At 43.1% G+C, this 72089-nt stretch overlaps 1 protein-coding gene and 1 long non-coding RNA gene across 6 annotated transcripts; both read right to left on the reverse strand.

Moving 5' to 3' along the window:
- Positions 1 to 26442: 26442 nt before the first annotated feature.
- LOC134064287 (uncharacterized) lies at positions 26443 to 38607 on the reverse strand. Of its 4 annotated transcripts, XM_062520155.1 has the most exons (21): positions 38573 to 38585; positions 38451 to 38495; positions 38032 to 38067; positions 32979 to 33046; positions 32791 to 32899; positions 32478 to 32525; positions 32014 to 32379; positions 31818 to 31916; positions 31100 to 31332; positions 30821 to 30999; positions 30636 to 30726; positions 30268 to 30549; positions 29646 to 29711; positions 29509 to 29571; positions 29352 to 29406; positions 29126 to 29217; positions 28899 to 29013; positions 28699 to 28794; positions 28384 to 28551; positions 27896 to 28054; positions 26443 to 26976 (listed from the first exon to the last, which is right to left on the reverse strand). In XM_062520155.1, exons 3-21 carry the CDS (start codon positions 38036 to 38038, stop codon positions 26777 to 26779), a joined length of 2496 nt encoding a protein of 831 aa, XP_062376139.1. In that variant the 5' UTR covers positions 38039 to 38067; positions 38451 to 38495; positions 38573 to 38585; the 3' UTR covers positions 26443 to 26776. The 4 variants fall into 4 exon arrangements, with proteins under 4 accessions (XP_062376139.1, XP_062376138.1, XP_062376140.1 ...); XM_062520154.1 differs by having other exon boundaries at positions 38451 to 38607; XM_062520157.1 differs by having other exon boundaries at positions 26857 to 27806; positions 38451 to 38607.
- A 53-nt stretch (positions 38608 to 38660) lies between these two features.
- On the reverse strand, positions 38661 to 41295 carry LOC134064114 (uncharacterized). Of its 2 annotated transcripts, none has more exons than XR_009936249.1 (3): positions 41213 to 41295; positions 39595 to 39791; positions 38661 to 39252 (listed from the first exon to the last, which is right to left on the reverse strand). It is a non-coding gene; the product is annotated as an uncharacterized LOC134064114 (long non-coding RNA). The 2 variants fall into 2 exon arrangements; XR_009936248.1 differs by having other exon boundaries at positions 38661 to 39260.
- Positions 41296 to 72089: the final 30794 nt, after the last annotated feature.

The raw sequence follows: 72089 nt of genomic DNA on the forward strand, positions 1-72089 counted from the left end.
TAAGAGATATATACCTGAAGTCAACACAAGTTGAATTGTGGTTTGGGCCGTATTTTAACAGCTGGTCCTCATTTGGGGCTATTTACATACACACGCGAGCACTCGCAAGCGCACACATCTGCACAGGCCTTTCAGCACGGAGAATGTTTTTCTTTTTTAAGTCTGATATTTTGTCAAAAAACCTTAGCAACCGTTTGTGCGGATAAGCCGCAAATATCAAACAAAATCCGGAACAAAATGCCGGAAAGCAATTGAGGAGAAACGACAAGTCGCTCCACATTACTCATCTGAGACAGTTGGAAGCGGTGCGCGGGCTAGATAAAAATGATGTCAACATCACGCTGTTGGAGAACTTGAGGGTTGGCCGTGGACCCTGGACCCACACTCCTCTCTCCCAAACAGTGGGAGGACGAGACAGACAGACAGACAGACAGACAGGCTGCCGGCGGGCTTGGGGAGAGCGTTCTGCTCATGGGATGAGCCTGGACATCTTATCCAAACACCAGCTTGAAAGCATCTCGCCGCCTGGTGTGATGTTCACCCAGCGGCCAGGGGAGTGCGAAATGCCTCCTCCTCATCGCGAAGCTGGGAGTCCCGCCTCTTCCTCCCTCTGCACCGGTCCTCCGCTCATCCTCTCCTCTGCTCTCGGCCGTCTCCCTGCCCTGCTGCGCTGGCCTATCTCTGTCTGTCGGTTCTCCCGGTCTGGTTCCCCCCTTCCTTCCTACTGCCTCTCTCCTCTCTTTGTTGGACTCGTCCACTTCGTCCCTTCCAAAGGTTCTGAATGTGATTTGTCTTTAAGAGCCTGTTGTTGAATCTGCGGAGCCGGAGACTGCACTCCTGATGAATTTATATTACTGAAACCTCACTCTCTTCGCTGATGTTTTCCAAGTAGGCCTACTGTGTCAACCAAAAGACTAAACTACAGTTAAATGGGCACACAAAGGCGCCACCTCTATGGGTTGGGGGGGTTCGAGCACTCAAAGATTTCAGGTTTCAGGCTAAAATAAAGAAAAGCAGAACCGAAATATTTTTTTTTAAAGAAAATTGAGGAAAAATATGTCAGTTGTATACTGTAGATCCTACAACACTTATTGGATTGACTTGTTTCTACATGTCATTAAGGCTTCAAGAATGGGCTGGGCAGCTGGGGGTTCTGTCATTCATTCAACCAATCAGATTTGAGATAACATCTGCACATGCATTTTTCACCCAGAAAACATCTGGCATGGTTGTGGAGCATCATGTCATGCCAAGTACTTAAAGTTTGCATACAGTTAAACTGGCTATAAGGTACCTTTTATATCTTTTAACAGACTACCCCCTTTTGGTATTTGGCAAAGTCGTCTGGATCTGAGATGACGGTTGAATTTGACTGGAAAGTATGATGCAAATGAATAAGATATTTGGTGTATGGAGTTCACACATGATAATGATGAAAAACATAATGGAAAACAGCAGGCTACTGTGTGTGTGTGTGTGTGTGTGTGTGTGTTTGTGTGTGCGCGCGAGTGTGTATGTGTGCGTGCGTGCGTGTGTGTGTGTGTATGTATTTTGTTTGTTCATATCAGGCAGTCAACCCCAAATCCCAAAGTTGATTTCAAATGCAGGATGTTATGTAGGCATGGTGACCTTCTCCAGTCCTCAGATTTGGCCTTTCTCTTTTCCTCTTGGAAAGCCTCTTCACAGGACATCCTTCTGCACTCCTGGGAAGGTACATCGAAACGGAATTAGATACACTTCAATGCAAAGGGTGTTTCTTGGCCTCATGCAAAGGCCACTGCACTATAGTCGTTGTTTTCACAAATGGAACAAATATACAAAAATTATGGTAGCCTATCCTTTGTTCTTCCCTCTGTATGGATTGCCAATATGACACAGAAGCCAGCTGAAACTCTCTCCTCTTTCTCTCTCTCTCATACACACACACACATACACAAACACACTCTCTCTCTCTCTCACTCACACACACACACACTAAACACAGACACTAAACACTAATCCAGTGTGCCTTTCCCCTCTGCCAAGGGTTCTGGTTCTGATACTAGAATTCATGTCCCTTGACGTCGTCCTTGACACAGAATGTTTCCAGCTTGTTCCTCTCACACAGAAAGCCCCACGGTGCCAGATCCACTGGCCGGACTCCACCTGTCCCCCGGCCTCAGTCAGTCAGAGTTCCGCATCATGGCCGCTCATATTCTTAGCAAGCTTTAATCACTGGAAGTGGAACCTCATTGATGGTGCGAGCGCAGGCCATTGGGCCGTTTCAGCTCAGAGCCGGAGCGGCGGCAGCACGTGTGGGCTCCTGCCAGCGCTGGACTCATTCTAAGTCACAGCACTGATCGGCAGCACTTCCACTTACTTAGCATCTAGGACTAGCGCGCTAAAGAGTCGTTAGAAATTACTTTGTAAACACTAAAACGTACTTGGACAAACCAATCGAGAGAAACATGGGACACACTGATCTTTGTAATGGCAAGATTCCATCCCATCCCACCACACCGTGTGATTGCAGGAACACAAACAGATTCAGAGATAACGGGACTTCTGCATAAGCCTGACTCTGTCACTGAATGGTGGACAGATCCGGTAACATCAGTGGAGCTAAAATACCATCCACTCACGCTAACACTAGACACAAATAGAGCCAAAATGACCTCATCGCAACACCGGTAACTCATAAAGCATAACTGTGTGATCTGTATTCACATCAACACACAGAAGCACAGACGTTTTATTCATGTCTTCACATCTTTTAAACTCTTCCTCTCTTTTTTAACCCAAGCACTTTGGAAAGAAATGTGCTGCACAAAAAATAAAATAAAATGACTTACTTACTTACTTACAATGCCTTGCATGTATGATATATATTTGACACTGATAAAAGTTATGTAGCCTAACCTTGTGAATCCTAGCTAACTGATTTATTTTCTATGAACTGCACTTATGTCTTCAGCTCTGGAAAACTGCAGAGTGAAAAACTGGATCGCTAGAGAGAATAGCGTGTGCTTACCTCCCCTCCACGATCCACTCATGGATACAGAATTACTGGAAATATGAACTGTCAGCTACATTTTCCCATAACAGAAGAGAGTCTGTTATAAGGTAGTGTGCTGAACTTGCTCTGCTCTTTGTTACACATGGAAGCCAGGGTACCTCTCTCTAAATCCTCTGGGGAATTGAATTGAGTAGGCTAGTATTGACCAATAGCTACTAATAAGTCCAATGTGAGCCAGTGAGCAAGAGAAAATGTAAACCAGAGTTGCCAAGGGAACCTCAATAACACTGGACACAATAAACACAGCTAAATGTCTGATCCCAGTTCAAAACACTTAACCAGCTCTACAAATCATTTAAAAAATGTTCTGTATCAATCGGAAGGATTACACATAATCAAAGAGACATCCAAATATTGAAAGTCCTTCCTATTTACTAGAATTTAATACTATAACCATTTCTCTTGAGGTTACACTCTGACAGTTTAAGAAGAACAACGAAGAGAAAAGATACATTTGTGTTGAGCAACTGTTTCCAAGTCTCTTTCTGATGAGTTGGTCTTTTTCTAAATCCCTCACATCCTTCATCCTTCACCTGTGTGTCCTAACATTTGGGGATGTGTTCTCTTCACATAAACAAAGCATTGATCTGAACTGTCGAGGTTTGCGTGCTCATTGACGTTGATTCAGAAAGACTGACAATGAACCATGCCAGTGACGTGAATGAATCGCATATGCGTGTCCGTGACAGAATTCAAATGATCAACAAGAGAGTAACATTAGGCCCATTAAGGCCTGCCTTCAGACTGGGTCCCCACCAAAGGGATGACTCAGATGAAGTTAGTGGGCCTGCTGGCTTGCCCTGCTCTCTCTCTCTCTCTCTGTTTGTCTGTCTGTCTCTCTCTCTCTCTCTCTCCTCCGAAAGCACCACTGTATCCAAAAAGAGTCTGCGTGGATACAGGGCTTTTGTTAAGGCTGCGTCTGAGGTCTGTCCAAAGACAGAAGCCATGCCCAGATAAATGAGTCCGTGATTGGTTTTGGAAAAAAAGAAGGGGATTAAATGAAATAAAACAAATTTAAAAAAAAACAAACAGCATGAAAAGACTGCTGCTTCTGGCATTTTCACAGCACAAACAAAACTTTGCTCTCGATTTTCATATGTGGCATGTGAGTCTTCCGTGACATTTGGTTTTGACTCATCTGGTGAGAAACTGGAAGCAGTCACTCTCTGGCACTTCGCTCTCACGCTCATCAGAAAACTAGAAGGCCTGACCCATCATCAACCTCTCTCAAAAAAAAGAATGACACAGAACTGATCGGAGATCAGCTGCCAGCGCACCACATCATTTCTCCTCCCAGAAAGCAAAGAATGTAGGTCAGTTCCAAATATAGCCATGAGGTCCAAATGTTTTTTGAGGATGATAAATTGCCGTGTGAGGCTTTTTTCCCTGCCCCCCCACCCCATCTCTATATTGTTGGTTTCTGTCCTCCATAAATCTGTGTGATATTAACAGAACTATGCAAAAGCCTCACATGAAGGTTCACATGAGGCCTGGATGACATTACTCGCATGCCTCGCAGGCCGTTTGTAGTTAGTCTTATCATCAAAACACATTCCAGATTATTTCACTGTTTCTCTGTGATAGTATCATCACTGACTTTTTTTTTTTTTTTACCGTACTGTGGTTCGTTGACGTGGCATGCAGTACTGTTACCTGTTGAATACCTAACTGACCCATGAGGCACTTTCATTAGTGAGCCTGTGAAAAAAATGTGTGGAAAAAGCCAGTGGAAATGTCAAGTTGTCACTGATGACTTCATTTTGTCTCAGGGGCTCAGGCTGTAGTTCTGGATGCCTGTAGGTCTTCCTGGAACAACGCTGCGCACTGCTATACAGTGGGTTCGAGTCTTGTGTACACATTATATTTGATTCTAGTTGTACAGACTGAAAATACTGACATTGTATCATATTCAAATTAATCAGACCATTTTAATCATTTTTAATTCTGCCACCAAAAGATGTGCCAGCACAAATATAACGGAATTCCACAGTTCTTCAAGCCTTTATAGCATAATGTCTATAAGATGTCTGTGAATAGTGCAGCGGTGTGTGCCATGTATACTGAAGTGTTAGTGAAGCCGCCGGGTCAAATCAACTAAGTGGGAAAACCTGAAGGTCCGTGTTGTTCTGCTCACACCTGAAACAACAGTAGGACATTAGTAGGCTGATGCACACACGCACTGCACCGGTGACATAATGCACTCGTCGCGACACAGGGCTGTGCGCGCAAAGCAGGTGCGGAGAGCAGCGTCAACGCTAACAAAAAAAGGCCATGGCTGCCTGGTGTGAGGTCAAGCACTTAACCCCACGCTATACGCTGCGTCTGATGTGGTCTGCTGCCATTAAGATGTTAACGCTGGTGCTGTCATAACGGCCTGATGGGGATAATTGGCTGTTTGGAGCACTTTGGCTAAACGCCAGAGTGTAATGACCGAATGGCCTGTACACACACAGTGCCTGTCTTACATTTGTTGGAGATGTTCTAAGATAATGAGGTCCTCTGTGGGGGAGTCAAATTAAATTTTATCTTCTGAGGGGGAAAAAACATGTGAGTCACTCCTGTAACTTTTTCCAGCTACAAACGAACTCTCTTTTAAGGTATGACTTGATTTTTACTGGCTATGGCTGGTTGATATTGCAGATAAGTTTACTTTGGTTGAGAGCTTCCATCTGTTAGCAGAGCAGTCACAACATCTTTTCATTTATAGATGGACCACAATGAGCATCCTTCATGAGAAGAAGTGACAGATACATAAAATGATGACTGGTTCATTGTAATTATGCAAATACAATCATCCACATCTGTTAACCCTCTATGGTACGGTGTTGCCTGTAGGCAACATAGCCTATTTTGCCTTGTTGTAATAAAATGAGGCATCCCTTAAATAAGTTAATACCACTTTAAGAACTGGACAACTCAATACTAACCAATGGAAATGCAAAATAATGGTCACATGACTCACAGGCTGCTAGTTTGACACTTCTTTCAGCACATGCACACGTTTGGCTGGGTGTCATATTTTCACGCTAGAAAAGTCTGAATTTCACTAATTTCCCTCAAGTTTGCATCCTTCACAAAAAATTACAGCCTTCATTGACAAGCATAGATGTATTTTCAATCATTTTTTTGTATATATAATAATGTATATTTTAGAAAATAGCAAAAATCTGTATGTTGCCCACAGGCAACATTGTACCATAATGGAATCACAGTAGGCCATACTTTATATCATTTAGGGGTTGGAGGGTGTTTTTTACTCATTGTAATGCTTTTTTCTACTTGCAATTTCAATAAATAGTCATTTAAAATAATATACATGATGATTTTAACATATTTTAGTTTGATTATGATAGTGTTCCACAGTGGTACAATGTTGCCTGTGGGCAACGGGTGAAAATTATATGATACTTTTTTGCAAGAAATAGATGATATTATGGTGTAAAAACTACATAATTCTGCTTTCTATGTCTCTGGCTATATAAAAATATGTTCTAAACACATATGCCATATTCTTTTGTATAAGAAAACATACATAGTTTAATGTTTTCCAATATGGTACAATGTTGCCTACAGGCAACATTTTTATAAAAACAAAATAAAAAATATATTTTTTAAAATCTTCATTAATTTTGTTAAAGTGACTATTTCTAAGCAGGAAAAACATTACAAAAAAAATCTTGCCCCCTCAGATCATAATGCGTACCATAGAGGGTTAAGAGCTTTCTCATTGAACAGTCCAGAAACACTGGACTCTGGACTGACACTGAACTGACTCCACAGAGCCATGGAGATTAAAGTGGGGATGCAAAATGTCAAATTGCAATATCTGTGGGATCGGCCATTGGCTGATTTGATATGATTAAGCTTTCAGGATGAATGTGCTTAAAAGATGGGGACATTCCAAGTGTCACATTATAAAATCTAATCACCAGATGTGCTGCCCTTAAACAAACATGTTGCTTTCGTTTACTGTCTTTAATGGTGACATTTTTATGATCATTCCAACAAACTGGATTTCATAATCTTAACAAATGGGATGGCTTCATGCACAAGGAAATTAAATTTAATGAAGGAACATGGAGTCACTGTTGACACAGAGCGTTCTATTCTCTCAAACAAATGACACAACTCAACAAGCTTGCAGTCTCAGTCTCATTTGCCCTTCACCTCGGCCAAGCTTGGGAGAGAGACGCACCTGAGTTTAAAGGTTAAGTTAATCTCTCACTCTGCATCAGTAACATCACAAGGTTAAAACTGTCCAGAAAATGTCCTTCTTTTTTCCTGATTTTTCAAATAATTATTAGAGACAGACATCAAACATTTACCACAAATTGCCCTCATTGTCAGAGGGTTGAGTCACAATCGGGATCTAAGATGGTCTTGTGTGGCCACAACCCAGCAACCTCAGTGAGGGTTCTCAACCACAACAGACCCGCGACGAACTCAAACACGACTTGACAACTCAACAATAATCAAATGTTCTAATGAAGTTTTCAGAGACATTTTGGTCTCTAAGCCCTCGCCTCTGATGCCCGTTTATGGTTGCCCACCCTCCAGGCCTTGGAATCCGGTGACTGGTAGCACCACCCTTTATAGACTTTATAGGACTCTCTGATGGTTAAGAGCCCAGTTTAAAATGTTGTATAACCAGTGGAGAATGTGAGGGAAACTCATCCGTTGTGGGTGTGTTGTGTATAAATGATGGGAACAAGGTTGTTGGATCTTGAATACTATGTCTGCAGGCCTATCAAATGTAATCAATTTTAAAACGATTTTAATTGGACCGTTGAGAAGTAGTGATGTGTTGCAAAAGGGTTGCTGGGGTTGACCTGCTGACATCAAGTGATGTGCGATAAATATATATTTTCCAACAGCTCAATTTTTTACTGTGAGAAAAGAGAAACTATGTGTGTTTTTCATTATTTTATTTGGTAGCATCATCAATGTAACAAAGCATCGTAACTTGAAAAACTTCAAAAAAATTCACGGGCAGCCGTGGTGTACTGGTTAGCGCATCGGGCTTGTAACCGGAGGGTTGCCGGTTCGATCCCCGACCAGTCCACCACGGCTGAAGTGCCCTTGACCTAACCCCTCATTGCTCCCCGAGCGCCGCTGGTTGGGCAGGCAGCTCACTGCTCTGGGTTGTGTGATTCACCTCACTATGTGTTCACTGTGTGCTGTGTGTTCACTAATTCGGTTAAATTGGGTTAAATGCAGAGAACTGAATTTCCCTCACGGGATCAAAAAGTATATATTCAAAACATGTGATACTGGATACATCCTGCTCTGCTGAGTATAGCTGAGATTCCTGGATGTTAAAGTTACAGTACTAGTGTCTCCCATGTACACGTCCTCACCACAACACAGAGTGAAAAAAGTGTGCTGTAAACAAGTTGAAATAAATTGCCTTGTAGCTTTAATATAGCTTATAGCTTACAGCTTTACAGCCATTAAAGCTTGTCAGTAGTAGTTTCCTGTGCATGGATTTTTATAAAATCTTAATATTGCAGATGTCTGCTTGAGTCTTTGGCCTGTCACAATGTTTTAATGACACTTTGAGCTGTATGATTGATCTTTGATTTAACTGAACTGGATTTTAAAAAGAACAAAAAAGTTGAACGCACATTTGTAGTCCGGGAATCTGAAACGCCAACCTTCAAAGGGGTGTTGAAGCCTGCAAAATTTACCTCCTTTTCCTCAACTTGCTACATTTTTCCGTTCTTAAGCTTAATTAAGTTTGCCAAGTTAATTCTGACCTAAAAATGTCAAGTAGGTGCTAGGTTTTTATGTGTAACAAATTAATGCTCCAAGATATTTATCAAAGGAACGGAGCAATCATCAACTATTATTCATAGATCGTTTTTCTCTCACAAAATTGTTTAAAATGGACTTGGGCTGGGGTTGTCTCGCAGTGTTATGAGATTACTTGCTCTGATCTGGTGGTAAGTTGCCTGATAAAGCACCAGCAGTTTTCTTTGGCACTGGCCAATCTTCTCTCTCTCTCTGACATGATCAATTCAACTTTTAGACATTTACTAAAGGATGACGTGCCTGTGGTAAACACCATCCAATGTTATCTCAATCATCTTGAGAATGAAACCCAGCAGCCTTTCTGACCAGCAATCAGATGGAGGAATCCACATCATGTCACATAACATGAAGGCAAGGCAACTCAGATTCGGTTGTTAAGAACCCCATATTCAGATGTGAGTGAATAAAAAGTGACATGCTAATCATGTATATTTCTTTGGACAGTTCAATCTACGCAGCGTCACAGGGAGAAGTAATGGCAGATCAGCGATTTTATTTCATCAGTGTGTGTTCCCCTCCAGTTCATCACAGCACGATTCCACGTTTGGCCTTGATCTGATACATAACTTACAGCGCTGATCATCACGTCACTGAAGAAATAAATCTCAAAAGCTTCTCTTTTGTCCTACACACTCCTTATTATTACATTGACTCATCGTCATTTCTCTTCTCTTTTTTTCAGTCCTCTGCCTCTATAAGTGTGTGCGCTCTTATATGCTTTTAGATGGTGTAAACACAACATGGTTTGTAACAAGCCCATGTGGGTGAGTGCTTGCTAATGGTAGTCCATCTGATGTCATTGGGGGCCTGTGTTGCTGTTCCGTGTTGCTCTATTCCTTCCTGCATGTATGGGAATCATTTAGACCAGATGTGGGGAAAATACTGTATGTATAATTGCATCATTAAGTCATGTGTCCTTAATAGAATACATTGCTTCTGGCATTTCTCATCAGTGTCACTATTTTGGCTGTTGTCAGCAGAAACGTGAATGTCTTTTTTTCCCCTCCCTCTCTCTGTTTTATTTTTTTTTGTGCCACAAACGGCGATGGGTGTCCACGATTTAAATGAAAATAGTGCTCATCGAAAGGCAGCCACAGATGTAAACATCTCTACAGTTACCATGGGCCTCAGTGGAGTGAATCTCACATGACACCACGAGGAAGCACTGACAGAGTTATGTAACCTCTGGGTGCATGTGTGTGTGCGCGCACGTGTGTGTGCGCGCATCAAAAGAGAATATGTTGACCTTGACAGAGTCGCCGTATGAAGTTTCACTCTAGCTGTGGTTTTAGAGTTGTACTCTTTGGCACATATGATAAAATTGTTGCTTTATTAAATTGCCTTATTTTAGATTGTTCCAGGCTGTGGTAGCTGAGGAGGCAGAGGAGCTGTCCAGTGACCGGGAGTTGCTGGTTTGAGGCCGTCTCCACCTGACCCTTTTGAAGTGTCCTTGAGCAAGACCCTGAACCGCACACTGCTCCATTGGCGGTTGCAGGTTGGCGCCTTGCATGGCAGTTCATGTGTGGGGGGGGGAATGTGAGGCATAACTCTGTAAAGCACTTTGAGTGCTCGGAGGAGTAGGAGAGCGCTATATAAACGCAGTCCATTTACCATTTATGGAGACACAAATCCCTCCTAGTGTAACATGCACTCATTGAGTCTCCTTCTCGGTGGTCCGTGTGTTAGACTTTGCTTGTCTAACTTCAGTTTGCTGTGAGAAATAGCTTTGAGTCTGGGTATGGGCGGCTGTAAGTCACACAGTCACACAGACAGGAGAGATATAGGACTTCCCTCTGTTTGGCTGCCGATCACACTGGCATGTGAGGTCGTAAAGAACGCATCCAGTCGGGCGGACGTTTGAAACATCCAAGATAAACTCGGCCGCACATGACCTCATGGCTCAACATCATGGTCAATATCCTGCTCCGTTAAGCGGAACTTTGAACGGAATATGAAAAATATGAACAATGTTTCCGGTATACCAACTTGAGCTATCTCAACTATCCCAAGTTCAGCTCTGCTCATAAACATTTATGCTTTGAGAAACTGAGTAACTCAGTGACAACTTTTGTTAGGACAACAGATGTTTGGCTAACCTATGCTACAAATCTAAAATGGTCATGAGTAATGGTTTCATCTGCAAAATGAACATCTGTGTTTGTGAGTTTATGTGCCCTCATGTTTGTTTTAAAATCATGGATAACTAGCCTCACACTGATGGATAAAAGTCCATATTCGTTTGTTGCTTTGAGTTGGGAAGTGGCTGGGATTTTTTTCAGTAAACGGCAGACTATCCAGACAGCCTAGTGCTCCCGAATCTGTTTACTGTCAGCAGGGATATCTCAGTGCTCTCACCATTACCTTATCAGGTTCACTATCAGTGCAGCCCAATTCCATAAAAACAGAGAGGGGAGTGTGAATCAGAGAATGGCTATGCATGCACATTTCCTTCCCTCTTCTTTTTTTTTTTGTTTTTTTTGTTTTGCCCTACAGAGTGGAAAGTGAAATTGCAGAGTGACAGGGATATGCATAAATTAATCCTGAGAAGTTCAAGGCCAAATCCCCAGTACAGTTTTTTTTTCCAGGCACACAGCCCCCTGACTTGTGGACTCATACACAGCGTATGGGGTTGTGTGTCCTGTCTAATAGCTGCACCCCTCATGGATACAGAATCCCCCACGCCGCTCAGTATACGGATGGCCAGGACTGGTTCCTGTGAGTTATAGCCTGAGGCTTCCTCAAGGACATGGCAAGACAGGAGACAATAAAAAAAATAAATAAAGAGACAAAAACATAGATGTTGGATTACAACGAACCAAAAGTTCCTGTCTAATGAGGCGTGAGTGATTGAGTTTAAGACGTGCCGCTGTGTGGATGGGACGAAGCTAAGCCAAAGCACGACTGTTCAGTTTCTGATACATCATATGTAAACACTGACATAAATTATGTGCCAGAAAAGACCAAAATTACCCTCGTGTTTTTGATATTTTCCTCAATCAAAAGGGATTCCTCCTCCCATCTGGACTTCTTCATCACTAAGAACAGAGAAATGCTTATTTTTGCATGGAAACCTGCAAAACAAAATTAACTTTTGCCAGTACTGTCAATAGCTTGACAACAATAACTTTGACGGTGACACATTATTTAACCACTATACGACCACAGTCAGACTTGAAATGCATCAGCTGCACAGGCCTATGTGTTTTGCTGTTTTGTTGTGGTTGTCCACTGGTGTAGGTCACAAACACTTTGAGCACAACATTGATGCTTTAAATTGGGTTTCAAAAGTTGACTGACACAAAGCAGTACAATTGTGTTTTCTTGGACAAATAAATAATTCGTATACAAACTGATTCACTGTGAAGGGAGCAAATGGTGGATGTGCAAAGAGGAAAAACAACCACATTTGGGGCTAAGAGTTCATTCCAACGGCTTTGAGGATTCCACTCTTTCTGCACTTAATTTACAGTAATAAACTGTCTTAATTTATAGTAATAAATAGTCATACCTTTTTGTCATTGTTTTCCCCTCTTTTTCTTTTACCTGCACTTTCCACCATGAGGGAAAAAAACAATCTGTCTGTTGTGAATGGATTGTGCTGTGGAGGTTGGTGGGGGAGGACCCAGAATGGGGTTTCTGGAAGAGAGGAGAGGCCTCAAATTTAATAATAATTATATTTTAAACATTGACTGGCATTGCATTGTTTGATTAGCATTACATAGAGCAGTGTTTTTGACCAACTTAAACTAGTATCAATAGGGACAAAGAGATAGTGGAATGTTTTTTTTGCATTTTGACAGTTGAGTGCAAAACTATTCATTGATGTTGTATATTTCCCTATTCCCAATGAAGAGTCGCCCTCTAGTGGCTAAACATGAGAGCCAACTTTTCACAGGGGAATCATGCCACTCCTCAACGTGGTAATAAAGTTAGCCTACTTTGGCAAATGTCATTATTCAGTTTGTAAATTTGTCATTAGTCTGTCATTAACTGAGCTTTTGGTGTTTCCAGCCAAACAGCTCACAACAGATTAACATCCAGCTCGACTCATCTTCACTGGGCATGCGATGCAGAACTGCAGGAGAGGTCTTTGCCGTGAGTCTTGCACAGGGTGGCCCTCCATCCTACTTCTTGCGACGCTGGTGCGTAGATTTCATTGCTTCAGGAGACTTTGATGGTGCAGAGGCGATTGCTCATTGAGTGCAGGGGAGGCTCAGCCTCCTCTAAAATATCACGGAAAATTGCATCAAATTGCTGTGTCTCATATGGCGCACTTCCGTAAGTGCACTGAAATGTAGTGCGTAGTGCGCACTGAGCACTTACCTCTGTAGTGCACACTGTCGTGGGTAAGTATTGTCTCATATGGAACACTGAAGTTTCGCACTTGGCGGAAGTGACGGGCTCACATTTGATCGCGATTCCCCAACCCGCCAAAATATTTGAACGGCTTTGTTTACCACAATGGATTTCTTCGTGCTTGCTTTGCTTGCCTTTATTTACCCCCTGTTACCCACGTGGAGGCTACGCCGAATCCGGCGTGATCGGAGGATCCTCCTCCGATTGGCGGAAGCTGAGATGGTACGTAACCTATGTTATTTTCATTAGGCGCGTTCAAGTTGGCTGCGCAGCACAAAAACTGCGCAGCACAAGATGCACGTGGTTAAAAATCTGTCCACGATGGTCTAGATGGGCGTGTTTTCGACTCGGCAGTGGGTATCACATGGCCTCAACTTATCGCGGGAGCAAGGCGTGGTCAGACGGCTGCTCCGCAAAAGAGCAGCCGGTCTGGAGGTACTGCGGAGAGCAGCGGAGCCTAGACCCTCCCTTCATGACGTCAGGTCTTTGCCCTAATTGGCTTTTACATCCCTGACGTGTGTGCAGGTGTTTAGATGCCTCCCCATAGAGCTCCCCAGTCCCGCCCCTCCTCCGAGAGAGGTGCTTGTCCGGAAGTAAAATTCTCATTCATTTCTCCCATTGACTTCTGGAAAAATTCGGATATAAAGAGTTTTAGACCATGCCTTAGGCTAACCAGCTACGATGTGACTCATAAGCATATAACTTATAATTTCGAGTGAAAAAATGAACAGAAAATGTAAAAAAAGCGAAAGGTACAAGACTGTGTACATATCTTAAATTCCGAGATAGAGAACTCAAATCCCAGGATGCTTTGCAAACGTACACACATTTCCAACATTTGCAGCCTAAAGATAGTTTAACATGGTTCCATATTAATCTGAGAAAAGAAGATGATTACTTCCTACCGTTTCCATTGAGTAAATTCAACCTTCAAGATGAGAAAACCGTTATTTTTCGGAAGACCACACATCGGTCCTGATCAGCCCTGCAGCCATTTTAAGTTTTGAAGTTCCAGCGAGACGAAGTTGGACGATAGGCGCGGGAAAAGCTGAGTACAGTTTGTTTGGCATTGCCATGGCAACGGCGATCTCTACCAATCAAAGGCTCTGCTTTCACCAGTTTTACACGTTAGGGTGTCGGGTAGTGTAGTAACTCTCTCGTTAAATCGTGAATAAAGCATTGTTTTCTCAAAACAAGGTTGATGCCCCCATTAACTTTTGACATCTATATGAGCAGGTATAATCGCTTAGTCACATCGTAGCTGGTTTTAAGTCTACCATGGACGGTTACGATGTTATGGCTTATTCTCCAATTGTCAATGGAGAAATTGTATTGGATTTTTACTTCCGGACAAGGCTGTGGGCGGGACTGGGGAGCTCTATATCCACAAGAGTCCGTGCGGGTCCGTGCCTCGTGATTCGTCACATGGCAACCCGGTCTCCTGGTGGAATTGTAACCCCTCTACAAAATATCGCGGCCGAGAATGTAAGCCTCTTGCATTATTTCAGCCAATCAGGGCCAGCGATGTGAAATATCGTATGTCGTCATGATTTGCCACCACAATTTGACTATAATACCAGGAGAGAGGTAGGTGTTTTGCTAGTAATTGTTTTACATATTTAAGTTACATATGTATTTTTGTTGAAATATCATACGATCCACATAATGTTTTTGCAACTGATCAGGGCATGTAGAAAATTTGACAACCACGTTGCAAAATATTTTCTGAGCTAGTTTATGTCAAGTTAGCAAGCTAATACAGCAATAGATTTGGTTAGAATGGGCAGCTAGGCAAACGTATTAAAGTCCTTTGCTCTGTTTACAATAGACATTTGGTTTGCTTAAAATCAGAAAAGTGCTTCATAAGTCAACAGCAGAAGACTGTTTTAGGAAAGAAGTTATATAAACTAGTAGCCTAATGTTTACTTTATTTTGAAACCTTGCATTGGTGAACCATGAGCTACTTGATTGCTAGCACTCGACAAAGTTATACTGCTAGCATGATTGAAGTAGCCTAATAAGTAAATTAATTATTATCTTTATTACCACAAGTTTGTATGTGGCTTGTAGAAATTGCTGCCTTCAGTTAGCCTAATTAAGGCTTTTTCCAAGTATGAACAGTAATAGTCTGGGCTCTGTTTTCTTCTCCCATACACAAATACATTTTAAAAATCGAATTATTCAAAAATACAATAGGCTGACATAATACAGTGTCATATACTTTATTCACAATAATCTCCCCCAGACTAATGTTCAATCTTAAAAGATTGAGCTTAGTAGTATGGTGATCAGAGGTGGGCGAAGTACTCAATTTCAGTACTTAATTCAAAGTACAGATACTACTGGTCAAATGTTACTCCGATACAAGTAAAAGTTGCATGTTCAGAATAGTACTTACGTGAAAGTACTGAAGTACTTGCTTTTAAAAATACTTAAGTATTAAAGTACAATTTGAAATGGCATTTATAGGGTTTCCAACTCTTGCATGCCTCTCACAGACAGACAGGGGACAGACTTTCAATATAGGCCTAGAGTGACGTGCAAATACTCAAAAACTGTAAATACAGTACTTAAGTAAATGTACTTTATTACTGCCCACCTCTGATGGTGATAGCCAGACAATATGAAGTTGTGTTTAGCACATAGCTTTTTTAAAATTATCCTGTTGAAGATGTTAGTGAATCTGTGCCAAAGTCGTTTCTCCCTGTTTTTGCTGTTCTTTATTTTTCTCTTCCCATTCAAATGTTTCACTCTCATCTCTGAACTTTCTCCATCTTCCTCATCCATTTTTGTCTACATGAAGATGCCCGGATCTAGTTTCAAGATTTGTGTTGGTTGCCAGGCCAGGATGGCTGTGGCACAAAAGAAGTGTCCTTCGTGTGCCGTACAACAGCCGCACAAGCAACAAAAAAAAAATAAAATAAAAAAAATTATTGAAAAGCCCCCATCGGCCCAGAATGCAGGGAAGGTGCTGGATGGTGTCATTGTCGGTGTAAGTATATTTATTATTTTAATAATGCCTGTAAATAAATTCCAGAACAGTGGTCCCATCTCTTTTTGCTATATATTTAACATGTTTTATATTGATCAACTGTCTATCATAATTTGATAAGTTATTGAATTATTGCTCAGGCCTAACATAGGCTGACACACACACACACACACACACACACACACACACACACACACACACACACACACACACACACACACACACACGTAATAATAATATGTAATAACAAAGTTTAAACTGGGAGGGTAGTCCCCTGAGGGTGCTGCTGTTCCCTGTCTAGGCTTTCCATGGAGCTCATGGAAAGACATAGTCTGGTTTTCACCATACTAAACTCAATCTTTTAAGATTGAACATTAGTCTGGGGAGGCTGCGCTTTGTTTCTACTGCACAAGAGGCGTGATCAAGGACATCGTTCAAATGACTCCATTCGCAATTGCCATGAGCGGGGCTAGTTGGTAAATTAAACTTTTAGACGGTAGAATCGCAAAGATGTCCTTCTTCTGTTCCAGGGCAAGTTTTTGTTCTGTTTTAAAAGAAAACTTGCCTTTAAAATCTTCCAAAACAGAAGCGACAGCGGCATTGAGTGTGTACACAACTGCTGCTTTACGTCGCTTAAGTTTCATTATCGTCACGTCATCGGCCAGGACTAGAGTATGGCTGTTTCTGATTGGAGCCAAAGGTTCTGGCAGTAAACAGGGGAGATAGATCTGCTGGTTTCCAGCCTGAGCTTCCGGGCGAAATTCAAATTCCCCGGAAGTTCAGGCAGGGTTCACCCAGCCTAGGAAAGACAGGGAACTTCCTCTGAACAGAGTCATACTGCCAAATACAAATATGATTGGTTCTGAAGATATTTCTCTTGTGTATTTTTGACGGTCCTGACAGAACCATCAGTGCTTGAGAGCATCATGAAAGCACAAAACAATTGCACTAGGGTGTACTAAGTGAACACTCAAAATGATGTGTGCTGCAGAGACCCCTTTTCCTACTGTCAGAGTAAAAAAAATATATGTATTCTGTCCTCCCAAATCTGATTATCTAATGATTTGTTCTTGTTTTTTTACAGTTGCACAAACTAAAAGCCGTTGGATTTTACCCCCTGCTGCTCGTGGGCAAGAAAAGCAAGACAGGGTTCAAGGCGCAGCTCTTACACCTTGATGAGCAGCTGAATGCGGACAAGATGGAGGCCTTCAACGCAATGAAGGAGGTCTTTGAAAAACTCCTGAATTGTAAGTATGCTTTAAATTTCCTATTGTGATGCGCTATTTGGAACGTGCATTATTTTTCTATATACCGCACGGCTATGAAGTAGTTCCCTTCTTTTGGGCTTATAACACTTGAATATCAATTCGCCTATGTGAATGTAACGTTAAAAACAGCAATGTTGTATCTAAGACAGCGGCAATATAAACGAAAATGATAGTAGCAGTGGTATAAGCGGGATAATCAACTCCGCGCCGTGCGTTTCTAGGAAAATAATGCACTTATCGAAGTGTAAAGTCCCCTCCGCCTGCGGCGTCGGGTCCTTATTACCACTTCGAATGTGCATTATTTTCCTAGAAACGCACGGCGTGGAGTTGATTATTCCTTACTTAGTACATTCTTGAAGACCCTGTTTTTAAAACCACTAACAGTAGTGTTTGCTTGTTACTTCTTAGAAAAGTAACCAGTTACTGTACTTAGTTATCCTCTATGGAAAGAAACTTTTTGCATTACTCGTTACTTTTACATTACTGTTATGTTGCTCGACTTTGGCAGAAACCAATATCTGTTGCTAAATTTGTAGGCCTACATAAAGTTGTACTATGGAGGACATAACAGGTATTTCTTTTGTGCTCTTTATTATACAAAATGCCACAAACAGAGCACTTGACAAGAAAATATTCTCTAGGTAGGCTAAAGTTTTTTTTAGATACCTCCCTTAAATTACTTTTTGCTTTTTGGGATGTCTGATATACATTGTTGACGTTAACTGTTAAAAAAAAGGGTTTTCTAACCAGGGCACAGTAGTAATACGTTTAATTTGTATAGCACATTTCATCTCATTCGAAAGTGGGTCACAGCTAAAAAGACAGAGATTAAAAGATAATTCAAACATCAACAACAGCTGACACCTCCAGACAACAACCAAAACAACAGAGAATAAACATATAGACAAGAATACATGTGGCATCAAAGGGTTCCTCTCAGGCCACCAATTTGCTTAGTAGGACAAAACAGAAGTAGTACGTTATACAACTTTTTACCCAAAAGAGTTGTTATGTAAGGGATGATGTATAGAACGCCGGTCATTATCGGAAAATAATTCCCGACAGGATGAACTGAACCCCGACGTGCAGCGGAGGGGTTTTGCTTCGTCCTGAAGGGAATTATTTTCCGATAATGACCGGCGTTCTATACATTATCGCGCTTATTATACGGCAACTTGCCAAAACGAGAAAAGAAACTTATCTCAATGTGTCTTTAGCAATGACTTGGCTACCGTTTCGTTGCTTCCGCTACAACTAGCAGAGTGAACCCGTTGCCATTGGCAGCGGTCATTATACCTTCGGAGCGGTCATTATGCAAAAATAACTGACCGGTAGAACGTTGAGAGGCCCATTCAAAGTGAATGGGAGCTCCCTCAACATTCTAGAGAGCCGTATAATAAGTTACTGTAACACATTTCTTTGTAACGCATTACACACATTGATTATAATATGATTGATGATTTGTAATGGATATAACATATTTATTGCATGTTCTGATTATTTCACAGTACCACAGCCAGCTGTCTCCATTGCACCTGCTCCTATCCTCCCTACTATCTCCACTCCCACCCTCATTACCCTCACCACTCCCACTCCCACTCCCACCCTACCCACCCTAACTACCCTCACCACTCCCACTCTACATACCCTCAACCCACCCACCCTAACTACCCTCACCACTCCCACCCTACATACCCTCACCACTCCCACTCCCACCCTACATACCCTCACCACTCCCACTTCCACCCTACATACCCTCACCACTCCCACTCCCACCCTACATACCCTCACCACTCCCACTTCCACCCTACATACCCTCACCACTCCCACTTCCACCCTACATACCCTCACCACTCCCATACAACATTCCTCTACATCAACCTGCTCCTCTCAACCTCCACCACCCTCATCCCGCCTGCCTCTACAACCTCCATATATTCTGCATTTGCAGGCAGAAGGGGGAGGAAGAAGGTGAATGCAGGAAAGAATGGTAGGTGAGCATATTTTTTTGTGGGAGATATATACAGTATACATTTAAATTCTTCTCTAAATATTATTTTTCTATTCTTTTACAGAATGCTGTCCTTCATCTCCATCCAACGTCAGCCTAGGTTTTCTAAGATCACTTTCAATCAGTTTAATCAGCAGTTCATTCAATCAGTTTAAATGATCAGTTCTTCCAATCAGTTATTGTTCATTTTTAGATATCTATACAAAACTTGAACTGATATGTATTGTTTGTTTGTGAAAATCTCTCCAAAGTAGAGGTTTTATTGTTCATTTGTAGAAATCTATACAAAACTTGAACTGGCTAGTAGTAGACTAGTAGTTATCCAAATATGTGCAAAGAGATCTCTTTGGCCACATATTGGTTGTCATAACTGTTCCCCGGGCACAGCTGTTATGTGTGCTCACCGCTCTTAAGTATAGGATCGGTCAGATGCAGAGGATGGCTTTCACAGTTCACTGTAGTGGGTGTGTGTGACATTCAATAACTTTATCTATATTACTCTTGCACTGTTTGCAGTTGTTAAAAAAACACCCCCGAAGGTTGACATTATTTTTCTTCATAACTTTCTTTCTACAAGCACTTATAATTAATATTTATTGTTAAATTTTACTATAGTAAAGTAGCTTATGTTTATTTACATTCTAAACCTTTCTGAAACTGAATTGAATTGCAAAGGAACAGCATAAATTATGACATGCATGGTACTACATGATTAACGTCATTGTTTGTTAGGCTACCGTATTTATCTGAATCAAAATCACCAACTGTTTGTCATGCTGCATGTGAAGTGTGACTGGAAGTAAGTGGGAGAGAGATGGGGTGGAATCGGAAAATGACCGCAGGTCGGATTCAAACTTGGGCCCCCATGGGCACTTAGACCCGAACATGGTATGGACATTGTAAACAGTTTCACCTCAGGGCCCCCAAGATCATTAAAATTTGGTGTGATATGTATTGTCCAGTTTCACATGTCTTCGACAAGTCTGCTTGTCTGTAAAGACCGTAGAAGACAACAATGCACAGTAACCTAGCATTCTGTCACTTTAGCACCAGTAGTCACATACATTTCAGTGCTGCTATCAGTGAGTGCATCAGCTCTGCTATTTGTCCGTCATTATAATGTCATTGTACTGTAAATGATGTAATGAGATGTGCGCCTATTTTGTGTATGTAATGATATATTGTTAATTTATTAAATTACATGTCTTCCTATGAATTTATCTCTTGTGTATGTTTTGGAGGTGATAATTCATTTGTACCTATCACTAATTGTGATAGGTACAAATTGCTGTTTGTAATGACCACAATGAGATACACAATGTTTTTGGGAGCCCTAGATAGAGGCAGTGTTGTAAGATTTACTGTTATTTGACTGTAGCTGTAAAGCAAGAAAACAAGTACTTTATACACAGTTTGACAATATCCAGTACATTTTGGGGGGATTTATAATGTCTGTCTGGCAGTGACAGGCAAGTCTTCACAGTTTACTTAAAGTAAAGTAAGTACAACCCCATTTAAGCTGACTAAAATGACTTATGATCCCCCCCCCCCCCATCTTGCCGGTTTTGGTGTGTTACAGGTGGTAGATGTGGAGACAGCAAAATAAGTGTGAGCTGTACCTGTGTGAGTAGTGGAGAAGGATTAAAGGGTTGGAGTTCAACTGAGCAGTGAGTAGAATTGGAATTATTATATCTGTCCTCATGTAACACCCAAAAAACGACCCCTATCGAAAAGTATACTTCAATGCAAACGGTCACAAGCACACAGAAGGGTGGAATATAGCTTATTATACCTTAAATGGCATCAAAACATCACAAGCATTCCAAAAATATATGATGTAGCCCATTTAATGTATGCAAAGCCATATCTCACTCTTCTACATGCAAAAGAACTGACCTCATACGTGGTAGGCGCGTATGACAAACTGAGCAGCTGAACTCACAGTCGGTACATTTTGAGGTGCAACACTGGGATACGTACACCTAGGTACCATAAGTCATATATTTTCTGAAAGCTCTCAATGGGTAGATGTCATTTCATGTATGCAAAGCCATAGCTCACTCTTCTACATGCAAAAGAACTGACCTCATACGTGGTAGGCGCGTATGACAAACTGAGCAGCTGAACTCACAGTCGGTACATTTTGAGGTACAACACTGGGATACGTACACCTAGGTACCATAAGTCATATATTTTCTGAAAGCTCTCAATGGGTAGATGTCATTTAATGTATGCAAAGCCATATCTCACTCTTCTACATGCAAAAGAACTGACCTCATACGTGGTAGGCGCGTATGACAAACTGAGCAGCTGAACTCACAGTCGGTACATTTTGAGGTGCAACACTGGGATACGTACACCTAGGTACCATAAGTCATATATTTTCTGAAAGCCCTCAATGGGTAGATGTCATTTAATGTATGCAAAGCCATATCTCACTCTTCTACATGCAAAAGAACTGACCTCATACGTGGTAGGCGCGTATGACAAACTGAGTAGCTGAACTCACAGTCGGTACATTTTGAGGTGCAACACTGGGATACGTACACCTAGGTACCATAAGTCATATATTTTCTGAAAGCTCTCAATGGGTAGATGTCATTTCATGTATGCAAAGCCATAGCTCACTCTTCTACATGCAAAAGAACTGACCTCATACGTGGTAGGCGCGTATGACAAACTGAGCAGCTGAACTCACAGTCGGTACATTTTGAGGTGCAACACTGGGATACGTACACCTAGGTACCATAAGTCATATATTTTCTGAAAGCTCTCAATGGGTAGATGTCATTTAATGTATGCAAAGCCATATCTCACTCTTCTACATGCAAAAGAACTGACCTCATACGTGGTAGGCGCGTATGACAAACTGAGCAGCTGAACTCACAATCGGTACATTTTGAGGTGCAACACTGGGATACGTACACCTAGGTACCATAAGTCATATATTTTCTGAAAGCTCTCAATGGGTAGATGTCATTTCATGTATGCAAAGCCATATCTCACTCTTCTACATGCAAAAGAACTGACCTCATACGTGGTAGGCGCGTATGACAAACTGAGTAGCTGAACTCACAGTCGGTACATTTTGAGGTGCAACACTGGGATACGTACACCTAGGTACCATAAGTCATATATTTTCTGAAAGCTCTCAATGGGTAGATGTCATTTCATGTATGCAAAGCCATAGCTCACTCTTCTACATGCAAAAGAACTGACCTCATACGTGGTAGGCGCGTATGACAAACTGAGCAGCTGAACTCACAGTCGGTACATTTTGAGGTGCAACACTGGGATACGTACACCTAGGTACCATAAGTCATATATTTTCTGAAAGCTCTCAATGGGTAGATGTCATTTAATGTATGCAAAGCCATATCTCACTCTTCTACATGCAAAAGAACTGACCTCATACGTGGTAGGCGCGTATGACAAACTGAGCAGCTGAACTCACAGTCGGTACATTTTGAGGTGCAACACTGGGATACGTACACCTAGGTACCATAAGTCATATATTTTCTGAAAGCTCTCAATGGGTAGATGTCATTTAATGTATGCAAAGCCATATCTCACTCTTCTACATGCAAAAGAACTGACCTCATACGTGGTAGGCGCGTATGACAAACTGAGCAGCTGAACTCACAGTCGGTACATTTTGAGGTGCAACACTGGGATACGTACACCTAGGTACCATAAGTCATATATTTTCTGAAAGCTCTCAATGGGTAGATGTCATTTAATGTATGCAAAGCCATATCTCACTCTTCTACATGCAAAAGAACTGACCTCATATGTGGTAGGCGCGTATGACAAACTGAGTAGCTGAACTCACAGTCGGTACATTTTGAGGTGCAACACTGGGATACGTACACCTAGGTACCATAAGTCATATATTTTCTGAAAGCTCTCAATGGGTAGATGTCATTTAATGTATGCAAAGCCATATCTCACTCTTCTACATGCAAAAGAACTGACCTCATACGTGGTAGGCGCGTATGACAAACTGAGCAGCTGAACTCACAGTCGGTACATTTTGAGGTGCAACACTGGGATACGTACACCTAGGTACCATAAGTCATATATTTTCTGAAAGCTCTCAATGGGTAGATGTCATTTAATGTATGCAAAGCCATAGCTCACTCTTCTACATGCAAAAGAACTGACCTCATACGTGGTAGGCGCGTATGACAAACTGAGCAGCTGAACTCACAGTCGGTGCTTTTAGTTTTGCAAACTCAGTGAGTGGTTTTGATATATGTGTTAATAGTTTTAGAAATTGTACTACAAGAATCATGATTAGTGCTTGAGCATTCAGAAAAAACTGTAATGTAGACGGTCACGTCGTCCTGGAAGATGGTGTTATCAAGCACACAGAAGGGTGGAATATCTATGATTTAGGCTACTTAATGTGATCTGTTCTCATGTAACAGGTATGTGAAGCACCCAATGTGATCATTTACATGCTGTGAATTGATATCACCTCTCTCTCTTACATTCAAAGAGGAACACCATAGCGGCATCACCAACACCGGTGGGGCACAGTGACTCTGTGGTCCTCTGTGCACCTCTGCTCTCAGCAGCACCAGCACCAGCACCAGCACCAGCACCAGTAGCAGAAGCACCACCAGCACCACCAGCATCACCAGCACCAGCAACACCATTTGGTGCATTGACCATTTTAGTTTTATCCATTGGTTTGGCTCATTTCTTGAAACAGTTTCTCAAAACAACATGGACAAATCTCCAAACCACTTCACAATTGTCCACAACAGAATTGCATTTCTCATTCATTTCATCAAATTGCAATTGTCTTAGTACATGTCTTAATATCATAGTACATCTTTGCAAATTATTACAGTTTTTCACAGTTGCTCAAACACTAAACCCCATTCTCTGAATCAAATTCTCAAATGCCTGAACACATTTATTGAATTATTCCCTTTTTTGGCAAAACCATAGACTACTTTCACCCACTTTCACCCATTTTACCAAACTCATTAACCCTTTTTGCAAAACTGTGAACACATTGTGTATTCTGATGCACTTCTTAATTATATAGATAACCAAACAACGCAGAAGTTGAACACAATTAGTGCACAGTTGTCTCCATTTGAACACTACCACTCAAAATTGATAACACTTCTGTCTAATGAGTGGGGTACAAGGAAGAGGAGGGTGCAGGTAGGAGGAAGAGGATGAAGAGAAAAACAGAGAGTCCCAAGAGTTGCAATACTGTAAATGATGATATTTGGGCAACAATCATTGACCATGTTCTGGTTCATGGACTGCCAATGAGAGAAGCAGGACTTCATGGTCCAAACCAACATCAGTGGTTTCTCTGTGGCGTCAATAATCCAAAGATTCAGACTACAGAAGAGAAATAGCGTAAATGTCCATTATCATACAGTACAGTAATCACTGAACATCCACTGTTGCACACTTACTACCCTTTGAGCTCAACTCTGAGAGAGTGAAAGAGCTGAGTTATCAGTATGTCCAAGTAAGTCTAAATTTAGGCACAATACAATATTACAGTATTGCATACTTACAGTACTATCAGAGTCTGTGGCATCACAGTACAAATCATATTCAGTACAGTATATTGGCCTGTCTTTCTGTTCACTTACAAAACTATTGATTTATATCTTCATATACGCTAGAGGATATGAGTAGAGATTGATAAGTCCTTATTCTTTATTTTCATTGTGATATTTTATTTTTCAAATTAGAATGAATACAATTCCTCCAGGAGCCATAAACCCTGCCCTGAAAACTACCATCCAGACAGCATTCGGCTGAGTTTTCTGACAGTTTTGGATGCACACAAGTTCACCAATCAAATCAAACACCTCAGAACATCTATATTGTGCTATTATATGATATATGCAAGTGTTTTGATATGAAATCCATGTGATTTGCATGACATCACCCTGCAGGTCAGTTTTGACCTACGCGACAGCCTTGCAAAGTACCATCCAGCATTCGGCTGAGTTTTCTGACAGTTTTGGATGCACACAAGTTCACCAATCAAATCAAACACCTATAAACATCTATATTGTGCTATTATATGATATATGCAAGTGTTTTGATATGAAATCCATGTGATTTGCATGACATCACCCTGCAGGTCAGTTTTGACCTACGCGACAGCCTTGCAAAGTACCATCCAGCAGCATTCGGCTGAGTTTTCTGACAGTTTTGGATGCACACAAGTTCACCAATCAAATCAAACACCTATAAACATCTATATTGTGCTATTATTTGATATATGCAAGTGTTTTGATATGAAATCCATGTGATTTGCATGACATCACCCTGCTGGTCAGTTTTGACCTACGCGACAGCCTTGCAAAGTACCATCCAGACAGCATTCGGCTGAGTTTTCTGACAGTTTTGGATGCACACAAGTTCACCAATCAAATCAAACACCTATAAACATCTATATTGTGCTATTATATGATATATGCAAGTGTTTTGATATGAAATCCATGTGATTTGCATGACATCACCCTGCAGGTCAGTTTTGACCTACGCGACAGCCTTGCAAAGTACCATCCAGCAGCATTCGGCTGAGTTTTCTGACAGTTTTGGATGCACACAAGTTCACCAATCAAATCAAACACCTATAAACATCTATATTGTGCTATTATATGATATATGCAAGTGTTTTGATATGAAATCCATGTGATTTGCATGACATCACCCTGCTGGTCAGTTTTGACCTACGCGACAGCCTTGCAAAGTACCATCCAGACAGCATTCGGCTGAGTTTTCTGACAGTTTTGGATGCACACAAGTTCACCAATCAAATCAAACACCTCAGAACATCTAAATATACTAGGCTGAAACATAGAAGAGGGACACGGACAACGAGCTTCAAAGCAAATGATAATTTATTGAATTAAAGCAAAACAACGTCACCAAATAGAAAGAATATTGGGAGTGGTGATGTGCGTGTGGGGATGCAATGTAGGTATCATTGGATTATTTAAGAGACTAAATGAGAAGACAAAGAAAAGAGAGACATAGAATAAGGGAGAGTGCAAAGTGCAAGAGAGAAAAAAAGACAAAGAAAGGTGTCTAATGGGAAAGAAGACAGCCCCTAATACAGGTGCTCCCAATTATTAACCTCCAAAGGTCCAACCCCACCCGTGCACTGGCATGGATGGACTGAGAGGACACAGATAATCCAAGGTTTTTGGGGTAAAATGTACAGTATGTATGTGTTTATGTATTCATTCATTCATTCATTCAGTCAGTCATTCATTCAGTCATTAATTCATTCATTCATCACAACTATTTTCATCCAATTCATCTGACGTGTCATCTTCATCTTCATCTTCAGATGCCTCACTGTCCTGCAGAGGTACCTCAACAACCACACTGCCACCGATGAAAGCAGGACCGTAAACTAGAAGTGCCGCTGTAATGTTTCCTTCCAGCTCAAAGATGTGTCTTTTGATTTTGTTTTGTTCTGGTTCACCTGAAAAGAAAACATTTTACTATCAAAGATGCATCATCAGTAAAACACCTTTATGACATTATAGAATAGAAACTTTAGAAACTTTAATAGCCACACAACAATGTTGGTGGTATTTTTTGGTAGCTCAGTCTGGGGAGGGGGGATTACAGTTTTTTTCTGAATGCTTACGTAAACGCTAATCGTGATTCTTTTAGCACAATTTTTAAATTACTATTTTGTGTTTTGACTTTGTATTTGTTTTAATGAGTGTGAACACCAATACTTGAAGTTTGGGTCCCTGTATGTTTACAGAACTATGACAAAAGTATTACCTCAAACTGACATACTGTAGCCTACCTTGTGCACAGAGAAAGCAAAAGCCAGATGTGTCTTGTATTCATACCATCAGTGTGTAGTTGAAACATTGTGTGCTTAGTAAATGATGACTTGTGTTTGAAGCACAATTTTTACGAAGGTATGGAGAGTTAATCAAGCTGTGTTCGCTTTTGCAAGAGAACTACAATGTTTTGATAATTTGGTGAAAAGTTTTGTTATTTGAGTGAAGAGTTTTGCAAAAATAGCCAATAGTTACAAAAAATGTGCTTAAGCAATCAGAAAAAACTGTAATAGCAGGAGGGGCTAAAATAAATAAATAAAACAAGAAGAGTTGCAAATCTGAGTTGTCTCAAATCTGAGTTGTCTCTGAAGGGTAGAAGCTGTCGTTCCAGTCTACAGTGTCTTCCAGAGGGCAGAAGTTTGAAGAGTGGATTGATGGAGGGTCACAACCAGTGATTTTGGAGACTTTGGTGACAACTCTTTCTAATTTCCTCTTGGTGCGACTAACGGATCTACTGTAAAAGGCTGCCAGTCAGTCGACAGTATTATCAACTTAATGATATTTTTACCTTGGTACAGTAATTACTGGTGAACATATACTTACAGTTATCCTGGAGCAGGGATTTCACCCGGTCGAGCTGTAACTCAAGGGAGTTAATGTGCCGGTGCATCTCCCCCACAACAATTTGTACCTCCTCATGAAACCGGTTGACCAGCATGGCAATGTCGAATGCTCTTTTTTTGTGAGAGAGATTCCCATTGCCTGCAAAGACAGTTATTGATAATCGATCCATAAACAACAACCGATTAACAATCTTCCAACAGAGTTTATGTGTTTAATAATTGTTTTCTATAATGTATTTATCACTGTTTTGTGTAGCTTTTTGACTGTCCTAGTCTGTCTTAATATGTATTTGTAATATCTGTCTTGTGTGAATTTGGACATGGGTCTGGCAAATAAACTGAATTGAATTGAATATGAACCAAAATAAACATTAAACATTAATAAAAAATAAAATAAATTACAATGTACAGTCATCTACACTGTTCTACATTTCTACTTATGGTTAAATCCAAATGTTGCGTACATACTCGAAGACAGACTCTCCCAGGGCCAGATGAAATTGTCATGGACAAGCATGTCATCAAGGGATGGCAGTTTTGCCTTGTAGGCCTCATCTAATTGGTCAATAGCAGACTCCAATTTCTTTTTGTCGCCTGCTATTTTCCGCCGGATGGAGTGTCGTCTTTTATTGGAGTCTAAAAACATAAGTAAACATGACTGAAAAGCATGCATATGAGTATATGCAGTGATATTTTGATGGTTCATTGTTGTATTACAGCCACAAACACAACACTTAAAATATAACTTATCAATTTTCAAGCATCTATAAAATCAAGTCACACCAGTCTCTCTGTACAGCATGTGCTTCCGCTGCCGGATGCTGAGGTAAAGGTGCTCAATCTGGTGCTCCAGGGAATGCTCATCCACGACAGTAGAGGCTGTGATGAAATTGTCAGTATTTGTGGTCAAAGAATGCCACAAAATGCCAAAAGACATGAAGTGGATTTTGAAGACATGCATGTTTATGAAGGTTAAATATTACCACATGGCCAGCCTTGGACTTCAGAGATCCACTGTTGGAGCTGAGTGTCATCAACACTCAGCTCTGCACAGAGGGCATGCAGGTTTTTGATTTCTTCATCTAGTCTTCTCTGCGCCTTTAACAAAATAGATCCACAAACAGCACTCCATATTGTCCATGCGCCTTAAATACTTACAATACATTAGTTTATGGCTTTTGAGGTATTTTAGAGTTTTTTTCAGACATACCTTTGAATACCTCTGGGCCAATATTTTGTGGAGGTTTGCCATCTTTCGATGGTTCCACAAAATTGCCAACACTGTAATCATGTCTCTTCGTGCTGTAGTAATATAGAAAAAGTAACGGCTGTCAAATCATGGGAGAAATAAATACCCCAAAGTAAACACACAGTTTCATTGTTCTTATCATCATTGTTGTTACTGTATTGTTTTATATGTGTTGTTGTTGTTGTACCTCCTTTCGACATGTATTTGGTTGAAATGGCAGCCCTAGACAAAAAACTGTTGACCTAAGTAGTAAACAATCAGTATGTAATGTCAATACAATACTATCACAGGACACAACACAATGAAAGAATATTTTTCAATAAAATTCAACACATTTAGCACACCTGTTCAACCTCCTCGCCAATGGTGTTCCCTGCGCCTTCTTGGTTGCGGCCTCCCCATTTCAGCTGCAATTCACAAACAGAGTTTCAAGACAAGCACAAATGGTTGAAGAATTTACTGCACAAAATTTGACGCTAACCTCGCATGTCCATGAGTGGGCTTTGGCATGCATGACCGAAAGGAGGGGTCGGACTGCCTGCAGTGCCTGTGACACAGACATGTCAGAGATGCATTACACTCATTACATTACAGCTTTTACTGGCCAGGTTTGTGTAAACAAACAAGGAATTTGACTGTGGTTGATCTTTGCTCTCAAAGTACAACACTCAATAACATAAAAAGAATAAAAAAAAAAATACAAAACAGTAAGAATAGAATTAAGGGCAGTAGAATAAGGCTATGTATAACAATAAACACAGAATGCACATTTGCAATGAATAGGCACTATTGGTGGGAATGCAATTGTCTGGAGGGCGGCTGGCTTATTGTCGTGGACACCTCAACAGGCACAAGCAAGATGCAATATACAATTGACAAGAGGGTGAGGATAGTGCAATATCAGTATAGATTGAGGTTTAGGATTAAGTATAAATCTAGTGCAAGGCAGTTCAGTGCAATGATAATGCATTAATAACAATACTGTAATTAAGATTGAAGAGCACATGAGATAGATGAGCAGCACAGGTTGATTGACTATGTTCGGTGTAACAATGATGTTACCTTTAGAAGTCTATCAAGTGTCCTTTTCAAGACTTTCTTACCTGCAACTCCTGAAACACTGAGGCCACCCTATTCAGGTATGGGAAGTACTTGCAGGCCACATCCATGCAAAGGAATGCAGGCCTAAGGGGCATGAGTTCTCTATGCAAGTAGAGGGGATATGCAAAGATTTCTCCCCTGAACATGTTTAAAGCTCGTAGGAGAACCCCATGCCTGCAGACAGCTATTTCCAAACCCTCCTCATCAATTTTTGACGAGGAGGGTCTACTCATCTCCTTAGCTGCTGCCCACTGGCTTGTCCCACACCTGCCACTGCCTGATGTCTGGTAAAACACAATCTTTCACAATGAAACAAGTTCATGAAAACAACAGTGCACACTGCTGAAATAGAACTTTGAAAACAACATACATGCTTTGTGTTGCTGTGGATGGACTGCACAAAGCTGGCCACCTCTTCGTCCTTGGCAAAGAAGGAACCATCAAACAGACCTACATTAGACCTTTAGAAATGATGTACAGAAGCAGTCTATGAATTACAGCTCATACATGATACATTTCTTCAGAAAGAATACTTTATAAAGGAAAATGTATTACCCTGTGGCATTTTTGAAGCGATAATGCTTCCTATTGCCATCCACAGCAATGGCGTGCATTATAGGAGCACACGCAGAGCAGAGAAATGGGTCCATCCCCATGGCCCTCTCCACCTCATGCTCTGCGTGGGACCACTCTATGAAGGCCCGCTGAAAAGTATCTCCACAGATGTTGCTGGACTAAATAGTAATGACAAATATGGAAAGATACTATTACATGTTACATATTACAATATATATTATGTGATGAGAATTATTAAGAGAAAGGAAAGATATTTACTCTCCCACAGGCTCTACTCCTCTCCTCCAACATGCCAAGGTATGCCTGACGCGACAAGCCCGGAGCAAGCAACTTCAACTGCTGGAATGCTGTCAGCATATTGACCTGGTACAAGGTGTGGTGATTCACCGTGGCAGGCCAGTAACCACACCTGACCAGGTCCTCCAACCCAGCTGTCCAACTCTTTTGGCACAGGCCACACGTGATGGTAGGGATGGACAGGTTGTAACGCCCTGAAGTAATTGTTTGTACAGTGTTAAATCAAGCAAGAACAGGGATTTCACATATACATATGTAGGGATACAACATATCCTTCTAACAACCCTCCAACCGCTATATACATACAGCATACAGTGCACCATTATTACCCCCGGACATTTAACTGTCCCACCACCACTCCACCCAAGACATCACACATGCCTGCCCTTACACACACACACACACACACACACACTTACAGGCTCCCTCTACTAGAACAATCCCAGGCCATTGGGTTGGCCCCTTGAGCCACGGATCTGTCCAAGGTAATTCCAAGGGAGTTTTATCTTGCCCCTGTTGCTCCTGGGTGTCCCTTGGTGCTCCCCCAATGCCCCCCGTCCCCGTCCCCCCACCATATGCCACAATAGGCAAAGGAACTGACAATTTCACCACATTCTTTACATTAGTAATCATATGCATGTGACAAATAAACATCCTTGTATCCTTATATCCATCTTACCATTCATCCCAACCAGGATAACGCCTTTGGCTGCTGTCATCGACAGGGCACTGGGACAGCAGCCACATAATTTGGGGATACTTATTGGTAGAAATCGCACTAAGGAAAAATATATATAATATATATTCAACATCACATTCAGGCTAATTTGTCACAATAATATTGATCAACATAATTTGTGTAAATATAAATGCACCTGTTTCCGTCAATTTGAATGTGTCACCCTCAGGCTGGACTACAGTCGTGGGTGATATGGGCTGGTGAAAGCCCTTAATTGTGGCACTCCTGTCATGTAGCACAAGATGTGCATGAACCATCTCATCGCACTCACTGCACAGGAATTCCTTCGGCATACATGCCTGGCAGTGAATGACTGCCCTTTTGCTGCAGATTTTGCAGGCAGGCTCTAAGACCTCAGAGGACATCAAGGCTCGGACTAAGGAGTCCCTGATAGAGCTCCATCTCTCTGAGCTTAGAGCCTGCCTGTCACCCCAGCTGACATTCACCTGCGATGTTCCAGGGTTTATTTTTTGGTCGACAGAGTAGGCCTGGAAATTTGTATCTTATAACACAGAATATAATAATCATTATGAGAGCCTGATTACAAAATAAATAAGCCATAACAAAAACTGCACAACCACAACCAAAGCAAAGGCATACCTAGGACATCTAAGGAAACAGTTTCCGTGTCAGGAATGCTGCTTGTTGCTGCAATAGGAAATATGATGCTTTCATTTGATAGATAGATAGATAGATAGATAGATACGTATCTAAATGTAGTAGCTTATACAACCATTAGACAGCACACATAAGTCACTCACATAAAAAATCACTCACAGATGTGTGAAAAGTAAAGAGCATGAAGTGATTGCAAAAGTCTGTTAGGGACTGACCCTGCCATGTATTGACTATCATAAAGTGCTATAGTAAAGTGAACTACCACTGTTACACACATTCTAATAATAATTCATACCTTTTTTGGCCGGAATTTGCCCTCGTGGTGCTTGACCAGGTCTTTTAAAGAGCATTTCCCCATTGCTGTCCCGTGGCTGCCATTGCACTGGCGTAGCAGGACAATTTTTCTAAAGTAAGTGAGTTGCCATTAATTGTTTTATTTACAAATATACAGATAGCCACATGTTTAAACAAATCTATACTCACAGCGGTTGCATCAAATTTAGCAATAAGATGTTTGCTGGCTTCAAGAGCCTTCTGGAAGTCAGACATTTCTGCAAGAAGATTTTCTATACTCAAATTCAAAAGCTGAAAGTGTCACAGTGCTTTCTATGACAATACAGTGTAGGAGGTCAAAAGGTCACAATTCAATCTGGGACTATGGAATACTGTCCAAATCACTCTGATGAGAGCACCAAGACATAAAAAGACAACTAATAACACTTTCAGAGCAACACTTTGGAGGAAAGGGGTTGTCAACTTTGATTGTGCAGGGTTATATGTGTAAAAGCAAGAAAAGATTTTTGTAAAAGCAAAAAAGAGTAACTATGCATTACTCTTAATACATAGTTGTGTGGGAATCTTCCACAATCTTCCACTGCAAATCATGAAAGTTTCAAGATACTGTAACATGATTCACTGTCACCAATTAGCGTGGAGCATGAACCAATTAGACTACATATCCATGTAGCCTATTTTACAATTTTTCTTTTCTATTTCATAGCTAATTATTTTTACTTTACATGTAATTCAAATAAACCTATGTTGTGATTGTACTGTAGTGTATGGGGTCAATATATAACAAACTTTGTTGAATGATTCCACTATGTAGGTATTCAACAGTAAATTTGTTTTTTGAACCAATGATTGTGCAAGTGCAAGATGTCTTTGAAGATGTGAATGCACAATCCAATGTTTTGAACATTAGACAGCCTGTGTTACAAGTGATAACCGTTTTGAGTTTTGTGTCTAGAGTTGTGAAAAATGACATCAAGGTTCTGAAAATAGTTGCAAAGTGATTGTAAAAAACTGTAGTGGAATCATTGAACAAAGTTTGTAATATCACAACGGTTTATTTGAATCAAAGCAAAATGAATTAGCTATGAAATAGAAAAGAAAAGACGAAGCATTGTAAAATATCAGGCTACATCCGGATATTGTAGTCTAATTGGTTCATACTCCACGCTAATTGGTGACAGTGAAGATTGTTACAGTATCTTGAAACTTTCATGATTTGCAATAAACATGGAAGATTGTTTGTCTGTTTCCATACAACTATGCATGAAGAGTAATGCAACAGTTACTTATCATTTTGAGCAGTTGTATCAATCAATAGTTAGATCATTGTAAGGAAATGAATAGAAACTCATTTTAAATGTAATGTGTGAATTGCTTTTTGAATTGGTAGTACTTCGATGTTAAGTTGTATCAAATTGAACAGGTGATTTTTGTTGAATGAACAAATGATCTAAGTTGTATGTGTATTGTATCCAAGTAATTGAGAATAGGGTTAGAGTTTTGAAAAATGTGCATTTTGATCATCGGTTGTTGTGAGTTTTGTGTCTAGAGTTGTGAAAAATAACATCAAGGTTCTGAAAATGCAAAGTGATTGTAAAACTATATTAAGATTGAGGACACTGCTACATCATCTAGGTAATAGACCTTGACTTTCCTTCCATGGACACCAACAACCTAACACTGAAGGAGGAAGGCACAGATCTCAGGCAGAGAGGTCAACAGATCACACAACAGATCCTCAGGGACACACATCCGAGCCAGGTTTAGTTCAAGTGGGTGTACACAGGCTACTACCTGAAACACCATAGGCCCGTGAGCTTCAGCTCGCATAAGATCTGTCTGGACAGCAGAATCTTTTCTGCCAATGTGAGGTTTGTGGCAATGTTTAAATGAACACTGTACTTTTACATTTAGTCATTTAGCAGACACTTTTATCCAAAGCGACTTGCCGGGAGAATTACAATCAAGCTATAGACTGTAATCTAACTTTGCAAATGGCAACAAAATATATACTTTCATGGCCTTTGTTCTTATGTTCATGTTGTTCATAATGTACACATGTTTGCATTGCTCAAGTTCTGCAGATACTGTATGTCAGCAGAGAATTCATGTGATTATGACTGATTGGTATTGGTAAAAGCCATCACACAAACTCAACATATTTATAAAGTGGTCTGTGAGTGTGTATTATTATGTACTTCATTTCCTTTATACATGATGTTGTCCTTTGTTCTCTTAGCACAATACTGTAGTTGGTCAAACCTCAGCCAATGACAACTTAGACAGAATGCTAAGAAAAAGTAATGTGGTGCCAACTCAAGACAGTAGTAAATACAACCTCGAAGCAACACAGATTGTAATTATCAAACTGACTGTTCTTTGTGATAAGTTGGATAACATAAGTAATAAGAAAGGTTGAGTATCACTAAGGCTGACACACAAACCAAACAAGTGTAAGAACATATTGATATTGACTAATAGGAAAATAATTAATATCACCGTGTATTTTAATTGACACACTGCAAATACATTGCAGTGCTAGGTATTGTGCCTCGTGTGTAGGAATGAGGGGGCATGTCTCAGTGCATGTTCAATTTAGACATCTAGAGATGCATACTGTACATGATGCAGGTGACACAAACATAGTGAGATAAAAAAGTTTGGGACACATAAGTGCATGAACTGTAAGGGTGCAATAGCTTTAATAGTTAATTTCATTATGCCAGTCTGTGAGATGGGAATACAGTAAACTCTGGAGAGTCAGTGTGGGGAGAGAATGGCCTTTTAAGTATATTGAAGCCCTGCAGTTGCAGTACTTCTGAAAGTCCTTTCCAATTTCCACTTCCATGTGTTGGTGTGTGTGCTCGTTGGGGGATAGGGTGTGTGTGTGTGTGTGTGTGTGGTGGGGGTAGGGGTTTTGACTCCCTGGTATCTATGATTTAGGGAACACAGTCATGTGAGCAATCTGATGAGGTTGATGGATCATAGCTGCTGGGGATCATATCTGAGGATAACAGTCCTTGTGACAGAGTACCAACATGTATGCGCTATGACCACCATACCAACGGGCCTGGCTCTTTGGCGTTGCGGTCAAGCTGCAGGGTTAATACCTCAGTAGACCTGGGTTCAAGACCGGGTGGGGTCACTGCTCTGTCCCTTCACTGCAAATGGTGTCAAAGTGGGATGGCTTGCCGTGAGGTCATCGGAAGCTTGCCCAATGTGTGAGCCATATGAGGGACCCCCAGGATAGGTTGACCCTGGTGTGAGGGACCCCAGAGATGGGTGAAGCATGTGTAGGGGGCACCCTGGTATGGATGAGGTACGGCTGGTGGTTGCACGAGAGTCACCTGTATGAGTGAAGTGCATGGGCAAGCTTCCTGAAGGGGAGGGCAGTGTGACAGAGTACCATCACTACAGTTGAGTATGCACTATGACTGCCATACCAACAGGCCTGGCTTTTTGGCGTTGTGATCAAGCTGGAGACCCGAGTTCAAGACTGGGTGGGGTCACTGCTCTGTCCCTTCGCTACAGTCCTCCTGTGCTCCTCTCTCAGTCTCAATTAAAGATGAGGGGTGGGTTAAAAGCCAAGGCTGGATGATTTTCAGTACACCTAAAGTCTTTCCACACCAGTGGCAGCCCTCCGCTCGCCTTCAGCTCATCTGGACTCGCGCCAGTGGTGCTGCTGGGAACTCGCGGCTGCTTGGTGGGTTGCCTCACTTTCATTCCTTTCATTCCTTTCATACGGAACTAGCACAAAAAGACAGAAACACACTAAGTTCCAGCTGTACAGTGCAATAAATTTGGACTTTGGTTACTCATTCATTCATTCATTCGTTATCTGCTTAAAAGACATGATGTTACGATATCAACCTGGAGCTGTATTCTCAAAAAATGTTAGGGCTAAAAATAGCTCATAACTGGTGAAATGAGGAGAAATAGGAGAATAATGGGTGTGTCAGTCCTAGAAAAATAGCTTTGAGAATACGGCCCTATACAGTGGGACCTTTCTTACACACTTTATATACAAACAACACACACACACACACACACACACACACGCACGCACGCACGCACGCACGCACATGCGTGCGTTTCTGAATTAGAGAGGTAATCTCATTCTATATATTATATATATATATATATATATATATATATATCATTTGCCTTTTCTATCAAACTGTAATACATCCTTACTACCTTACTATTGTCAGTCTATAATACATATACTATACAAAATACTTTACATGTTTTATAATCAGTTGCAAGGCTATACCCAACTTTAACAAACCATTACCACTATTACCAGAGACTATATGATAGGAAGACACAATGCTTTTGGGGCCCATGTAAATTAGTGAGCATAAAGCCCCACTAGACGGACAGGAAATGAAATATTTTGCATACAGAAGATGTTACACTAACTCTCTTACATCTTCCCCACAAAATCATGGATACAACTTTTCTTCGGCTCAACCTCCCTGCCTTGTGAATGTTCTGTACAGTATGTACCCTATGTCTTGGAGTGTGCCCTTTGTCTGTCGCTACATAATGCTTAAAATGTCAAAACAGATCAACAACTTGTAAAATTGGTTAACATAGTGGTAGTTGTTCTAAAACTATTCGACTGTGAGTGCTCAATATACCCCCATCTACACGCCCTACCCTCCTCCCTTCCCTACCCAATACTCTCCATGCCCTCGTCATCTCCAGCCATCACCTTCTCCATCCTATATTTCTTATCATCCAAAACCTTGTCAAAAGTTCTGCATGATCAAATCACTATTGTCCACCTGCTAACCTCCCATCATCACTACATCACTCCAGTTCTTCATAACATTTGCTGTCAAATTCACAATAATTATCAAAACACTTCTTCTCACAGACAAAGCCTTCAATAATCAAAACCTTATCTTTCTTCATGACTTACTCATGCGTCCCACTCACTTCCGCGTGACATCCAGAAACAACCTTGACCTGGGTTGACAGTGACTTCACAGCTGCTGCCCTCACCCCATCTATATCATCCCTCAAGCAGGCTATCAAAACCAATCTATTCTGATTAACCAACCCTGCATTAGTGGCAAGTATGTTATAGCATTGACTCAGAATTTAATGTGCTGATGTTGGCCCAAGCCAGCTTTTTATTTTTTATGTACAGTATACCCACTAATTTCAATTAAACAGTCTATGACGAAGTGATGAAAGAAATATTGTGAATGATTTCCAGAAATTCATATATTACCTGCCATAACTATTCAGGGTCAGTCTCCGGTCAGTTCTGTTGAAAAAGTGCAACTTTTATGACAATCTTCCTAACATTACTGAGCTGATTCACTCATGCTAGAAATATTTGCAATTAAACCATAGAGATATAGTTAATCTTGTTCATTAGAAGATAAATTACTGACTGCTAACAACAACGCTATGCTTGGTTTAAATACATGCTAATGATACGTATCTTTAAACGTGTGCAATAACTAGCTTAGCTAGCTTAGTTATAGCAAGCTATATTTACTAACAAATTATAGATTATGAGCTAGCAGTTTAACAGTTGTAAACTTTCAGGGTTGTACAGCAAACATTTATAGTTACTATAGCATAGATAGACGGTATTTTAAACATAATAAAAATAAGTATGTAAGCTTTTTGTTGAATACTTACTTTAAAATCAATGGATCAGCATGCAGCAATGCTCTTGGACCGTGCCTGCGGGGAAACATCTCGTGAGAAACGATATTTCACATCGCTGGCCCTGATTGGCTGAAATAATGCAAGAGGCTTACATTCTCGGCCGCGATATTTTGTAGAGGGGTTACAATTCCACCAGGAGACCGGGTTGGACTCAACATAGTGACCTAATGAGAGGTGTGCTCATATTCTTTAAAATGGAGGTGGGTGAAACTTTCCACCATTATGATTGGATCCTTTGGCTTCTTTGCTCTTTCTGATTGGCTAAACGAGATCTGGTGACGTTCTCAGAAGGAGGCGCTTCTGAACAGAATATAAGGGAGAGCAGAGCAGCCAGAGCTTCAGATCGATCTCGTCGAGGTACCAGCTGGTAGCGCCGCCTTCACTCTATTGCTTGGTAGTGCAGTTCAGACATTGTTTGGATTGTAATATCATTGTGATATAGTGAATAAAGATCATCAGTGTTGGGAAGTCTCTGTCTACGTGGTCTCTTTCGGATGCTTGGTCCAGAGTGATAATTGGTTTTCTTTACAAGAGTTAATTGGTTCCAGAGTGCTAATAGTCAAGAAGTCCAGGAGCGTGGAATTTTCCACCACAGATCTGGAGGGTCCTACCGAGATTTGAGGAAAGACAACCAGGAGAGCAGTTCCGCCCCGGGTGAAGCAGGTTCCGGCAGTTCAGTTCTCCAACGGGCCCAAGGTAAGCAGTTTTTGCTTATATTTAGGGAGAACTGTGCTGTTGGGGCTGGTGGGTAGCCTGGGACGGGTTGTCTCACCTAACACTCTCCAAAGAATAGTGGAGACACAGAGACAGAGATTGGGTTATACTGTTGATCTTAAAAGCGTTTGCGTTTATAGGTATATGGTATTTCCTCTGTGCGACAGAGAAGACAGATAGTAAGGAAACTAGTCTGTAAAGTGTGCGACACTTATGGTGGTTTTGTATGACAACTGAATATAAATACAGCTGTATGTTAAAGGTGTTAACTCTGTGCGACAGAGAAAACGGGAAGTGCGACTAAACCGTGAAAAAATAGCTGCGAGCTATACAAGAGGCATGAACATAATATTTTTTATTTTAAACTGTTTAATAATTGGGTGAAATACTGAGTGCATACCATCTTTGCTTGTTTCTGTTGTGGGGCGTGGGCCCATGTAGATGCCAGAGTGCACACACACACTGAGGATTGTGGAAAGCTTGGGGAACCAGCAGGAGGTCTACATAGAGGAACTGGGGAAAAAGTGCACATCCATAGAAGCAGCAGTGGGAGCAGTGGTCCAATCGCTGCAGACATCACATGCATTAGATGTAAACCTGTTGATAGAAATATTAACGTTCAATCAAGGGGCTTTCTGGGAAGAAGAAGGTGATCCATTTACTAGACAGGAGTGTCCCCATGTTCAAATAAAAGAGCCACCCCCAAAGATCTACTTTAAAAGAACCACAGGAGAAGAGGGAGAAGAGCAGTGGAAGTGTGGGTTTAGTCAGGATCCAGGGTGGATAGAGGCAGGAGGGGAGACAAAAGTGTCAGACTTAGCAGACCCGGTGACAGACAGTGAAAACAAAGAGGAACAAAAGTCAGAGTCTGAGGCAGAAGATGAAGAGATAATTCAGTCTTCAGACGTAGGCTGCAGCTGGAATAGCAGTCACAACCCAGATACTTATAGCCCCTATTCAGAAGAGATCTACTCCCCAAAGACCCCAGACTTTGAGCAGGAACGTGAGGACGAGTTAGAACAACACCCCTATAGACCCCCAGCCAGAAGACTACTCCCCAACTGTCCCAGACGACCGAGAGAGAGAGAGGTCCTTGTGGACAGAGTGGCGTTCTAGTGAGTGGCGACGGCCAGACCCAAGAACATCCCGCCCATTGCCAAGGTGTATAGAGAAGGTGTTAGAAATAACAATTTGTCAGCCACACCAAGGGGGATTTCAGGTTGACACAATAGTAGTGGAGAAAAGTGGAACAATCTCGTCCAAAATTTTTACAGGTGCGGAGCCATTAGTAGTGCAGGAGGTGATCCAACAAGCATCTCAGTTTGTGGGATACAAGTTCCAGCCTATAGTTGAGCAACTGTTCAGACTGCAGCCCGAGAGCAGAAAGCGTGGGAGGAGAGTTAGAGCAGAACAGGGAAAGAGAGCCAGAGAGTGTTGGGCCTGATAGGACCTTACAAGTGCTTTGCAAAATAAATGGTAATACAGCCGCTTTGCTGAACAAAATTATATAATCAATAAACTGTTTGCTTGAATAAAATAATAAATACAACATTTCTGAAAGTAATTGCTGAATGTTAAAACTGCAAAATAAAATAAAGGAGTGAAAGAGAAACCAGAGCCGTGGTCTGAAAGTTATTAAAAGCAGACACAGAGAACAGGAAGTGAGCTGGCTGACTGCCCAGAAAAAGGGAGAAGTGGCCCCCTTCCTCTTTACCCGCATACAGTCTAAAAGACACATAGCTTAGAACAAAAAGAAACATATATGAAGGCATTTATAAATATTGGGAGTGTAGAAATACAAGTTAAGGCAAAAACCATCACCGTCACTGAAAAAACAACTGAAAAGGGTAGCAAGTACCTCGTGGAAGTGAAGGATCGAGACACAGGCACAGATTTCAACATAAATTTTAAAACATACGAAGGAGTTAAGGCCTACATAGAACTGGAAAAGGGCAGTCAGGACGACACAGAAGAAACAGCTAGACCACTAACGTTACCTGTAAAAAACTAGGACTTACCTCAGATTAGGACAACAAGGAAATAGGGACAAAAAGAAAACACGTCCACAAAGCACCAGGAGTCTCACACACATACAGAGTAGAAGACACGGCCAAAGTGGGGGAAAGGGGAACTACACGCCCACACACCCCTTAGGCGACATAAAATAAGGATAGAAGGACATCTAGTGGACAAAGAAAGAAAACACAACCAAAATAACAAAAACAACCAAAATATAATTGTGGAACTATAATACATGGACCTGAGTGATAAGTGGTCCATAGTATTCACCCGACAACCAGGAGGAAAGTGGCAATTGATGATAGGAAATAGCGCGGACATCTGCTGTGGAATATTTGTGTGCAGCAGTTACACAGAACTTACACAGAAAGTAGCAAGGCTGGTAGAAGAAGCCTATATCTTCGAGTCAGAAGTGTGTATGGACATAGTGAAACAATATTAAGTAAGACTAAGAAGGTAAAACATAAAGAATAAACAAATAAATAAAATAGTATAATCAAAAGCAAGATAAGAGAAGTATAGGAAGCGTATGGCAGAAGGCGAACAAGGAAGGGAGTGGACATTAAAAATTACTCAGGGAACAGGGACAAGGTGGAGATTACACGTCACAAACGAAAAAGGGGAACACTTTGCAGGAGAAAGAGTGTCACTTCCTGCCCACTGTCAGAGTTGGGGTTACCTGATAGACGCCGTCTTATACACAGTAGGAGATCTGTACCCAGATTGGGCTCACTCTGAAGAGCCTGAGGAGCAGGACGAGTCAGAAGGAGACAGCTCAGAAGAGGAGGAGACACGCTACGAGAGCTTTGCCAAGCAGCTACGAAGGAATAGCATAGAAGAAAAAGTTCGCCAGGCTGAACTAGAAGAGGATAAGAAGAACATTTGCTGCAGATACAAGGCTGATAGTGTCGCCCAGAGAGAGAGACACAATCATATGCGTATAGTAGAGGAGGAGTATTACAAGCTACATCACGAAAAATATCAGAAGGAATACGAAGAAGAAAGGAAATTAGATCTTCTATACAAAGATATTGACACTGCCCTAGAACGATACAACAAAGGAGAAACAGACCCTTCAGAAGTAGAGGAAGCCATACGCCGAGGTTGGGTCCCAGGGAGCCGCACGGGGTGGATCCCAGGCCTGAATAGGGGAGAAGGCTCTGTACATACTGCAGACAGCATCATAAAGGAGGTCCAGGAAGGGACATACAAGTATAAGCGCTACCCCAGACGAGGAGGGTTCAACGTGCCCGAGGAAGAAGAGCCAGAGGAATTGCCAGAGTGGGAAGAAGTGGAATACCCCAACATCCGCACGTGGGTGTCATATCCGGAACTAAGAGAAAGCAGGGATCAGGAACCCAAAGAAGGAGGTGACAAAGCAGATCCTAAAGAACAGTAAAAATCAGCAAGGAAAAACAAAGAGAGTCAGTAAAATGACAACAAGACAACCGACTCCACTGGAGGAGGTGATAAGGGAGAACAAGATAGCAAAACCAGAAATTGAGAAGGTAAGCCAGAAATGGGCCAGCCGGACAAAATCAGACGCCTCCCCGTGGCCGCAGAGGGGAACATTCGACCCTATAGTCCTGACCCAAATGAGAGAAAAGGTCATGAACTACAAGAGCAGCAAAAAAGGAGAGGAAAGGAGAAAAAAGAGAGAAACTGAGCTCCAAGTATGGGAAGCTTTCGCAAAAATAGCTGAGCAGAGAAGGAAGGAAAAGGCTGATCAGCAGAACACTCCTGACCATGCACCAAACCCAGGAGGAAAAGAGAAGATGCCCCATCCACAACCAACCCAGAAGGAAGTGACATCACAGGACCCAGCCCCAGCTCCAGAGGCACCACCATTCGAAGAGAGACCACCGCCATACTCTGACACAGAAAGGCTATACCCAGAAGTTCCAAGCCTACAGGAGGCAATCAAACACATAAAAACAGGAGGTCCATACACTCCAGCATTGCAAGCAGTCCAAGAGGTCGGGAGTCCCACACTCCCCGCGATACAGGCAGCCCTGATGCTAAGAGAGATCATTATGAAAGGATCCCGTGACGAGGTAATGGAGGAAGCAATGAGGATGCTGGAGCTAAGGAGGATCAGCCCTCATGGGTCTCCACAGGGATCACCCCAGTCATCACAGCCATCATCCCCAGAGTCGCCCTCCGCCCCCATGATATCTGGATTCCCAAAGGAAGGAGCAAAAAGAAACAGAGCAATGGAGGAAGGACGTGCAACAGCTTCAGAAGAAATAAGTGAGGAATGGACAAAGGAACCCATGTGGGGAAAGGGAGTGCACTGGACAAGCACCCCAGATGCAGGAGAAAGAGGCATTAAGGGATCAAGAGATGAAGAAAGGAGGGAAGAAGAACATAGGAAACAGGTACAAAAGGAAAGAGGAGCCGAGGAATGGGGTGAAGGAGTAAAGAAGTGGCTGGACGAAAAACTGAGAGAGCTGGAAGAGACAGAGGGCACGGAAGGAGAAAGGGAGAAACTAGTCTACTACATTCTGAACCAAGTGGAAAAAATGAAGAGGTGGGCAGGAGACGGGTGCTGGGGCAGCACAAAAGGGCACAAAAAATACAGGCAAGAATACCAGGAGTTCCTGAGGGTGGTGGAGGAAAAAGCCAAAGGAGGCCTGAGACATGCCAGTCCCCTGGAGAAGGAAGAGCCAGCCTGGACAGAACAAGAAAGCGAGACAAGCCAGGAGCAAGAGAGAAAAGGAAGAATAAAAGAACAGCGTGAAGCCGAAAAAGAATGGCTAGAACAGAACCTGAAGGAACTAGGAGACCCAGGAATAAAAAGACAAAAGAAGGAGATACAAGCCCACCACATCTTGGGGAAAATAAAGGAAATAAGAACCAGGGTGGAGGAGGAGGGCCAAGATATGACACACTACCCGACGTACCTGGAAACGGCTACGGCAGAGGCCCACATGAGGCTGAGACAGGTCTACGCTGAAAGAGAAAAGGAAGCGAGAGCACTGAAAACACAAGAAAAAAGGGAAGAGGAAAGAGAAATGGCTGAATTAAGACTCATAGCAGAATTGGACACAGAGGAGAGTGAGAGTGAAGAAGAAGAAGAAGTTAGGAAAACACGGGAACAAATGGAGAGGTCCCTGAACTTAGTCGAACAGACTGCAGGACAGCTAGAGGAGGCATACCACACGGCTATAAAGGAAGACCAAAGGGAAAGGGCCGGACGCATAAGAGAACTACATGAGAACACGATTGGGGACCAGACACGCCTGGAGGAAATTATACGGGACGAAAAGGTGTGTGCAGGCTGTCACGGAAAATACAAGGGAATGCACGGCCTAAGGGTTCACCAGACCAGGAAAAAGAGTAAGTGTAAAGACAAGGGAGCAGCACTACAATTCCCAGTGTTGATCCCACCCAGAGTAATAACCACTGGACTGATGGGGATAGGCAGAGTGAAAAAGAGAGTTGAAAAGGGCATGAATGAGATTCGGCGGGGAATGAAGAAAGGACTGGACGAAATCGAAGAAGGAGTGAAAAGAAGCCTGAAGGAAAGCAGGAGGGAGCTGGAAAAGATGGAAAAAGAGAGAAAAGAGGAGAGAGAGAAAGCCAGAAAGAAGGGAAGAACACTAGAGGACATCCAAGAAGAGTCGGACCCTGAGAATACACCAATAATGGCCCCACTGATATTCAAGGGTACCAATCACCACTACCAGCCCTGGGCCCACTCAGACGTGAGTGGTCTCTTGGCAAGGCTCCCAGTGTTACACGAGGGGGCCGGCAGATGGGTGACGCATTTCGAAAACGAAACCCAGGGGAAGACTCTGGCTGTGGGGGACATAAAATATGTGCTCAGCATGATATTGGGCAAAGCTGAAACCGAGACAGTGTTGGAACGCGAAAAGTTGGGAAAACTGATGCAAACATCACACAACGATGACCACCATTTCGACCTGTACAGAAATGCAATATGGAAGGCTCTGAGAGCAGCTTATCCTAACCAATATAGCCCCACAGCTGTTCACGTGGAAAAACTCAGGGACAATGAGAATCCAGCATCCTTTGTGGAAAAGGCAGCCCAGGACTGGACTGCCAGGATGGAACAAAGACCAGAAGAGTCATACGCATCTACAGTACAGTTCAGGCAGGCAGTAATGGATGCACTGCCGAGACCAGTGAAAACACAGCTGGAGAACGACTGGAGGTGGGCCTGCATGACGAAAGACGAGTTTAGGCAGGCAGTTGCCCACCACGTGACAATGTACAGACAAGGGGAGGACAAGAAAGAACAGCAGGAAAAGGAAGCCCTGCGGAAGCTGACCCAGATGCAAATTCAGGAGGTAAAAGGCTCAAAGAAGGCAGCCACGCAAGCTCCAGTAATGCCAGCAGTCCAAGCCCCAGCAATGCCAGCTCCAACCCCAGCACCAGTACAGATGGCAGCACCAGTAATACAACAACCTGTGGTCATGCAGCAGCCCCAACCAGTGCCACCAATGATGCCCACACTCCAGGGACCAGGGGGATGGTATGGGCAAGAACAGCAGCCACCACAGCAACAGTGGTACCAACCAAGAGGCCGTGGAGGACCTCGTCGAGGAGGATATGGACAAGGACGAGGAGGAGGCTATGGAAGAGGACAACAAAACCAAAACCAGCAAAGGGATAACAGGTGCTGGGTGTGTTGGGGTGAAGGACACATCTCAAGAGACTGCCGAAACAGACCCCAAAACGGAGGTCAAGGAGGAGGCCAAGGTGGTGCAATGCCACCGCAGCAAGGACAAACACAGGGAGGAGCTCAACCACAGGGACAGATGCAAGTCTCTCCCTACGGGGGGGGCTTCTACCAAAATTGACGAGGCCCAGAAAACCCAGGGGAGGGTCAGTTTCCCATCTTAACGAGGGGAGCTGATAAGGAACCAATGCTGCAGGTTCTAATACAGGGCAAAGAAGTTAGATGTTTAGTAGACACAGGAGCAACGTACACTTGTCTTCACCCAAAAGATGCCCAACACCTCCCCAGATCTTCAGGAAAGTTTATGAAGACAGTGGGTTTTTCGGGACAAACGCAGCTCATTCCAATGACGATACCAGTGTCAATCCAAATCGAAGATAAGGAAATTAGAATACCAGTCCTAGTGGCAGAGCATACACCTGTTAACCTACTAGGAAGAGACGCCCTGTGCAATCTAAAACTCCAAATTGAATGCTCTCCCCATGGAGTGGAGATAACTGGATTGGCCACACAAATGGCCCTGATGATAAGTGAACCCCCACAAAACGACATGCAACAGGTCTATTGGATTGGGCAATTGGAACCAGACCTGGAACGAAGAATCTTTGCACAATATGGACATCAAATCAGCGACCTCCATGGTCGCCTGAGGACACCGAGGTGCCCTCTTCACTGTACAGTAAAATTCGACGCGACACCTAATGAGGAAAGAGAAAAGAAATGGAACAAGGAAGTGGGTGTGTGGAAACGTATTCCAATGGACATACACGCAATAATAGTAGCCAAGGAAGGAGTGGCTGCACAAGTGAAATTTGTGGAAGGATGGGACATGGGCATGCACTTTGACATGCCCGGAACAATGCCCCACATTACCCTGAGAGTGGCAGTAGGGTACAGATCAAGACAAATGGGCCCGACAATGCTTAGGGCCAGGTGTGCTAAATGGAAGTACACCATGAATGACCGATTCCAAACAGCCATCGATCCCGGAAGCGGCCCAATGTTCAGAATAAAACTGGACAACCCAATCACGGTGTGGGGCGTCCCACAAGTGATTGAGATAACAGAAGCAGAGTGCCAAGAACAGAAGGAAGTGCCCTACGTGAAGGGATGCCCATACGGAAATGAATTCTGCTTGTGGCGATTGTTCCCAGGAGCGGGACGACGATGTTGGGACAAGACGCGACACAAGCCCTTCAGCAGTGAAGACATTGAGTGGGAAACATACAAGCAACATCTGTCATGGCGCTCAAAGGAAAACTCAACACCTCTTACAGGGCCAGAGCCTATTGCAGAGGAACAGGAACTAACAGAGCAGGAGCAGACCTTACAGGGTGTGGCCAACATACCCTATGTAAAGAACTGTCCATACGATAATCCGTACTGCATGCGTGGCCTGATAGGAGGAGCATGATACAAATGCTGGGATAAGAAGAATCATGTACCTCTCACCATATCTGACCCGGACTGGAAAAGGTTCGTGAGCGATTGCGCAGAACAAGAGGAATACCGACGGTCTTGGAAGATGATGCTAATACAGGAAGTAGCAGAGACAACCGAGGAAAGGACCAACAGGGTACTAGGGTAAGTCCCACCTTCAGTGTGGTCCCAGGGAGACGGAGACATAGGGCTGGTGAAATCAGCAAGCCCGGTGGAGTTCAGACTAAAACCAGGAGCCACACTGCCGTTTCAGCCACAGTACCCAATATCACCAGAAGCAGCAGAAGGAATCAGAGGAACAATTGAGGAGTTGCTGAAGGCGGGAGTTCTAGAGGAAGTCCCAAGGGCGAGATGCAACACGCCCATCTTCCCAGTACTGAAAGCAGATGGAGTGAGATGGAGAATGGTACAGGATCTCAGGCCGGTGAATGAACGAATTGAAGACTACCCAGCAGACGTTCCGCACGCCAATGTGTTGATGACCAACATCCCACCGGATGCAACAGTGTTCTCTGCCATTGACCTGGTCCAGGCATTCTTCACCATAAGAGTAGCGCCAAACAGCAGAGAGCTCTTTGCTTTCCAATACCAAGGAAAAACATTCCAATACACACGCCTCCCACAAGGAATGAAACACAGCCCACATATTTTCAATCAAGCTCTGAAGGAGGATCTGAAACATGTAAAATGCCAAAGTACGATCCTACAATACGTGGATGACATTTTGCTATGTTCACCAGACCAGGAAACATGTGAAAAAGACACCGTCCTTGTACTGACCGTCCTGGCCGAAGGGGGGTACAAGGCGTCAAGGAAAAAGTTGCAATTTGCGCAGCCCCAGGTCATCTACCTGGGGCGAATAATCACCCATGGACACAAGGGCATTGCCCCTGAACACATTGAGGCTATCACCAAGGCCCCAAAACCAAACACAGTGAAGCAGATGATGTCATTCATAGGTCTCATAGGATTCAGCAGTGACTGGGTGGAATGCTATGAACAGAAGATAGCTCCACTACGTTCTATGATCGTCAGAGCAGGGACCAGCAGCCTCAAGAATCGAGTCACATGGACTCTAGATGGAGATGAAGCTTTTGAGAGAATCAAAAAGGAGTTGCAGAGGGCGCCAGCACTGGCACTACCTGACTACAGCAAGCCTTTCCATCTGTATGTGACAGTGAAGAAGGAACCAGGACAGGACGCATACATGGCAGCCATTGTCTCTCAAGCACAATGCCATGGAAAAAGGAAGCAGTCAGTGGCGTATTATAGCTCCAAGTTGGACGCAGTAGCCCAAGGCTACCCACCATGTTTTCAGGGACTAGAGGCAACATACTTAGCTTATGTTAAAGCGTCTGGCATAACGATGGGTTGGCCTGTGACAATCTACACCAGCCATGCAGTGGCTCAGTTAGCTGAACAGGGAAAGTTTTGCTTAACTCCACAAAGACAGCTCAAATACTACAACCTATCCTTCTGTCCTGACGTCACAATAAAAACATGCGACACCGCCGGAAACCCAGCTGACCTCATACCACTCGAGTATGAAGGCAGCCCACATGAATGCGTGACAGACTCAATAGCGTTCTCTAAACTTAGGGAAGACCTAGAGAGTGAACCCCTGTCAGAGGGCGTTACCTATTTTGTGGATGGATCTAGTCATAACTATGACAACAAAACACATGCAGGGTTCAGTGTAGTGCAAATGCTAGGACCAAAAGACTTCGTCACAGTCATGTGCGAACCATGCGTACAACCATGTTCTGCCCAGCTGGCTGAACTCAAAGCTCTTACAGCAGCGTGTTAACTTGCAGCAGAAAAGGAAGCAACAATACACACAGACAGTGCCTACGCACATAACGTCTGCCATGTGCATGGGGCACAATGGAAACAGAGAGGTTTCAAAAAATCAGATGGGGGACCGATCCAACATCTTGAACAAATCCAATTACTCTTAGCGGCTATGATGCGACCAACACGGTTAGCAATATGCAAATGCAAAGCACACTGTAAGGGGCAGGACCATATTACCCTAGGTAATGCGAAAGCAGATGAGGTAGCAAAAGAAGCAGCTCTTCAGGCTAGGCTTCAGAACCAGGCTCCAAAACCCCCACAGGACAATGAAACTCACACCGTAATGTTCAGTAGGATAGCAGGAGGAGCGGCAGGACCATGCCCCTCCCCATGCCCCTATCCCTACAAGATGTGCGTATGGTGCTCCAAGTGGTACGACCTTGAGCATCACCACCAACCAGACCCTTCGTGCTGTGCTCTGTGTCAGAGAGCAGGCTGCCCTATCTGTTGGGACATGCCCTGTGCCCCTAGATACCCAGCGGGACTAGTGGATCAAGTCATGTTGACCGATCAATTGGCACTACAGGCCCCTGTCATTGAGGTAGGGCGCATGATGGTCCCAGCTGCAGCGGCAATGCCAGGGGGAGATGAGGTGAGGGTGGTGGTACTCAATCCCATACACCAATTGAACACAATTAAGGAAATGCAGACGAACGCCCCTCGCATAGAGAAACAGAGATGGCGAGACAGGGGGGCGACACTGGGTGGAGATGGCCTCTGGCGGGCCCATGATGGCAGAGTGGTGGCCCCGAACCGTTTACTTGATTTCCTCATTCAGGATGCGCATGATGTTGATCATTGCGCAAGGGGGGAGGTCAAGGATCAGATCCTTAATATGGGGTTCTGGGCACCACTACTGCAGGATCGTATTAGTTTTGTACTCAGAAATTGTGACACCTGTGCAAGACATAACATACGAAAAGGCATAGGACCAAGACCTCTGGGACACATCCCACTCCCAGACGGCCCATTCAAACACTTAGTGATGGACTACATTGACATGGGCAAAACAGTTAGGAAGTTCAAACATGTCTTGGTCGTAGTATGTCGATACTCAAGGTGGGTGGAAGCCTGTCCAACCAGTGGGCAGGATGAGGCAACTGTCATTCGCTTCCTCACAAGGGAAGTGATTAGCAGGTTTGGCGTTCCAGAAACAATAAGCAGTGACAATGGCAAAGCATTCACAGCTAACACATGGAGAGAAATTGCTAAAAAACTGCAGATCATGACGCGGTTTGGGTGCGTCTACCACCCCCAGAGTCAGGGAATGGTGGAAAGGGCAAATGGAACGTTGAAAAACAAAATTTGCAAGATTTGCCAGCATACAGGGCTAAATTGGGTGGATGCACTGCCCATTGCTCTGATGAAAATGCGTTGTGAGAAAAATCAAACCACCTTCCTGACACCACACGAGATGGTGACAGGAAGGGCAATGCCCACTCCACGATACCATACGGATGGGCGACCCCCTCTAGCAATACTAGAGGGAGAAGTGGGCAACTACATTAAACAACTCTCTCAAGTTCACAGGGCAATTTACAAGGAACAACGGAAGAGAGAGGAGAGATTGAAGAGAGAGGCGGAAAGGGGACCCATACAGGTGGGAGATTGGGTGTACCTAAAGGTGTTCAAGAGATCGTGCCTCGACCCCAGGGCAGAGGGACCATACAAAGTGACTCACACCACTCCAAGGTCAGTAAGGGTGGAGGGGTCAGATTTATGGTATCACCTTAACTCTTGTTACAGGGCACCTCCACCGAGAGAAGCAGGAGAACCGGAAGGTGACGATGGAGATGGGAGACCCCCAAGCCCCCCAGGGGAGGATGATGGTGGTGGGCCGCCCAGGGGAGAACCAAGTACGAGTGGGAGTACGACGAGGAGGACACTGCCGGCTCCTGACCATGGCCCTGGGCCTGATGTGTCTGGGAGGGATGCTGTTTTCTCTCCCCTATCAGTCTCTGCAGGTGGTGACGCTGATGGGAACCTACCAGGACCAAGCCGGAGGATGGGGCCTGGCGAGCGGCGACCACCCAAGGCTGAGACCGCTTCCCAACCCCAAGTATCTGGAGCAGCAGCACGCCCCGCCGCTGACCTCACGGACAGCTCCACGACCAACTCCCCAGCCACCACGCCTGACGGAGGAGGCTACGCCGAAGCCGAGGAAGAGCCGCAGAGGGAGGAAGAAGAAACAGCGCCACCCTTCTCCCACGGACTACCCCTATACTACGAGGAATACGGCACTATCAACTGGGAAGACCTTCGCCCCAGTACCAGTGTCCCAGCTGAGGAAGAACCGAGGATGGACGGCACGACGCAACGAACCGAGGTCCAGGATGTCCTTGACGACGTCTTGGCCTGGATACCCCCTCTCCTACTCAGCCCTATTGGAGATGCACCCAACCGAGATCGCCCCTCTCGAGGTGACCCCTACGGTAACTACAGGTATCCAGACACCAGTGGAAACACTGGACAGGAAGACACAGAACTCTACCGGTACAGCTATCCCGGAAGAGACTGGGGTAATTACGACGATCCATATGAAGGTGAATGGTTCCCTCGACTCTCAGGAAGTGAGGAAGACGAGGAAGAGGAAGAATAAAAGAAGGGGACGGAGAGGAGGCTCCCTGCCTCTTCGTCCAAATGGAAAACAAAGACTGAATGATATAATGTACAAAGAACTGTGTAACAGATCAATAAACCTCCCGAATACGAATGAGTCAGGAAATACCCCGGAAGGGTATAATGGGACAGTGATTATGCACAACGAGGGGTCAGGAGACGATGTATATATACAAGCAGGAGACACACCTAATATAGGGAGCACACCCATAACTGATAGTACACTGGCTCCCTTAGAGCAGGGTAAAGGAAGACGGAGGAGGTCGCTTGGCAACACCTACGAGGCCTTCGAGAACAATGCCTGGATGAAATGGGCTGAATTCACTGGAAAGTCGATACACCCTGAAGGACAGTGTTATGTGTGTTCGGCAATCCGGCCCAAAATAACAGTTGTACCAGCATCCGCCAAGCTCGAAGAAGACTACCCGCCTGGAGGAAACCCGCCTGCCAATGTGCTATGGTCCCCATTCAGGTGCTACATGTACATGGGAAGCAGCCAATGGCGTGGGGTAGACATGACAACGGGACAATTCGAGCCACGCATGAACAACTCGGAAAGATGCAAACGGGAATACCCAAGCATGGGATTCAGAACGGCGGAAAAGACTCACTGGTCCTATGAGATACCGGAAGGAGTACAGTTCGAATGTTTTGAAAGCATGTGGAAAGGAGGAGAGATAGTTCAAGAGGGTGGGAAGCTATCCGGAAATGCTACTCTCACCCCGTAGGAAGACATGGCCCAATTAGGGGCATTACATGGAAGTTCGGAAAACATGTAATCGCAGCGCACTATCTCGAGAATGAAGAACCTGGAGAAGTGACGTATTACGGAGCCTACAAAGGACGAACAATGTTGAACTTGACATCTGGTGTACTCACCATAACCAACCTAACCGATCAAGATATAGGAAAATACTCTGTTGAAATTAACAATAGGGACCCAAAGTCAAATGAGATCATCTCTCTGGAGAGCTCCCCGGAACTGAGATGGCCCATAGGTGCAGGAGAAGACGTGGGGAGGTTTGAGGGACTCTGTGCAACGAGATGGGTCCGCTCAAAGCATCCTTATGACTTCCACCTACAAAGGAGGAGGGACGGCACTAAGCCCCAGAAAGACGTGAGTACATTCCTGCTTATGGTTGGCCAGGACATCCCGGTGGAAGGCTCGTGGTGGGCATGCGGGAAGAAGTGGGGGATACGTAATACCCTACCAAAACTATGGCGGGGACTATGCGCTAGGGTGGAGCTAGCTCAGCGAACTCACATCATTCCATGGAAAGAGAGGGACTCCGAACAACCCAGCATGTCACCGCCAACAAAAGGACCACCAAGAAGAGGAAAAAGGGAAGTGTACCTGGACCGATTCGGTCAGCCTAAAAACATTCCCAAGAAATTCAAGGTGAGGGATGAGGTGGTGGCAGGATTTGAAGCCCTTATACCAGCTATTGGAGTGGCGAAGAACGCAGAATGGATTAACATGATCAACTATAATTCCCTACGGTTCATGAACGTCTCCCTGGATGCGTTTACGGCCATGGGCCGCAGGATGGATGCAATGGAACGCCGCTTGAATGCCACAGCAAGGATGGCCATGGAGACAAGAATGGCTGTGGACTGGATATTAGCCAAAGATGGTGGTGTGTGTGCAATTGTAGGAAAGGACTCATGCTGCACATACATTCCAGGACCAGGCGACGAAGTTGCAGACTTCAACAACGCGCTAGCAAGACTTAAGAATCTGAGTACGGAGGCCCACTCCATTTCAGGAAAAGGGCCCACCTTTGAACTTTCGGATATAACAGGCTTCTTTGAATCCGTGGACCAATGGTTCAAAGACACTTTCGGGTCAATAGGGGGCACTATAGTGGCGTTCCTCCTCAAAGTACTGCTAGGAATAGCCCTAGTAGTGGGACTGTTCTGCTGTATCACGCAGTGTTGCAGCAGGGTCTGTTCCAAAGCCATTGCCAGACAACTCCTCGTCCAGGGAATGGAGGAGGAGGAGTACGAGATGCTCATACTGCCCGATTACGAGACGGAGGGTGGGGCCGGCTATCCCCCACCCCCACCATGGCCATCTCCCGAATGGGAGAGTTTGAGGGTTTAAGATTTTCTTTGACATAAATACGCCCACTGGAACTTACGCATACACATACACATACACTAACAGGTAACTGCAAAGACACATACCAGCCCACACCGAGCGATGGAGACAAGACAAGGTTAAAATCGAGGCTGTGGCTCGACACAATATCGCCCATAAGGCATAGCTTAGCATAGGTAACTTAGCGTAATAGAGGATTAGCCCTCACCCGCAAGGCCATCCAACGTTGGGAAAACCCTGGATAGATGCTTGCTCATAACAGTACTGCTTGTTCATGATGTCTGTAACCTTGCCCATTTGTCACAGACCACCCCTGGGCCCGCCCGAAGGGCGTGGCGGGGTGAGTGGCCCAGGCGATATCCAACGACGGGTAAGACCCTTATGGCCAGCAGGGGCAACCTAAGGCAGGGTATCGTCACAAGCGCCCCACCCCAGTGTGGCGTATACTTGCGGCCGGTAACGCACACGCGGTCCGGAAGGGACCAGTTTGCACCTGACTGAGGTGTCCACAAAGGGGCTGGGTCAGTGTACAGGGAAGGCTAGACGACCAGCAATGGCTGGCTTCCTGTAAAGCAGCCTGTCTATAACCTATTACTATTATGTGAACAAAGACAAAGCCTGGTGGCAGAACCAAGCACGTTGCTATATATCTCCTATTTGGCATGGTGGCCGTTGCGTTTACATTGGGTTGTCTGACCCGTAGGCGTTAGGGAATCACGTCTGGTGGTTACCCTAGGGGCGAAAACCGTCTCGGGCCCTAGCCTTATATCTATAGTAGCAATTGGTCTCCTCTGTCGCTCTGTCTGGATATTTATTCTACATGTAAACTGCACTCACATAGTCACACCAATATACTCAGTTATACTCATATTTACTCCATTTGTTTGCCCGCATATATACTCAACTGCTCGTTGCATAGGTAAAACGTAAATGGTGTGTTTATTGTTAACATGCTCAGGTGCAATTAGTCATAGGGCGCCGTGGCCATATAAAAGCTCACGACACGCCCATATGTTTAAATCTGCTTCGCTGCATAGTTCATGGGTGAGGCTAATTTAGCCTCAAAGGGGGGAATATGTGGTGTTTTTTCCTTTTATATTGTTTGAATAACATAGAGTGATAAGATACATTAATAACCTTTAATACCATATACTTGTAGACAAAGGATCAACATGGAACAACGTGTACAGGCATGTGCAGGCATGTCCAGACATGTACAGACATGTCTTGAATGAGAGTGAAACAGAAGAAAGGGGACTCTCCACTCAAGCAGGAGTGAGGGCAATGTGCCAGCTGGTTGAAAGGGTAAAATAGATGCAAACTGGAAAACTGGAAAGAACCAGAAAACCCAAACTATAGCAAAAGAGCGCAAACAACTATGACTCAACATAGTGACCTAATGAGAGGTGTGCTCATATTCTTTAAAATGGAGGTGGGTGAAACTTTCCACCATTATGATTGGATCCTTTGGCTTCTTTGCTCTTTCTGATTGGCTAAACGAGATCTGGTGACGTTCTCAGAAGGAGGCGCTTCTGAACAGAATATAAGGGAGAGCAGAGCAGCCAGAGCTTCAGATCGATCTCGTCGAGGTACCAGCTGGTAGCGCCGCCTTCACTCTATTGCTTGGTAGTGCAGTTCAGACATTGTTTGGATTGTAATATCATTGTGATATAGTGAATAAAGATCATCAGTGTTGGGAAGTCTCTGTCTACGTGGTCTCTTTCGGATGCTTGGTCCAGAGTGATAATTGGTTTTCTTTACAAGAGTTAATTGGTTCCAGAGTGCTAATAGTCAAGAAGTCCAGGAGCGTGGAATTTTCCACCACAGGAGCAAAGACAGAAGGACAAGGAGCAGAGAGAGAGAGAAGGCGCAGAGAGAGAGAGAAGGCGCAGAGAGAGAGGGAGAGGGCACGGAGAGAGAGGGAGCAAGAGAGAGAGAGGGAGCAAGAGAGAAGCCGTTTACTGACTGCACAGATAGCCGGCGATTCACGGGCTTTTAGGCGGCTAGTCCCGATTGTACTCACTGATAGCCGGCTAATCGACGGGGTGATTTACGCTGCCAAATGTCCTCCCCTGGGGGTACACATATCGCCGCGTCAACCATGTGGTACCAGAGGAGGCGTGGATCTGTAGGAGGTGTGCTCTCCGCCACGACCTATAAATACATGTATATTTGTTGTTATTGATCAGTTGCATTTCATTTCATGTTGTAATTTCTTTTAATAAATATGTTCATGTTTTAATCTGTCAATCAACCTCTAACTGCATTCATTATATAGGCCTACATACAGTATCTGAGGGTTCAGCTGTTTGTCTTCACGAGGCAAGAAATTTCAACATTCGGTTTTCGTCAGAACGACTCTCCGGCTACAGAGGGGCCATGACAAAATCAAAACTCTAATAACATAGCAGCTAATGGCAAACGCAATAATGTAATACAATATATAAAGATATAAGAATAAAATGATAAACAGCAGAATTTAGCAGCTAAATAAAATATCCCCAAGTCTACACGCCGTCGAAGACACTGTAGCTGCTAGCTCATACGGTACTGATTAAATGATAGACGACGGTTTTAAAGGTTATTCTACAACAAAATAAACACCTAAATTGATTATTTCGGTCAGACAATAGATAATACGCATAGTATATAAGGTAACAAACAGAAATAGATGTGGTCCTTTCTATAATTCATGTAAAAACATTACCTGCACGCCGTTGTACGGTTCTATGTTACTCTCCCAACGACGACTGTACGAAAGACTGTGACATGTAACATAGTTTCCCACATAGCGAGGGAAACCGTCATTTAGGAGCATTTCATTGGCCCAAAATAAACCAATCAAAGCTAAGAAGTGAAGATAACAATCTTCCCCAGCAACTGACACATTAAAACTTCATTGGTCTAGTTTAGTAAGCCTCAAGTGACGTTTTTACATGTCCGGAAGGGAACTTTCGTGTACGGAAGTTGATGCAGCACTGCTACTGTAGTTCGTTATCACCATGTTACAAACAAACTCAAAACTACGGTGGTGTATTGCTGTCACACTAGAAATAAATAAAAGGCTCAGTATCAGGTAATTACGTGAAAGTTTCAAGTAATTACGTGAAAGTTTCTTGTTATAACAAGATCTTTTTCACGTTTTAACAAGATATGTTTCATGTTATTACATGAAACTATCACGTTATTTCGTGATAATGATATTTTCACGTTATAACGTGAAAATATCATGTTATTTCAAGATATGATATTTTCACGTTTTTACAAGATATTTATCACGTTATTACATGATATTATCACGTTATTTCATGATAACGAAACTTAACGAGACCAGGCTGGAGAGCCTATGGCTGGCATAGGCTGAATGAGAACAGGCTTGTCTGGCTGCTATTGCAGTGCTGCTTGATGAGTGTTTGCTTTTGAGCATGTGTGTAGGCTACAGTAGCCTACATAGTCGCCATCTGACCAAGTAGCAGGAGCAGGGCTGTATATCGGCAAAGAGCCGCTGCGTAGGCGGATAGAGGTGAGCAGGAGTAGCCTGCTCACAGTCTGTGGCAGAGAGCCGCTAAGGAGGCGGACAGAGAGGTGCAGGAGTAGCCTGCTCACACAGCCTGATAGTTCTGCGTCTTCTTCCCATCCACTTAACGCAACTTAACGCAAGACGGAGAAAGGGCCTTGATACATTTGTGAATGTTTACGCAATTTGGGCGCTTTGGCTAGCTTGCATGTCCGGTCATCGTGGTAATTTTTAGGGCTGCGGGGAGAGGCCGCTGGGAGTGAAAAGTGAAGCGCTGCAGTCACACAGTGCAGGCTTTTTGAGATCACTTCATCACAGTAATCATCAGCACGGCCCAAAACGCCACACCGGGATTCTTCCCGACTCTCCCGATTGCCACTCCACTGCATACAGGTGCAGAATATTGTAATATTTGTTTCGTGGTCGGAGGAGGAGTCAAATCACACACAGACAGGGAGTCACGTTTTACAATTTATTTAAAGTTGACACACACAACCCAACCTTCCGAATGCACCCACCCTGCATTCATCCGCACACAACCCACCTAAAACAGCCCTCTCTATGACGGAGTTATGCTAGGGGAAGGGACTGGCCATTAACCCCGGCCTGGGGCTAACTATGCCCGCACACACGCGCACAATACACACACTCACACAGGCCTGTTAGTTCGTGGAGTCCCAGTTGCCACAGCTAGCCCACAGAGTTCAGGTAATCCACAGTAGCGATAGAGTCCACAAGTAGCCACAGTTAGCTCACAGAGTTCAGGTAATCCACAGTAGCGAGAGTCCACAAGTAGCCAAACGCTCCGGCTGGCCGCGCGACTCACACCAGCCCGAGCTCCCTCTCGCACGCCCCAACTCGCAACTCTTTATCCAGTCGACAAGCTGCAGGTGTACCACTCCTCAATCAATCAGTCAATCATTCAATTTGTTCAGTGGGGGCACAGCCGTCGTAGCCAGTAAACACCGTTCACTACAATATTCTGGACAATGCTCGGGTGTTTGCATTTATAACAATATCATCCACAAGTTTAATAACTGGAAAATCGCCATAAACAGAGCTTAACATAGAATTTGATTGACTCGTGAGCCATAGTAACCAGCCTTTCTTGCCCCTCCTTCTGTTTAGTTTCATTATCATGAAATAACGTGATAATTTCAAGTAATAACGTGATACATATCTTGTAAAAACGTGAAAATATCATATCTTGAAATAACATGATATTTTCACGTTATAACGTGAAAATATCATTATCACGAAATAACGTGATAGTTTCATGTAATAACATGAAACATATCTTGTTAAAACGTGAAAAAGATCTTGTTATAACAATAGTCAGGTAGAACCCCAGGATAGGTGTGACATAAGGTACTAATGCATTTTTTTTGCATAATCTGATAGTTTAGGGGGTGTAGACTCAGAATCTGACAGGTGCCGCTCCGGCACCCTTGAGCATTTTCCTTAAAATGACATCATCTGCCACACCCCTTTTTGATCACAGAAAGTCGTCTAAATATACATTAACATATAAACCCATCATGTATGGTATCAAATTAAAGCTCTTCTCATGCAGGAATCAGCTTTGACCATCAAAAAGATGAAAAAAAAATAGTTTTTAATGACATAATCTGCCACGCCCCCTTTTGTTGACCATAAAAAAAGAACTAGACTCACATTACTGTATAAAACCCATCATGTATGGTATCAAATGAAAGCTCTTCTCAAACACAAATCAATGATGTCAATTTAAAAAATGCTAAAAATTATCCCTCCAGAGAACATAACTGTAAAATCTGGTACGGTCAGACCGCTGAAATGGTAGGCTGAGCAACAAATTATATCAACCCTCACCAATTAATCAAATAGACAAAGTTAATACTTTATCACAGATTTCTGAAAGCAACTATATCAACAACATGTTGCCAGGCTGGCCTTGTACACATCACAAACATCAAATGTCTCCTCCAAAGAACATTCATTCAATCAGACATTTCTCCCTCACTGTCATCAGTATCCTCCACTGAAAGTCGAATTTTTATTTGCACACTGCTCATCACCTTTGCAATGGATCCCTGAAGCAGACGACCACCTCGTGACCCAAAGAGAGAGCCATTAAGAGACCAGGAAGGGCAGTACATCTGCTACACATGTGGAGAGTCCGGTCACACCAGTCAACAGTCATGGCCAAGTCAACCGGCAAAGACATGCTCCAGGAGAGGCAGACAGTGCACAGAATACTCCACCAGAGAGCGAACCAAGGCCCCCTGGTTAATCGATGGTCAGGAGTGGGCTGGCAGACTGTGTTGACACTGAAGTCGACCAGTTCCTGAAACAAAATGCATTTGGTCACTGCTGGACTGTTGACCTGATGATCTCCGGAGTGAAGACAAGCTGCCTTTGGGACACTGGGTTTGAGGTCACCACCATCAAAGAGTCTCACTTTAGAGAACACTTTGGGGAGGAACAGCTAAAGTCCACCCATTGGATGGAGCCTATGGACTGAACATGCCGGTCCTTGGTTGTCTTGAAGCAGATGTCGAGTGTTTTGGAACCACTCTTTAGCGGCGGTGCATCTTCATACTGAGAGACACCCATCTGAATGTTGCAAAGATGTAAAAATGGGCTCCCTGGCATTATGGGGATGAACATCATCAAAGATCTAGTAATCTCTCTGCCGGGTGTGGATGCAAAGAGGATGAAAAGGCTGCTCCACCAGAGGCAAGTGTCCGTCGTGTGTTGGCTAGGGTCAAGAATGAGGTGGAATTCTTGGATTCAGATGGCAAAATTGGGTTTGTCAAGGTGGCTGGCAGAGAAGTGATCACCATCCCACCACACAGTAAGAAGGTGATTGAAGGCTGGTGCCTCCAACAGTGGAATGCCATTCCTGATGGAAGCCACTCCAAAGATCAGCATCCAGAAGGGGCTTCTGGTTGCCAACATACTCAGAAAGGCAGCAGGTGGAAAAGTCCCTGTCGGGGTTATGAATACCTGTAAGAAGGCCATAAAACTAATATCCAGGGCCAGGGTAGCTGTGGTGTCCAAGTCACAGAGGATCTGTCCAAAAGAGGTGGTGGGGTTTGATGCATGTTGAACAGTGTTCACACTACCGAAGATGGACACCAATGTACTGTATGCCTCTTCCAGTACAGGTAGCTGCAGCTGCAGCTGTAAAGCTTAGTGCACTGTTGAAAAGCTACGGGGATGTCTTCTCAAGCCACGACAATGACTATGGCTACACAACTACAGTGACACATGACATAACATATAAACTGGTGACACCCAACCGATCAAAAGTTCAAGCGACATGTACAGGACATAGTGGGGCAAAGAGAGTAGCAGCCCCTGGGCCTCGCCAGTGGTCATTGTGCGAAAAAAAGATGGGAGTGTACGCTTTTGCTGTGACTACAGAAAGCTGAACATGGTCATGTGCAAAGATGCATACCCACTTCCACGGATAGAGGAGGCGCTTCATGCACTGGGCAAGGCACAGCTGTTCCCCGCTTTGGACCTGACATGGGTTACTTTCAAGTGGCTATGGGTGACCAGGATAGAGAGAAGACAGCTGTCTTTACCCCGTTTGGTGTCTATTCTTAAAGCATTAAAAAAATGATAGGATGAAAAATATTGTTTTCTGTATTTCTGGGGGGGAATCCAAGGACAGTCATAATTAATGTGCTTAACTACCTGGGAAGTACCTCACAACATTGCTGTCAAATTCAGTGACAGATTCAAGGGAAATTATAACTAACATGCTAACTAACTAGGGTACATCAGACTTGCTATAATATTCACAATAAAATGAATTACTATTGAATGATTGTATTCCTGTATGTATTAGGCCAGGGGTTCTTAACCTTTTCAACTTTGAGGCCCCATTTGTCAAAGTAGAAAGTGGCCCGGGGCCCATTTAATATTCATCATTCACATCCAAAAAGCGCACGTTTTTGTATTTATTGGTAGACATTTCACAAGTGCAATTTCATTACGTTACGTTAACGGTATTTGTTTTTAGACGTGGCTGGATTCACTTAATGGTAGCTTTCTGGCGATGAGCTTCTGGCCATCCATTCATTCTAACACGTTGGGCAAGTCTCCCCTTTAGTGAAATGTGTAGTGTCAGAATCCCAGCAGTTTTGTAAGGATTCTTGTGAGTGCATAGGTATAACGACAATGTGCTAACGTAGCTAGCAGCATTTGCAGTACATATCCTCGATACGGATATACCCACAAGGTGAATGGAATTAAGTCTCCTGCATTACATATCTCTGATGTCTTCATTTGATAATCTACCCAGTACCACGGCCCTTGCAGCCAACAGGTGCAACACTGAACATTTTTTGCGGCCCTCTGGTTAAGAATCACCGTAAGTCTGGGCCGCGGCCCTGTGGTTAAGAATCACTGTATTAGGCTAAATGGCAGTTCCATCATTTATTCAATTTAATACCAAATATGACATGATTTAGAGTCAGATATTATGCGACAAAAAGGAACGTAATCTGACCTTAAAGGTCACTTTGCAAATGGTATTTTGTTCTCTGAAGGGACCTGAACTATTTTTTCATCTTTTTGATGGTCAAAGCTGATTCCTGCATGAGAAGAGCTTTAATTTGATACCATACATGATGGGTTTATATGTTAATGTATATTTAGACGACTTTCTATGATAAAAAAAAGGGGTGTGGCAGATGATGTCATTTTAAAGAAAATGCTCAAGGGTGCCGGAGCGGCACCCATCAGATTCTGAAAGGACACCCCCTAAACTATCAATTTATGCAAAAAAATTGCATTAGTACCTTATGTCACACTTATGCCCAAATTCCACAAAGTTCTACCTGACTACAAGAAACTTTCACGTAATTACTTGAAACTTTCACGTAATTACCTGATACTGAGCCTTTTATTTATTTCTAGTGTGACAGCAATACACCACCGTACAAAACAATTAAACCGATCCTAAAAAATAAAGTATGACCACTAGAAGCAATAGAGCTGACCTAAATGCATAGCATATTGAAGGCATTTAACTAAGTTCCCATCATGGGTCGAGATATATTTTTTCTAAAAGAAAATCCCATCCCCTCCGCTAGCCTCTAGGAACGCAACCACTAGATGGCGATGAGATTACTTTCCCTCCCTATGGTCTAAAACTCTTTATATCCGGATTTTTCCAGAAGTCAATGGGAGAAATGAATGAGAAATGTACTTCCGGGCAAGCAGCTCTCTCGGAGGAGGGGCGGGACTGTGGAGCTCTATGGTACCACGGAGTGCTGGTCTCAGTGCAGAAAAAGCAAAATGTTTATTGGATAAACGCCGCAAAATCGTAATTTCCAGGGAAGCCCGGCCTCTCTGGGGGTGAATGGGACAGTGGGATGGCTCGGATGCCGAGCTTCTGTATGATGATTGGAGGAACCGTCATTTTTTTTTATTGACAGCATATTTCGCGATTGCACAGGAAGTTTCAACAGAGACGGCTCCTCTGATTTCAAGTTCAGGGATGCATGAAAGTTACGGAACGTTACAGGGTTGGCAGGTGAAGTCGAGAGGCAAGGCTCAAATTTTTATTCTATTGCAGATGTTGTACATAGCCTATGCTATCAATAAAACCGTAATGTGGAGTTACAGAGTTCGTGATTGGCTTTTATTTCAGTTGTCGTTGTAGGCTAGCCACATAGCTCGCTATAATAACTGTGTTGCTTGGCTAAATTATGCTAATGTTTACTTGAATTTTATAAGCTATTTGATAGTCTTCCCCACCATGGGAGATTCTAAATAAAACAGCAAGGCAGATGAACGTAGGAATAGTCACATACTAGAACTGTAATAACTCTAGTAGGCTACCAAATAGCATATTTAACCCCCCAAAGTGAACTGGTAAGATGTAAGTTTAGTTCTAATCTAACCAAGCCAGCTGCCTTGTCTCAGAACCCTTTATACTGTTTGGTCTATTCTGTTTTAGGTTATTTCCCCCTCAAATAACAATATAGCAGCAATAATATAATTATAATAGTTGCCCATTTTTATCAGAGCTTCCCCTATTCCAATGAGCAGCAACCGCCACTGTTTATGGTGTCAATGTAACCAAAGCCGATGTGGATGATCGAGTACGCTTCACTGATAGAAACGGTGAGTATTTACAAATCAAAAACATTACTTGTTATTTCTATCTTTATGACTTATTAGAGAGACACTTGATTCAATCTCTGCACTCAAGAGTGGTCATCTTTAAGTTGTTGAATATTTGTCAGTGAAGACATCACAAAAAGTACATTTGACACTGTTAATAACTAAACCGCTCACAAAATGTAAGGAAACTTGACTTTGGCCCTTTATATCTCCCCTTTAGTAATACCAACCAGTAAAGTGTTTCATATCATTTTTATCGTTGATTTGTCACCTTTACAATGAGGTATAGCTAGTAAGCATAGGGCAATCATGGAATGAGCAATACAGCCAAATGTCTGAGTAGTGCCAACCAAAAATGTGCCAAAATGGCCAGTAATAGGGTTCTGCTGCCAGACATCTCGTTTTGGGCTTCAAGTGCTAGGTGAGTTTAGATACCGGGGTGAGATTCTGGAGCCAGTGGCAATTCCATATCTCCAGAATATGGGACCAAATGCCATCCTCCAGGATGACAACGCTCGCCCCCATAGAGCTGGAGAGTACCTCCAGAATTTGGGAGTGGAGAGTGAGTCCAGACCTCAACCCAATTGAACACGTGTGGGATCAGCTTGGGCATGCTGTACGTGCCAGAGTCACCAACAGAACCAGGTTGGCTGACTTACAACAGATTCTTATCGAGGAATGGAATGCCATCCCACAGCAGAATGTAGCCAGGTTGGTGACCAGCATGAGAAGAAGGTGCCAAGCTGTTGTGGCTGCATGTGGATCCTCTACACGCTACTGAGGACCCTGACACTGAGTATAAAATGAACGAATGTATGCCTACATTTTTTGTTTTCCTCATTTCTGTGGGAGAGTGCAATCGTCAACGTTGAAGTAACAAAGGTGAATTCCAACAGCACAGGCCATTTTGGCACATTTTTCGTTGCCACTACTTACACGTTTGCTTGTGTTGCTCATTCCATGGGAGCCCAATGCTTACAAGCTGTACCTCATTGTAAAGGTGACTAATAAACGATGAAAATGATATAAAACACTTTGGTGATTGGTATTATTAAAGTGGCGATATAATGGGCCAAAGTCAAGTTTCCTTGCTTTTTGTGAGCGGTTTATTTTTGCAATTTTAGTTGCAGTTACCTAATTAACATGTCCTTGAAATGGTTCATTATGAACACAATCACTAATATATTGAATTCCCTAAAATCTATAATGGGGTTAGATCATTTGGAATTTTTTAACACAACTGTATGTTCGTTGCACTATTTTTAGGTGGAGGCAGCAACTGATTTTACAGATGATTTAACAGATGGCATCATCAATTCACAGGACCACTGCAGGTTGAAAAGATGCTATAATAAGGTATACAAATAGAAATTGGTCACCAGAGTTTCTGCCACTCTTTTTCTAATTCATGGCTATGTAGTGCCCTCAACATACATGTTCACACACATTTGTGTCTGTTTCACAATAATCACACAATTCACAAATTTCACAATAATCACTATTCTTTTACTTAACAGAGCAATTGTTCTTCATGCCACATTGCGGCTGACCCCAATGCTACAACAGATAAGAAATGGCCTCAAGGTCTAAGACTTTCACACAATCATCGAAAGGCAGAAACTGGTCTGTGCACCACTTTTCGTCCCTGTCCAACAGGATGATGATAAAGTAAGGATTCATCTTTGTGTACATCATCAGCTTGTAGTGTTAGGCCTGTTTTTGTTAGCTCCTAATTGTGTGTTCAATGTGGGGTTTTTTTTTTGCCATTATGTCTTTTTCAGCCTGATGCAGATTACATTATGAGTATCCTCTCTCCATCGAGAAGCGAGAAAGGCAGCATGAAGTTCATTAAGGAGACTGCAATCTTGAACTTCTTTCAGGATTTCTTAGAAGACCTTCAGGACACAGGTTTGATTCTTGGTTGACTGGGTAATGAACACACTGATAAATTAATTGAGATATATAAGCACAACTACTACTATTTATTTGTATGAATTTATGAATTTTATTCATTCGCATAGGTATTCCAACAGAAATAAATATGTGAAAAATCCATATTTTACTCTATAGTCATCTACTTTGCATTAGAGCTTCACAAGATCTGGTGTCAGGCCTCAATTTTGTTTCAAGGCTATTGCAAGTGACCCAAATGGGACCCAAATGTGGGCAGTTCAGAGATGTATAGTTACCGGCTGAAAGAGAAAGCAACTTTCAAACCTCTGTAACCCTTTGCCTGTACATCATACTTTCAAATGGACTCTTAGTAGGACCATTAGTAGATGATGTGCAATGCGGTGCAAAAACACCCGGTGGTTTCTCCACATTTTGCCACGTCACAGCCACAAACATAAGTATATTCAAATTAAGTTTTATGTGAGTTATTTGGACCCATCCATCTTGCCATCAACTTGAAAATGTTGCATTGTCTGCCTTTAAATTAATACAGTTTTTGGTTTCATGCAGAGCCAGAAGATCCAGGTGACCAAGGAAAGTCTCTCAACATATGGTCCTGCAGTGGCTCACAGGCCAAAGACACAAGCCACTACTTCCATCTGAAAGAGCAACATTTAAAATGTATGTCACATTCGAACACAACTGTAGCGAAAAAATGCCTAGCCACAGAATTTGCTATCCTGTGGTCAGTGCCTGTACTAACACCATCTGTTTCCCAGTCGCTCACATGAGCACCTCCAGTGACTTTAACAATGTTTTCTGTGTAGCAATCGTTATGGGATCAGATTTTGGTCGAGTTTAATGAGTATGATGTAGCGGATTCACACTGTTTTTATAGATTATCTTCACAAGTTTAATGATGTAGCGAATTCACACTGTTTTTTATAGATTATCTTTACAAGTTTAATGAGTATGATGTAGCGGATTCACAATGGTTTTATAAGCGATTATCTTTACAAGTTTAATGAGTATGATGTAGCGAATCCACACTGGGTTTTATAGATTAGCGGATTCACACTGGTTTTATAGATTATCTTGTCAAGTTTAATGAGTATGATGTAGCAGATTCACACTGGGTTTTATAGATTATCTTTACAAGTTTAATGACTTTGATGTAGCGGATTCACACTGGTTTTATAGATTATTATCTTAAGTTTAATGAGTCGTCTACCGTACCTCCACGCTCCCCCTCTGGTGGCCATTTCTCCCACATTCCCTTGCTAGTGTTTCAGCAATTTCAATGACATCATAAATTTACGAAGCTACTAGCACAGCTGAATCTTACTTTTCAAAAAGGTTAAGACAACAATTCGGCCAATACTTTTTGAGATCGTTGTAAGTTATCGCCATGGAGGTCGCAGATTCACACTGGGTTTTATAGATTATCTTTACAAGTTTAATGACTTTGATGTAGCGGATTCACACTGGTTTTATAGATTATTATCTTAAGTTTAATGAGTCGTCTACCGTACCTCCACGCTCCCCCTCTGGTGGCCATTTCTCCCACATTCCCTTGCTAGTGTTTCAGCAATTTCAATGACATCATAAACTTACGAAGCTACTAGCACAGCTGAATCTTACTTTTCAAAAAGGTTAAGACAACAATTCGGCCAATACTTTTTGAGATCGTTGTAAGTTATCGCCATGGAGGTCGCTCACTTCACGAGTCTTCACGGTCTGGCTGGTCAGGCTAACGCATCAGCCAATAGGAATGCACCCCAGGGACACCCACCCACATGTGAAGTTTGTGCCAGAACCACAAGCAAAAAACAGGCAGCGCAAACGTGAGAGCCAGAATCGCAACTGAAAAAGCCAGGAGCAAACAAACGGATGTCGCTGTAAATTATTATTGTTATTGTAAACCAAAAGACAAGTTATTCAAACAGTTTTTTTGCAACTACACAAATAATTTCCTTGCGAGTTCAGATTTTTTTCTTCGACTTAATTTTTTTTGTTTAGTATTTGTTTGTTTTGTATTTGATATTTTGATTAATTGAATTTTGTTTGAATTTGAAAAAGTATTGTTTGAACATTTTGGGACAAATTAAACTCCATAAGCCATCAGCTGATACTGTAATATACCGCATCAGTATTTTGTTGACTGTTGACATTTTACACAATGGTGTGCTGTATTATACATGGCTGTTCCAATAACAGCAATAAACACCGTGGAGTACATTTTTATGGTATTCCAGCAGTAAGAAAACTGGAAGGAAAGGAGACAGAGGAGCTGAGCCAGCGCAGGAGAGACTTGTGGCTAGCCAGGATTAATAGCCAAAACTTTCAGCCAACTCCTCACAGCAAAGTTTGTGGTCATCATTTTAGCACAGGTAATGTTAAGGTTAGATATAAGGATTGCTCGATATCGAAACTGCATAACATTACATTTTCAAAAAACAGTTTCAAATCTGTCGTTGGCCAATTGTCACTGGACAGTATATCCAGACAAAGCAAGTCTCACCCAATGTGCCAACCATGTCGGAGTAATCCAGAGTGGATTTGAAGAGGTTGGAGATGGCAGAGGCTTGGCATGTGGACCACTTCCTGATGGTGACCGTGTCCATGGCACACATGATCGATGCCCCACAGGAGCTTCTCCTCAGGGACTTTGAGACAAATGATTCCTAAACAAGCCTGGACAGGTAGGTTTTATATCTGGGCAGGTGCAAAATAAAAGATTTAATTGATTTATTTATTATAATTTATTCATTTTATTTGTTAAATATCATGCAAAATTTTTTACGTAAATGTTACAATTTAGTGCATTGACTATAGCCCTTTTTCCATTAAAAAGTTAATTCGCTTAAAAAACGATGCGCATCAAAAGTTAGTGCGACACGTGTTGGAAAATGACTTCTATCGCTCTAATGTCAGTTTTGTCGTGATAAGTTAATTCGCTCGCCACAGGTGGATTAAGGAGAGTTAAATCGATATAAATGTGATGGAAAAGGTTTGTAGCGATATAAATTACTGTGACGCCTGCTCAGAATGTTCACAAAGTCTGCGCTAAAATCTGAATTCTGTCTCGCGCATACAAAGACGTTGACCTCACAATGGTGTACCATTTGCTACCTTTGATAAATTCGCTAGAAGTGTTCCATTCGGTTACATGTCGGCAGTCCGACATCCTGCCAGTCCGACATCCCTTTCGTCCGACATGCCGCTATTCAGACATGGTGTTATTCCGACATGCTGCCAATCCGACACATTTTAGTACCCCCATTCCGACAGTTTACAAATCCTATTTTTATCCACGTCAATTTAACGGACCCTATGAGCTCGACGGACGCAAAGTGCGTCAAAAACCACACCCATTCTCTGTTACATTGCTCTGCTATTATTAGTCACAGCGAGATGAGACCTATATTGCATTAAAGAGCTCAGAACCTTTCCAACGAGACTAGACACGTGTCTGTACGATCAAGTATGAAAATAAAAATAAAATCATGAATTTAAATGAAAGTAGGCTATATCATATACAGTCTATATTGCTCTGCGTTCACCCACGCAGCCACCGCTCTCGCTCGAATTACTCCGGGACCAGGCATCGCACAGCCATAACATGCATATCAAATGAAAGAGGAGAAACAGAGCTTTCCATTGATACCAAACACATCGATCCTTTTGTGTTATAGAAACAGACGAAGTGACAAACAAATAAGAATCATATAGCTTCGGCTACCGCTACTTTCGTTTGATTTAGGTCGTGAAACCGTGGCTTGCATGTCAGATAAAAGAGGACAGCTAGAGCTATCCACAGATACCAAATACAACCTAGGTAGGCCATAAAACAGACGAAGTGACAGCAAAATAATAACTTAATTTAGCTCCACGTAGTCCGCGAATAGAGCTCCCCAGTCCCGCCCCTCCTCCGAGAGAGGTGCTTGTCCGGAAGTAAAATTCTCATTCATTTCTCCCATTGACTTCTGGAAAAATTTGGATATAAAGAGTTTTAGACCATGCCTTAGGCTAACCAGCTACGATGTGACTCATAAGCATATAACTTATAATTTCGAGTGAAAAAATTAACAGAAAATGTAAAAAAAGCGAAAGGTACAAGACTGTGTACATATCTTAAATTCCGAGATAGAGAACTCAAATCCCAGGATGCTTTGCAAACGTACACACATTTCCAACATTTGCAGCCTAACGATAGTTTAACATGGTTCCATATTAATCTGAGAAAAGAAGATGATTACTTCCTACCGTTTCCATTGAGTAAATTCAACCTTCAAGATGAGAAAACCGTTATTTTTCGGAAGACCACACATCGGTCCTGATCAGCCCTGCAGCCATTTTAAGTTTTGAAGTTCCAGCGAGACGAAGCTGGACGATAGGCGCGGGAAAAGCTGAGTACAGTTTGTTTGGCATTGCCATGGCAACGGCGATCTCTACCAATCAAAGGCTCTGCTTTCACCAGTTTTACACGTTAGGGTGTCGGGTAGTGTAGTACTCTCTCGTTAAATCGTGAATAAAGCATTGTTTTCTCAAAACAAGGTTGATGCCCCCATTAACTTTTGACATCTATATGAGCAGGTATAATCGCTTAGTCACATCGTAGCTGGTTTTAAGTCTACCATGGACGGTTACGATGTTATGGCTTATTCTCCAATTGTCAATGGAGAAATTGTATTGGATTTTTTCTTCCGGACAAGGCTGTGGGCGGGACTGGGGAGCTCTATAATGAGACAGAGAAGAAAACGTCCCATGTTTATAGAACTGCTTTCACTTCCCCGAATCGTGCACGCAACAGACACATAACCATATCAAGAAGTCTTCACAATGACAATTTAAATGTGAATCTTTATTATTTTACACAATTGGATATAGTTATGACATTAATAGCCTATTAATGACCTCATGTCGGAATGGCACGTTGCTTGAAAAAAAAGTTAAATACCGCCACTGCGACCATGAAAAAAAAAATGTCGGAGTGGTGGGACTTTCTCCCATAAAGAGACATGCCTCCACTACGACAATTGGACGTCAATGTCGGAGTGCTGGCATGTCGGAATGAACGGCGGTAGCCGTTCCATTCGCTACAACTGTTGATGGAAAACCATCTAGCGCAGTAGAAATATGCGCATAAACAGGGCTCTGATGACATCATTTTGAATCGCAAGAATTGTCCTTTTGAATGGAAAACCGTTTTAATCGACTTATGAGTTAATTCGCTTGAAAATCTTATGGAAAAAGGGCTTATGAGGGCATGGCTTCCTGATAGGAGTGAGCTGGAGAAGGACATGGAGGAGCTGGTTTGGAAGCTGGAGGAGAGCGACAGGAAGTTGGAGGAGCTGCTCCAGATGACAGAGGCTCAGGAGAGACCGGCTGCAGAGTGGGGAGAGCAGGAGGAGAGGGAGAAAGCCGTGATGGAGAGAGTGAGAAGGTTGAGGACACTCAGCAAAGTGCATTACCTCTTGCTGACCATGGGTCACGAGCCCGTGTCCTATGAGGATGTGCTACTGATAGAGTAAGTTAGCAGGGTGGCATGTTACTGTTTAATACTCTTAAACTATGTATTGGGGACTTTGGAACAGACAAAAAAATTCTAGGAATATAGGCTAGGTTCAAAAACAGTTGACCTTTTGGAGGTGTCTGATTTCTTATTATTAAATTCGAACAAGGTTTGAGAGGATTCCCAAAAGGAAGACATGTAGTAGCTTAAAAGCAGCATTAATTACACATGAAACACACAATCTGTGAATTTGTGTTTACTTGACTTAATGTCAAATTCCAGAAATTATACGAGGCGCTTATTTTTTCAGGCATGACAAGCGCCGTAACGCTGTACACACTGGGACCAGGGTGCAGCAATTGGACACTCTGTGGAGGAGGGACCAGGAAAGGTGGAGGAAACTGGAGCTGGGAAAGCTCAGCTCCGCGCCCAAGAGATTCGGCTGCAGGAGGTGCAGAGAGCAAGGGAGGAGTTGGTCAGGAGGGAGAGGGAGCAGTCAAGTCTAATCGAAAAACTTGAAGTTCAGCTCCGTGCCCAGGAGAAAGTTTGGCTGCAGGTGATGCAAAGAGTGATGGAGGAGTTGGTCATGAGGGAGAGGGAGCAATCAAATCTAGTTGATCATTTTCAAGCTCAGCTCCATGCCCAGGAAAATTCAGCTGCAGGAGACGCAAAGAGTGAGGGAGGAGTGGGTCAGGAGGAAGAAGGAGCAGTCAAGCCAAGCTGATAAACTTGGAGCTCAGCTCGGTGCCCAGGAGAGAGTTCAGCGGCAGGTGGTGCAGAGTGAGGGAGGAGTTGAGGAGGGCTGCTGAGAACTTTGCCGAGATGGAGATGGAAAGACTGAAAGATGAGAGAAAGAAGAGAGAGATTGAGGAGAAGATGAGAGAGGAGAGGGAGACAAAGATGGCAGAAATGCGAACGGTGGTGAAGGGCTTCTGAGACCATCACCAGGGAGATGGATTCTGACAATCCCTTGACGGATGAGAAGGACAAAAACTGTCAGCCAAGAAGAAAAAGGAGGAGAGATTGAAAAGGCGAGAGAGGTGGAAAAGGAGCGAGACAGGGCACAGATGCGAAAGGTGGCAGAGGAGATGAACACCCTACCTCCTGAC

The sequence above is a fragment of the Sardina pilchardus genome, chromosome 18 (genome assembly GCF_963854185.1).
Source record: "Sardina pilchardus chromosome 18, fSarPil1.1, whole genome shotgun sequence".
Lineage (NCBI taxonomy): Eukaryota > Metazoa > Chordata > Actinopteri > Clupeiformes > Clupeidae > Sardina > Sardina pilchardus.

What these genes read in the sequence shown, in the direction of transcription:
- LOC134064287 (XM_062520154.1), bottom strand. An exon ending in ATTCAAATTGACGGAAACAG is followed by an intron (nt 31,917 to 32,013) that starts GTGCATTTATAT and finishes ATTTTTCCTTAG; the next exon opens with TGCGATTTCTACCAATAAGT. An exon ending in TGGCCCAGAGGTATTCAAAG is followed by an intron (nt 29,014 to 29,125) that starts GTATGTCTGAAA and finishes ATTTTGTTAAAG; the next exon opens with GCGCAGAGAAGACTAGATGA.